The 54263-nt window shown below is 44.7% G+C and overlaps 1 protein-coding gene across 1 annotated transcript; it reads right to left on the bottom strand.

The window, feature by feature from the left end:
- Positions 1–7252: 7252 nt before the first annotated feature.
- On the bottom strand, positions 7253–44431 carry LOC120050541 (UPF0524 protein C3orf70 homolog A-like). The gene is made up of 2 exons (XM_038997129.1): positions 44055–44431; positions 7253–8620 (listed from the first exon to the last, which is right to left on the bottom strand). Exons 1-2 carry the CDS (start codon positions 44227–44229, stop codon positions 7950–7952), a joined length of 846 nt encoding a protein of 281 aa, XP_038853057.1. The 5' UTR covers positions 44230–44431; the 3' UTR covers positions 7253–7949.
- Between the last annotated feature and the right edge of the window lie 9832 nt (positions 44432–54263).

Below are 54263 nucleotides of genomic sequence, written 5' to 3'. Positions count from 1 at the left end.
AGGGAGGGGGGAAAACTAAAAATTAATCATCTATAAAATGGGATAATATTTAACTATAGTGTAATAGTGATAAAGGATGAATATGATGTGTTTTTGAGTTATAATAAAAGTTAGTGTTTATGAAGTGCGATTGAAAAGATATCAATGATCAGTTAATGAATTTGCGGTACGCAAAGACCCTTGTGTTGAGAAGGAAGAACTATACGTGTATAATCTCGTTAAAGATACAGGTAAGAGTTAGAGGCTAATCATCAGGAGAAATAACATACCATCACAAAAGCCCAATATGGTGACGTGTTATTGAAGCAGAAAAACAGAGACAAAAGACAGCACACACACTCACTGGATGTTGGAGAACGGCAGTTCTTTGGGTAACTTGTCCTCCATTACCTAACATGTTTTATCCTTTTACTGCAGGCATGTGAAGAAAACAATTAGCATAATTTAACCAAAGGCACCGGGCCGGTAATTCTCCTTTGGACACATACTCACATCATGAATGGGTGGTAATAGAGGAGAGAGAGAGGGTCTTTGTAGAGCAGTGCTCTATCTCATACCTCCTGGTGGTTCTGGCTCCTATCTCCTGTGGTTCTGCTGCTATCTCTGGTGGTTCGCTCTATCTCCTTGTTCTGGCTGCGATCTCCTGGTGGTTCTGGCTCTATCTCCTGGTTGTTCTTCTGGCTCCTATCCCTGTGTTTCTGCGCTATCCGTCCGTGGTGGTTCTCTCCTCTATCTCTGTTGGTTCTCTCTGCTATCTCCTGGTGGTTCTGGTTCCTATCTCCTGGTGGTTCTGTCTGCTATCTCCTGTATGGTGGTTCTGTCTGCTATCTCCTGTATGGTGTTTCTGGCTGCTATCTCCTGGTGGTTCTGTCTGCTATCTCCTGTATGGTGGTTTGTCTGCTATCTTCCTCCTGTATGGTGGTTCTGGCTCCTATCTCCTGGTGTTCTGTCTGCTATCTCCTGTCTGGTGGTTCTGTCTGCAATCTCCTGTATGGTGTTTCTGGCTGCTATCTCCTGGTGGTTCGTCTGCTATCTCCGGATGTTGGTTATGTCTGTCTGAGCTCCTTATGGTGGTTCCTGGCTGCTATCTCCTTGTGGTTCTGTCTGCTAATCTCCTGTATGGTGTTCGGCTGCTATCTCCTTGTATGGTGGTTCTGTCTGCTATCTCACTGTATGGTGTTTCTGTCTGCTATTCTCCTGGTGGTTCTGTCTGCTATCTCCTGTATGGTGGTTCTGGCTGCTATCTCCTGTATGGTGTTCTGGCGCTGCTATCTCGCTGTATGGTGGTTCTGGCTGCTATCTCCTAGAATGGATTCTGGCTGCCATCTCTGGTGTTTCTGGCTGCCAGCTCTGCATGGTTTTGGAGAAACACACTAGAATTGGAAAAGATTAATGCTTCATGGGAGCAGAGAGAAAGGAGGGAGGAAGGGGGATGGGATTATGAGGTGAAAGAGTGAGGGGGAGGGAACTTATATAGGAGGGTGCTTTGGCGGGATAAGAGTGCGTCGTACTGTGGGCTGGTAGGTGAGTCGAAAGAAGGGTGATGAAGGACGGCAGTTGGTTGATGGTTGGAATGGGGAGGAAGAGAGTTGGTGGCAAGGGAGGAGTCCAAAATGACTCTACTGTTGACATGAGTAATAACTGTACTGTATTAAATCCTCTGTCTCTATCATTCTTCTACTGTTGACGTGAGTAATACTAGCTGTATTAATCCTCTGTCTCCCTACTGTTGACAGTGGGTTAATACTGTACTGTATTAATCCTGCTGTCGCTACCGTGTTGACAGTGATTCTACTGTACTGTATTAATCCTCGTCTCTACTTTGCAGGACGGTAAATACTGTACTGTAGAATCTCTGTCTCTACTGTTGACATTGAGGTAATACTTGTACTTGTATTATCCCTGTCTCTACTGTTGCCTAGTGAGGTAATATGTTACTGTAATTATCCTCTGTCTCACTGTTGACAGTGAGGTAATCCTGTACTGTATTATCCTCTGTCTCCTAACTGTTGACAGGAGGTAATAGTTGTACTGTATTAATCCTCTGTCTCTACGGTTTAGACAGTGGGTAATACTGTACTGTATTTCAATCCATGTCTCACTGTTGACAGTGAGGTAATACTGGACTGTTTATCCCTGTCTCTACTGTTGACAGTGAGGTAATACTGTACTGTAGTAATCCTTCTATCTCTACTGTTGACAGTGAGGTTTATTTGTACTGTATTAATCCTAGGTCTCTACTGTTGACAGTGAGGTAATCACTGTATCTGTACTAATCACATGTCTACTACATGTTGACAGTGAGGTAAGATTGTACTGTATAATCCCATGTCTCACTGTGACAGTGAGGTAATATTGTACTGTATTAATCCCAGGTCTCTATGTATGACCGAGTGTGTAATATTGTACTGTATTTAAATCCCTGTCTCTACTGTTTGGTGCAGTGTAGGTAATACTGTACTGTATTAATCCTCTGTCTCTACTGTTGACAGTGAGGTAATACTGTTCTGTATTATCCCATGTCATCGCATGGTTGAACAGTTGTCGTAATAGTGTGACTGTATTATCCATGGTCCTCTACGTTGACAGTCGCTTGTTACAGTGAGGTAATACTGTACTGTTTAATCCTCTGTCCTCTACTGTGATCAGTGATGTAAACTTCACTGTATTAATCCTCTTTCTCTACTGTTGAAGTGAGTATATTGTCTGTATTAATCCCATGTCTCTATTGTTGACAGTGATTAATACTGTAATGTATTAATCCCATTCTCATACTGTTGACAGTCTACTGTTGACAGTGAGGTAATACTGTCCTGGATGTAATCCTCTGTCTCTACTGTGACAGTGAGGTAATACTGTACTGGTATTAATTCCCATGATCTCTACTGTTTGACAGTGGAGGTGTAGATACTGTCCTGGATTATCCTATGTCTCTACTGTTGACAAGTGTGGATTTAATATTGTACTGTATTATCCATTTCTCTCCGAGTGACAGTGAAGTACATATTGTACTGTATAGCCAGTGTCGCTACTGTTGACAGTGAGGTAATATGTAACTGTATTACATCCCATGTCTCTACGTTGACAGTGATGTAATAATGTATGTATTAATCCCATGTCTCTACTGTTGACAGTGAGGTAATACTTACTTGTAGTTATATCCTATGTCTCTACTGTTGACAGTGAGGTACTAATGTACTGTATTAATCCTATGTCTCTACGTTGACAGTAAGGTAATACTGTACTGTATTAATCCTATGTCTCTACTGTTGACAGTGATTTAATATGTCCTGTTTTTTTAAAAAATATTAATCCCTTCTCCTATTTGACTAGTGAGGTAATCTGGGTCTGTAGTATCCTCTGTCTCTACTGTTGACAGTGAGGTAATATTGTACTGTAGCTGATGGTGTATTGTAATCTGTTTTATAGAGATGTTACCATTGATAGCTGATAGAAATTATATATATACCGTTGAATAATGCTGATAGAATGTTAATTTGACAAACTCACTTCTTGGTATTAATCACCTCAACAAAAACACAAGCGCAGCCTCTTTTTAAAGTGGAGATCATTTGTATTAGAAAATCAGAATACAACAATATCTGAATACATAAGAAAACGATGGTTTGCTTGATAATCCTCTATAATATTGATCATTTGACTGCTGTGTATAGAATGTAGGATACTTATTGAGCCAGTTGCTACGTATGAAATGACCCTGCATACAACGGAAATGTGAATTATTATGTGCTTATAATGATTTACATTTTGTAGGGGTTTGCGAGATGTTTTTTTGTAAGTGAATAAAATCAATCTGAAATTTCAAAGTGTAAATTAAAAACTTCCGAAGCCTTTTAACCTCAAATACGCACACGTTTGTACATTTCCTCATAGCATGAAAGATTTGTCCTGCACAGGGTGATCAAATTAAGATCCTACATCTGTATTTACATTGATGTTTAAAGCGTATATTTTTTTAATCTGATGTTCCGATTCCTCTTTCATCAAGAGAATGAGTTTCACCCACAAAGCGTGTATGCGTGTGTGTGTGTGTGTGTGTGTGGTATGCGTGTGTGTGGGGTTTGTGTGTGTGTGTAGCTGTGTGAGTGTGTGTGTGTGTGTGTGTGGTGTGTGTGTGTGTATTGGTAGTGTAGTGCGTGTGTGTGTGTTGTGTGTGTGTCCTATCGTTTATGTGTGTTAATAATCAGAAGGTAGTGCGTTTTGTTCAGACCCTCAACATGTGATTGGAGCAATCGATTTAGAGAAGACAAGGACCTCAGACGTTCTTCTCCTCCTTGTTTGTCGTGGTCCAGGAAAATGTCCTCGACCCACTGCTACTGCTCTGGCATTGTGTCTGTACCCACTGAGGTCCCTGTCTGGGCTACGTGACTCCTCCAGCTCCGACGCTACATTACAATGGTCTATGTTCACATTTCAGGTGGGTGATTCTAGTCAGATATGATTGTCAGAAAGCTTGGCAGGAACCTGGGTGTGTCCTGGACTTGTAACCCCTCCTCTCCTACCTGTGTAGAATAGTCCTGTTACAGATCATCCATGTTGACTGTGTTTGTTTTGTGTGTTGCCTTAAACATGTGAGTGTTTGTAAAGCTTCAGATTTAATGATGCTCGTGAGATTTCACAGATTCAGCATCACGACATGTCCCTTGCCTTTCTTAACCCCTCTCCCCCTCCCCCTCCTCTTCCCTTCCCTCCCCTCCCTCTCCCCCTCCTCTTCCCTTTTCCCCCCCCCCCCCTTCCTCCTCCCCCCCCTCCCCCCCCCCCCTCCCTCCCTCTCCCCTCCTCTTCCCTCCCCTCCCTCCCCTCCCTCTCCCCTCCTCTTCCCTCCCCTCCCTCTCCCCTCTCTTCCCTCCCCTCCCTCCCTCTCCCCCTCCTCTTCCCTCCCTCCCCTCCCTCTCCCCCTCCTCTTCCTCCCCCTCCCTCTCCCCCTCCTCTTCCCTCCCCTCCCTCCCCCCTCCTCTTCCCTCCCCTCCTCTCCCCCTCACTCCCCCCCCTCTCCTCTCCTGTGTTTGTGATGTAAGCTTGTGAAGATACTTCTTAGTACACTAGTGTTGTAACACGTGGAATCTGTGCCAAATGGCACCATTTTTTCTACATATCCCCTATGGGCCCTGGTCAACAGTAGAGCACTATCCCCTATGGGCCCTGGTCAACAGTAGAGCACTATCCCCTATGGGCCCTGGTCACAGTAGAGCACTATCCCTATGGGCCCTGGTCTAAAGTAGTGCACTATCCCCTATGGGCCCTGGTCAACAGTAGAGCACTATCCCCTATGGGCCCTGGTCAACAGTAGAGCACTATCCCCTATGGGCCCTGGTCAACAGTAGAGCACTATCCCCTATGGGCCCTGGTCAACAGTAGAGCACTATCCCCTATGGGCCCTGGTCCTAAAGTAGTGCACTATCCCCTAGGGGCCCTGGTCAACAGTAGAGGCACTATCCCCTATGGGCCCTGGTCAACAGTAGAGCACTATCCCCTATGGGCCCTGGTCAACAGTAGAGCACTATCCCCTATGGCCCTGGTCAACAGTAGAGCACTATCCCCTATGGGCCCTGGTCTAAAGTAGTGCACTATCCCCTATGGGCCCTGGTCAACAGTAGAGCACTATCCCCTATGGGCCCTGGTCAAACAGTAGTGCACTATCCCCTATGGGCCCTGGTCAACAGTAAGAGCACTATCCCCTATGGCCCCTGGTCTAAAGGTAGTGCACTATCCCCTATGGGCCCTGGTCAACAGTAGAGCACTATCCCTATGGGGCCCTGGTCCAACAGTAGTGCACTATCCCCTATGGGCCCTGGTCAACAGTAGTGCACCAGCCCCTATGGGCCCTGGTCAACAGTAGTGCACCAGCCCTATGGGCCCTGGTCAACAGTAGAGCACTATCCCCTATGGGCCCTGGTCAACAGTAGAGCACTATCCCCTATGGGCCCTGGTCAACAGTAGTGCACTATCCCCCTATGGGCCCTGGTCAACAGTAGTGCACTATCCCCTATGGGCCCTGGTCAACAGTAGAGGCACTATCCCCTATGGGCCCTGGTCAACAGATAGTGCACTATCCCCTATGGGCCCTGGTCAACAGTAGAGCACTATCCCCTATTGGGCCCTGGTCAACAGTACTGCACTATATGGGCCCTGGTCAACAGTACTGCACTATATGGGCCCTGGTCAACAGTACTGCACTATAAAGGCCCTGGTCAACAGTACTGCACTATATGGGCCCTGGTCAACAGTACTGCACTATATGGGCCCTGGTCAACAGTACTGCACTATACCCTATGGGTCCTGGTCTAAAGTAGTGCACTATTCCCTATGGGCCATAGTCAAAAGTAGTGCATTATCCCCTATGGGCCCTGGTCTAAAGTAGTGCACTATCCCCTATGGGTCCTGGTCAATAGTAGTGCACTATCCCCTATGGGCCCTGGTCTAAAGTAGTGCACTATCCTCTATGGGCCCTAGTCAACAGTAGTGCACTATCCCCTATGGGTCCTGGTCTAAAGTAGTGCACTATCCCCTATGGGCCATGGTCAACAGTAGTGCACTATCCTCTATGGGCCCTGGTCAACAGTAGTGCACTATCCCCTATGGGCCCTGGTCTAAAGTAGTGCACTATCCTCTATGGGCCCTGGTCAACAGTAGTGCACTATACTCTATGGGCCCTGGTCTAAAGTAGTGCACTATCCCCTATGGGCCCTGGTCTAAAGTAGTGCACTATCCTCTATGGGCCCTGGTCTAAAGTAGTGCACTATCCTCTTTGGGCCCTGGTTTAAAGTAGTGCACTATCCCCTATGGGCCCTGGTCTAAAGTAGTGCACTATCCCCTATGGGCCCTGGTCAACAGTAGTGCACTATCCCCTATGGGCCCTGGTCAACAGTAGTGCACTTCCTCTATGGGCCCTGGTCAACAGTAGTGCACTATCCCCTATGGGTCCTGGTCTAAAGTAGTGCACTATCCCCTATAGGCCCTGGTCTAAAGTAGTGCACTATCCCCTATGGGCCCTGGTCTAAAGTAGTGCACTATTCCCTATGGGCCATAGTCAAAAGTAGTGCATTATCCCCTATGGGCCCTGGTCTAAAGTAGTGCACTATCCCCTATGGGCCCTGGTCTAAAGTAGTGCACTATCCCCTATGGGCCCTGGTCTAAGTAGTGCACTATCCTCTATGGGCCCTGGTCTAAAGTAGTGCACTATCCCCTGTGGGCCCTGGTCTAAAGTAGTGCACTATCCCCTATGGGCCCTGGTCTAAAGTAGTGCACTATCCCCTATGGGCCCTGGTCTAAAGTAGTGCACTACATAGGGAATCGGGTGCCATTTGGGTTTCAACCTTGATTGTTGTATAAAAAGTAGTAGCCTCATGATTTAGAATCCTCAGAATCTGTTTGGTCACATCTCTTCTTTAAGTGTGTCGGGTCATAGACTAGATCACTTCACTTATTCCTACATTTGTGCTCTGGTTCATTTGTGGGTTCTTTCAGCTGACTACTGGTTTGGAAAGATAAGTGAAATCCCTCCAGAGTAGAGTAGAATGGGGTAGGTACACCATGCTATAAAAGGGTGAAAGGTCGTAGGTAACCATGCTATAACAGGGTGAAAGGTCGTAGGTACACCATGCTATAACAGGGTGAAAGGTCGTAGGTAACCATGCTATAACAGGGTGAAAGGTCGTAGGTACACCATGCTATAACAGGGTGAAAGGTCGTAGGTAACCATGCTATAACAGGGTGAAAGGTCGTAGGTAACCATGCTATAACAGGTGAAAGGTCAAAGTTCATATGTAACAGGTCACTGTTTTGGTGTTGTACGATTAGTATACTGTAGTTAGAGGAACGTTGACAGGCTAGTGTGTGTGTGTGTGTGTTTGAGTGTGTGGCTCTAAGCTGAACCGGCTAGATCACTGTCTCATCGTCTCTATTTCAACGTGACAGTGCAAGTTGTCTCACACAGTTGTCTCAATCTTCTCAATAATCTCCACCATAGACTTGGACGGAGAGAGCAGAGAACTCTCATCTTGATTCCACATGCTTAGTGGACTAGACTCTCCATCACTACTTAACTCTTCATCCTCCTCCACTTCCTCCTCCTCCTCCTCGTCTTCCTCCTCTTCCTCAGAACCCTCGTCACATGACTCCATGTAATGGCCGCCCAGCGCATTTATCCCAGAATCCTCAGAGCTGGACGGGGAGGAGCAGTGGTCTATTTTGGGGGTGGTGACCTTGACCCCCAGGGCACTGGGCTTGGTGCCCTGGGGGTGTGGGTGGTGTCTGGGGGTCCGTTGGGGGTGGGGTTTGGACCGGGGCTGGGAGTTACGTGGGTGAGGGGGATGTGATTGAGGCGGGCTGGGCATGGTGGAAGGTTGAGGTCTCTGAACATAGCACATCTTCCCATTGATGCGTTTGACCATGTAGTCGTCCACGAAGAGGTCTGAGATCATGCAGAACTTGGGCGACTCCAGGCAGGGCGGGGCTTGGAAGGAGGGGGCGGTCATGAGGAAGCGTTCGGCCAATGAGACTGTCAGGTCCATGGTATGGGGGTGGTCTGTGGGCGTGGCAGGCACTGGGGTGCTGGGGAGGCGGCACACGTTGGTCATCGGCTGGTACACATATTTACCTAGAGGAGGGGAGAGAGAGAGAAGGGGAGAGAGAAGGGGAGGGAGAGAGAAGGGGAGGGAGAGAGAAGGGGAGGGAGAGAGAGAGAGAGAGAGAGAGGGGGGGAGAGAGAGAGAAGGGGAGAGAGAGAGAGAGAGAGAGAGAGAGAGAGAGAGAGAAGGGGGGGAGAGAAAGAAGGGGAGAGAGAGAGAGAAGGGGGGAGAGAGAGAGAAGGGGAGAGAGAGAGAAGGGGAGAGAGAGAGAGAAGGGGAGAGAGACGGGGTTACTTTATGCAACCCAACAAATACATTACTGAAATACATGGGTATTCAATCAGGAAGATAGAAGGCATTACAACAGAAACAGTTAGAATGACAAGCAAGATACACTATATATACAGCAGTATGTGGACACCCCTTCAAATTAGTGGAATCGACTATTTCAGCCACACCTGTTGCTGACAGGTGTATAAAATCGAACACACAGTCATGCAATCTCCATAGACAAACAGTGGCAGTAGAATGGCCTTCCTGAAGAGCGCATTGACTTTAAATGTGGCACCGTCATAGGATGCCACCTTTCCAACAAGTCAGTTTGTCAAATTTCTGCCCTGCTAGAGCTGCCCCGGTCAACTGTAAGTGCTGCTATTATGAAAACATCTAGGAGCAAGAACGGCTCAGCCACGAAGTGGTAGGCCACAGAAGCTGAAGCGCGTAGCGCACAAAATTGGTCTGTCCTCGGTTGCAAAACTCACTACCGAGTTCCAAACTGCCTCTGGAAGCAACGTCAGCACAAGAACTGTTCGTCGGGAGCTTCATGAAATGGGTTTCCATGGTCGAGCAGCCTAATGATCACCATGCGCAGTGCCAAGTGTTGGCTGCAGTGGTGTAAAGCTCGCCGCCACGACTCTGGAGCAGTGGAAATGCGTTCCCTGGAGTGATGAATCACGCTTCACCATCTGGAAGTCCGAAAGACAAATCTGGGTTTGGCAGATGCAAGGAGAACGCTACCTGCCCCAATGCATAGTGCCAACTGTAAAGTTTGGTGGATGAGGTCTGGGGCTGTTGTTCATAGTTCCAGTGAAGGGAAATCTTAACGCTACAGCATACAATGACATTCTAGACGATTCTGTGCTTCCAACTTTGTTGCAACAGTTTTGGGAAGGCCTTTTCTTGTTTCAGCATGACAATGCCCAAATGCACAAAGTGGAAGAACTTGACTGGCCTGCACAGAGCCCTGACCTCAACCCCATTGAACACCTTTGGGTTGAATTGGAACGCCGGCTGCGAGCCATGTCTAATCGCCCAACATCAGTGAGCGACCACACTAGGGCTCTTGTGGCTGAATGGAAGCATGTCCCAGCAGCAATGTTCCAACATCTAGTGGAAAGCCTTCACAGAAGAGTGGAGGCTGTTATAGCAGCAAAGCGGGGACCAACTCCATATTAATGCCCATGATTTTGTAATGAGATGTTCGATGAGCAGGTGTCTACATACTTCTGGTCATGTAGTGTATGTATACTTAAGCAATAAGGCCCGAGGAGGTGTGGTATATGGTCAATATACCACGGCTAAGGGTTGTCCTAACGCACGACGCAACGCGTAATTAGCAGTAAAAATAAATGTTTTGTCATTCCCGTGGTATACGGTCTGATATACCACAGCTGTCAGCCAATCAGCATTCAGGGCTCGAACCAGGTAAAGGGTTGGTCCCATGTTTCAGTGCAGAAACTCTCTTTCACTGTCAACTGTGGGACCTTATATAGACAGGTGTGTGTCTTTCCAAATCATGTTCAATCAATTGAATTTACCACAGGTGGACTCCAATCAAGTTGTAGAAACATCTCAAGGATGATCAATGGAAACAGGATGCACCTGAGCTCAATGTGGAGTCTCATAGCAAAGGGCCTGAATACTTATGTAAATAAGGTATTTCTGTTTTTGTCATTATGGGGTATTGTGTGTAGATTGCTGAGGATTTTTTATTTTATTTAATCCATTTTAGAATAAGGCTGTAAAATATCAAAATGTGGAAAAAGTGAAGGGGTCTGAATACTTTCAGAATCTCTCTCTCTCCCTCATTCTTTCCACCCTACTGTGTGTTACCATGGGCATCTCCAGTATAACATGTTCTCCTCTCTTCCCTTCTCATGCCTTCCCTCAATCCTCTACCTCTCCTCCTTGCACTCCTCCCTCCCTCCCTCTCCCTCTTCCCTCACCTCCTCTCCCTCTCTCTCTCCGTCCTCCTCCCCTCCCTCCTCTCATCCACTGAGAACTGGAGTATCACAAACACACAAGAGGGTGAGACTCTACAAGAGGAGATTCTACAAAAGGAAGAGATTCTACAGGAGGAGGAAATTCTACAGGAGGATGAGATTCTACAAGAGGATATTCTACAGGAGGATGAGAATCTACAAGAGGATGAGATTCTACAGGAGGATGAGATTCTACAGGAGGATGAGATTCTACAGGATGATGAGATTCTACAAGAGGATATTCTACAGGAGGATGAGAATCTACAAGAGGAGGAGATTCTACAGGAGGAGGAGATTCTACAGGAGCAGGATATTCTACAGGAGCAGGATATTCTACAGGAGGAGGGAATTCTACAAGAGGAGTTCTACAGGAGGAGATTCTACAAGAGGAGGAGATTCTACAGGAGGAAGCGATTCTACAAGAGGAGGAGATTCTACAGGAGGAGGAGGTTCTACAGGAGGAGAGGTTTTATAGGAGGAGATCCTACAAGAGGAGGATATTCTACAAGAGGAGGAGGAGGAGATTCTACAGGAGCAGGATATTCTACAAGAGGAGGAGATTCTACAGGAGGAGGAAATTCTACAAGAGGAGGAGATTCTACAGGAGTGGGAGATTCTACAAGAGGAGAAGATTCTACAGGAGGAGGAGGATATTCTACAGGAGGAGGAGATTCTACAGGAGCAGGAGATTCTACAAGAGGAGGAGATTCTACAGGAGCAGGAGATTCTACAGGAGGAGGAGATTCTACAGGAGGAGATTCTACAGGAGCAGGAGATTCTACAGGAGCAGGAGATTCTACAGGAGGAGGAGATTCTACAAGAGGAGGAGATTCTACAGGAGGAGATTCTACAAGAGGAGAGGTTTTATAAGAGGAGGAGATTCTACAGGAGGAGGAGATTCTACAGGAGCAGGAGATTTTACAAGAGGAGGAGATTGTACAAGAGGAGGAAATTCTACAGGAGCAGGATATTCTACAGAAGGATAGATTCTACAGGAGGAGGAGATTCTACAAGAAGAGGAGAGTCTACAGGTGGATGATATTCTACAAGAGGAGGAGATTCTACAAGAGGAGGAGATTCTACAGGAGGAGGAGATTCTACAGGAGGAGATTCTACAAGAGGAGAGGTTTTATAAGAGGAGGAGATTCTACAGGAGGAGGAGATTCTACAGGAGCAAGATATTCTACAGGAGGAGGAGATTCTACAGGAGGAGGAGATTCTACAGGAGGAGGAGATTCTACAGGAGGAGGAGATTCTACAAGAGGAGGAGATTCTACAGGAGGAGGAGATTCTACAAGAGGAGAAGATTCTACAGGAGGAGGAGGAGATTCTACAGGAGGAGAGTCTACAGAAGGAGAAGATTCTACAGGAGGAGTGTCTAGAGGAGGAGGAGAGTCTAAAGGAGGGGGAGAGTCTACAGGAGCAGGAGATTCTACAGGAGGAAAAGATTCTACAGGAGGAGGGGATAAAAGAGGTTAGAAAATATAGACTATATCCAAGATCAAAGTCACTGTGATATAGTTGGTACAGAAATGAAATGAAACGTGGGTACAGAGAACAGACAGGGGAAGTGGTGAAATCAAGGTTACAACATGACATAATGACTCCTTTTCTCTCAGTATTTTCTTTAGTGATGTGGCGCTCCCGGAGAGCTGTGCCTGTTTCAAGATGTATGTCCTTAAGAGAGATCAGACTAGAAAAGAGAGGGGAGGAGAGGAGGGAGGAGAGGGAGGAGAGGGGCAGTGGGTAAGATTCTGCCTTCTAAAGATGTCAGGAAAATAACATTAGAGAGCTTTAGCTTTTAGTCTCTGTAGCTAGAAAGAGAGAGAGAGACACACACAGAGAGAGAGTTGGAGACAGAGAGAGACACAGAGAGAGACACAGAGAGAGAGTTGGAGACAGAGAGAGACACAGAGAGAGAGATACACAGAGAGAGAGTTGGAGAGAGAGAGAGACACAGAGAGAGAGAGACACAGAGAGAGAGTTGGAGACAGAGAGAGACAGAGACAGAGCATTGTCCTTTAGTCTCTGTAGCTAGACAGAGACAGAGCTTTGTCCTTTACTCTCTGTAGCTAGACAGAGACAGAGCTTTGTCCTTTACTCTCTGTAGCTAGAGAGAGACAGAGACAGAGCGTTGTCCTTTAGTCTCTGTAGCTAGAGAGAGACAGAGACAGAGCTTTGTCCTTTACTCTCTGTAGCTAGACAGAGACAGAGACAGAGCTTTGTCCTTTACTCTCTGTAGCTAGAGAGAGACAGAGAGAGAGAGCTTTGTCCTTTAGTCTCTGTAGCTAGAGAGAGACAGAGAGAGAGAGCTTTGTCCTTTAGTCTCTGTAGCTAGAGAGAGACAGAGACAGAGCGTTGTCCTTTACTCTCTGTAGCTAGAGAGAGACAGAGCGTTGTCCTTTAGTCTCTGTAGCTAGAGAGAGATAGAGACAGAGCGTTGTCCTTTACTCTCTGTAGCTAGAGAGAGACAGAGACAGAGCGTTGTCCTTTACTCTCTGTAGCTAGAGAGAGAGAGAGCGTTGTCCTTTACTCTCTGTAGCTAGAGAGAGACAGAGACAGAGCGTTGTCCTTTACTCTCTGTAGCTAGAGAAAGACAGAGACAGAGCGTTGTCCTTTACTCTCTGTAGCTAGAGAGAGACAGAGCGTTGTCCTTTACTCTCTGTAGCTAGAGAGAGACAGAGACAGAGCGTTGTCCTTTACTCTCTGTAGCTAGAGAGAGACAGAGACAGAGTGTTGTCCTTTACTCTCTGTAGCTAGAGAGAGACAGAGAGAGAGAGCGTTGTCCTTTACTCTCTGTAGCTAGAGTGAGACAGAGAAAGAGCTTTGTCCTTTACTCTCTGTAGCTAGAGAGAGACAGAGACAGAGCTTTGTCCTTTACTCTCTGTAGCTAGAGAGAGACAGAGACAGAGCGTTGTCCTTTACTCTTTGTAGCTAGAGAGAGACAGAGACAGAGCTTTGTCCTTTACTCTCTGTAGCTAGAGAGAGAGAGAGCATTGTCCTTTACTCTCTGTAGCTAGAGAGAGACAGAGACAGAGCGTTGTCCTTTACTCTCTGTAGCTAGAGAGAGACAGAGCGGTGTCCTTTACTCTCTGTAGCTAGAGAGAGAGAGAGCGTTGTCCTTTACTCTCTGTAGCTAGAGAGAGACAGAGACAGAGCTTTGTCCTTTACTCTCTGTAGCTAGAGAGAGACAGAGACAGAGCTTTGTCCTTTACTCTCTGTAGCTAGAGAGAGAGACAGAGCTTTGTCCTTTACTCTCTGTAGCTAGAGAGAGACAGAGACAGAGCTTTGTCCTTTACTCTCTGTAGCTAGAGAGAGACAGAGACAGAGCGTTGTCCTTTAGTCTCTGTAGCTAGAGAGAGACAGAGACAGAGCGTTGTCCTTTACTCTCTGTAGCTAGAGAGAGACAGAGACAGAGCGTTGTCCTTTAGTCTCTGTAGCTAGAGAGAGACAGAGACAGAGCGTTGTCCTTTAGTCTCTGTAGCTAGAGAGAGACAGAGACAGAGCGTTGTCCTTTACTCTCTGTAGCTAGAGAGAGAGACAGAGCTTTGTCCTTTACTCTCTGTAGCTAGAGAGAGACAGAGACAGAGCTTTGTCCTTTACTCTCTGTAGCTAGAGAGAGACAGAGACAGAGCGTTGTCCTTTAGTCTCTGTAGCTAGAGAGAGACAGAGACAGAGCGTTGTCCTATACTCTCTGTAGCTAGAGAGAGACAGAGCTTTGTCCTTTACTCTCTGTAGCTAGAGAGAGACAGAGACAGAGCGTTGTCCTTTAGTCTCTGTAGCTAGAGAGAGACAGAGCGTTGTCCTTTAGTCTCTGTAGCTAGAGAGAGACAGAGCTTTGTCCTTTACTCTCTGTAGCTAGAGAGAGACAGAGACAGAGCTTTGTCCTTTACTCTCTGTAGCTAGAGAGAGAGAGAGCATTGTCCTTTACTCTCTGTAGCTAGAGAGAGACAGAGACAGAGCGTTGTCCTTTACTCTCTGTAGCTAGAGAGAGACAGAGCGGTGTCCTTTACTCTCTGTAGCTAGAGAGAGAGAGAGCGTTGTCCTTTACTCTCTGTAGCTAGAGAGAGACAGAGACAGAGCTTTGTCCTTTACTCTCTGTAGCTAGAGAGAGACAGAGACAGAGCGTTGTCCTTTACTCTCTGTAGCTAGAGAGAGAGACAGAGCTTTGTCCTTTACTCTCTGTAGCTAGAGAGAGACAGAGACAGAGCTTTGTCCTTTACTCTCTGTAGCTAGAGAGAGACAGAGACAGAGCGTTGTCCTTTAGTCTCTGTAGCTAGAGAGAGACAGAGACAGAGCGTTGTCCTATACTCTCTGTAGCTAGAGAGAGACAGAGCTTTGTCCTTTACTCTCTGTAGCTAGAGAGAGACAGAGACAGAGCGTTGTCCTTTAGTCTCTGTAGCTAGAGAGAGACAGAGCGTTGTCCTTTAGTCTCTGTAGCTAGAGAGAGACAGCTTTGTCCTTTACTCTCTGTAGCTAGAGAGAGACAGAGACAGAGCGTTGTCCTTTACTCTCTGTAGCTAGTCCCTGGTGGAGGGAATGCAGTTCATCCCTGCATCATCATGGTGAAGGGAGAGTGTGATTTTATCTAGTGTGATTTTGATTCCACTAGGAGAGATAGATAGAGAGAGCTTTATAGTTACTGTATTTTAGTAGTTACTGTATTTGTGTAGTTACTGTATTTGTGTAGTTACTGTATTTTTGTAGTTACTGTATCTTAGTAGTTACTGTATTTTTGTAGTTACTGTATCTTAGTAGTTACTGTATTTTAGTAGTTACAGTATCTTAGTAGTTACTGTATTTTAGTAGTTACAGTATCTTAGTAGTTACTGTATTTTTGCAATATTAAATCACTATCAGTTAGCATGTGGGACATTCAGGGCCTACACTAGTGAACCTTTGGACTGGAGAGTTTAGCACTGTAGTTGTAAATGTCATCATTCTGCAGGAGACATGGTGTAAGACATTGTTACTCACTGTCCCACAGGCTACAGAGAGGTAATCATGCTGTCACTGTTCCACAGGCTACAGAGAGGTAATCATGCTGTCACTGTCCCACAGGCTACAGAGAGGTAATCATGCTGTCACTGTTCCACAGGCTACAGAGAGGTAATCATGCTGTCACTGTCCCACAGGCTACAGAGAGGTAATCCTGCTGTCACTGTCCCACAGGCTACAGAGAGGTAATCCTGCTGTCACTGTCCCACAGGCTACAGAGAGGTAATCATGCTGTCACTGTCCCACAGGCTACAGAGGTAATCATGCTGTCACTGTCCCACAGGCTACAGAGGTAATCATGCTGTCACTGTCCCACAGGCTACAGAGAGGTAATCATGCTGTCACTGTCCCACAGGCTACAGAGAGGTAATCATGCTGTCACTGTCCCACAGGCTACAGAGAGGTAATCATGCTGTCACTGTCCCACAGGCTACAGAGAGGTAATCATGCTGTCACTGTCCCACAGGCTACAGAGAGGTAATCATGCTGTCACTGTCCCACAGGCTACAGAGAGGTAATCCTGCTGTCACTGTCCCACAGGCTACAGAGAGGTAATCATGCTGTCACTGTCCCACAGGCTACAGAGGTAATCATGCTGTCACTGTCCCACAGGCTACAGAGGTAATCATGCTGTCACTGTCCCACAGGCTACAGAGAGGTAATCATGCTGTCACTGTCCCACAGGCTACAGAGAGGTAATCCTGCTGTCACTGTTCCACAGGCTACAGAGAGGTAATCCTGCTGTCACTGTCCCACAGGCTACAGAGAGGTAATCCTGCTGTCACTGTCCCACAGGCTACAGAGAGGTAATCATGCTGTCACTGTTTCACAGGCTACAGAGAGGTAATCCTGCTGTCACTGTCCCACAGGCTACAGAGAGGTAATCCTGCTGTCACTGTTCCACAGGCTACAGAGAGGTAATCCTGCTGTCACTGTTCCACAGGCTACAGAGAGGTAATCCTGCTGTCACTGTCCCACAGGCTACAGAGAGGTAATCCTGCTGTCACTGTTCCACAGGCTACAGAGAGGTAATCCTGCTGTCACTGTCCCACAGGCTACAGAGAGGTAATCCTGCTGTCACTGTTCCACAGGCTACAGAGAGGTAATCATGCTGTCACTATTCCACAGGCTACATAGAGGTAATCCTGCTGTCACTGTCCCACAGGCTACAGAGGTAATCATGCTGTCACTGTCCCACAGGCTACAGAGAGGTAATCATGCTGTCACTGTCCCACAGGCTACAGAGGTAATCATGCTGTCACTGTCCCACAGGCTACAGAGGTAATCCTGCTGTCACTGTCCCACAGGCTACAGAGAGGTAATCATGCTGTCACTGTCCCACAGGCTACAGAGAGGTAATCATGCTGTCACTGTCCCACAGGCTACAGAGAGGTAATCCTGCTGTCACTGTCCCACAGGCTACAGAGGTAATCATGCTGTCACTGTCCCACAGGCTACAGAGAGGTAATCATGCTGTCACTGTCCCACAGGCTACAGAGAGGTAATCATGCTGTCACTGTCCCACAGGCTACAGAGAGGTAATCATGCTGTCACTGTCCCACAGGCTACAGAGAGGTCATCATGCTGTCATTGTTCCACAGGCTACAGAGAGGTAATCCTGCTGTCACTGTCCCACAGGCTACAGAGAGGTAATCATGCTGTCACTGTCCCACAGGCTACAGAGAGGTAATCATGCTGTCATTGTTCCACAGGCTACAGAGAGGTAATCCTGCTGTCACTGTTCCACAGGCTACAGAGAGGTAATCATGCTGTCACTGTTCCACAGGCTACAGAGAGGTAATCCTGCTGTCACTGTCCCACAGGCTACAGAGGTAATCATGCTGTCACTGTCCCACAGGCTACAGAGAGGTAATCATGCTGTCACTGTCCCACAGGCTACAGAGGTAATCATGCTGTCACTGTCCCACAGGCTACAGAGGTAATCATGCTGTCACTGTCCCACAGGCTACAGAGGTAATCATGCTGTCACCGTCCCACAGGCTACAGAGAGGTAATCATGCTGTCACTGTTCCACAGGCTACAGAGAGGTAATCATGCTGTCACTGTTCCACAGGCTACAGAGGTAATCATGCTGTCATTGTCCCACAGGCTACAGAGAGGTAATCATGCTGTCACTGTCCCACAGGCTACAGAGAGGTAATCCTGCTGTCACTGTTCCACAGGCTACAGAGAGGTAATCCTGCTGTCACTGTCCCACAGGCTACAGAGAGGTAATCCTGCTGTCACTGTCCCACAGGCTACAGAGAGGTAATCATGCTGTCACTGTCCCACAGGCTACAGAGAGGTAATCCTGCTGTCACTGTTCCACAGGCTACAGAGAGGTAATCCTGCTGTCACTGTCCCACAGGCTACAGAGAGGTAATCATGCTGTCACTGTCCCACAGGCTACAGAGAGGTAATCCTGCTGTCACTGTCCCACAGGCTACAGAGAGGTAATCCTGCTGTCACTGTCCCACAGGCTACAGAGGTAATCATGCTGTCACTGTCCCACAGGCTACAGAGAGGTAATCATGCTGTCACTGTCCCACAGGCTACAGAGGTAATCATGCTGTCACTGTCCCACAGGCTACAGAGGTAATCATGCTGTCACTGTCCCACAGGCTACAGAGAGGTAATCATGCTGTCACTGTCCCACAGGCTACAGAGAGGTAATCCTGCTGTCACTGTTCCACAGGCTACAGAGAGGTAATCCTGCTGTCACTGTCCCACAGGCTACAGAGAGGTAATCCTGCTGTCACTGTCCCACAGGCTACAGAGAGGTAATCATGCTGTCACTGTCCCACAGGCTACAGAGAGGTAATCCTGCTGTCACTGTTCCACAGGCTACAGAGAGGTAATCCTGCTGTCACTGTCCCACAGGCTACAGAGAGGTAATCATGCTGTCACTGTCCCACAGGCTACAGAGAGGTAATCCTGCTGTCACTGTCCCACAGGCTACAGAGAGGTAATCCTGCTGTCACTGTCCCACAGGCTACAGAGGTAATCATGCTGTCACTGTCCCACAGGCTACAGAGAGGTAATCATGCTGTCACTGTCCCACAGGCTACAGAGAGGTAATCATGCTGTCATTGTTCCACAGGCTACAGAGAGGTAATCCTGCTGTCACTGTCCCACAGGCTACAGAGAGGTAATCATGCTGTCACTGTCCCACAGGCTACAGAGAGGTAATCATGCTGTCATTGTTCCACAGGCTACAGAGAGGTAATCCTGCTGTCACTGTTCCACAGGCTACAGAGAGGTAATCATGCTGTCACTGTTCCACAGGCTACAGAGAGGTAATCATGCTGTCACCGTCCCACAGGCTACAGAGAGGTAATCATGCTGTCACTGTCCCACAGGCTACAGAGAGGTGTCACCCACAGCACATGGCCTACAGCAGAGCCTGGACCTGTCAGACCTGGGCCCTGGTACTAAATACCCACACACTACAATTACTCATGTTTAAAATAAAAGCTAAACGGGAAACCTAAATGAGGCAGTAAATTAACTGAGAGAAAGCAAGCAGGGTATTCTACGCCATTAAAAAACAAATACAAAGGAATATACCTATACAAATGTGGCTAAAACGAATTGATTGTGTCATTGAACCAATTGCACTTTACGGCAGCGAGGTGTGGAGTCCACTTGCAAAACAAGATTTCATCAAATGGAACAAACACCCCATTGAAACCCTGCATGCAGAGTTCTGTAAGATTCTCCTACATGTCCAGAGGAAAACTACAAACAATGCATGCAGGGCAGAATTAGGCCAATATCCACTAATAATAAAAACTCAAAAAATAGCAATTACGTTTTGGAAACATCATTACATCAATTGCAGTCGCAAAAACACTATGATGAAACTGGCTCTCATGAGAACCACCACAGGAAAGGAAGACCCAGAGTTACCTCTGCTGCAGAGGATAAGTTCATTAGAGTTACCAGCCTCAGAAATTACAGCCTAAAAAATGCTTCACGGAGTTCAAGTAACAGACACATCTCAACATCAACTGTCCCAACTTGTAAGTCGCTCTGGATAAGAGCGTCTGCTAAATGACTTAAATGTAAATGTAAATGTTCAGAGGAGACTGCATGAATCAGGCCTTCATGGTCGAATTACTGCAAAGAAACCACTACTAAAGGACACCAATAAGAAGAAGAGACTTGCTTGGGCCAAGAAACACGAGCAATGGACATTAGACCAGTGGAAATCTGTCCTTTGGTCTGAGATTTTTTTTATTTTTGGTTCCAACCGCCGTGTCTTTGTGAGATGCAGAGTAGGTGAACAGATCATCTCTGCATGTGTGGTTCCCACCATGAAGCATGGAGGAGGAGGTGTGATGGTGCTTTGCTGGTGACACTGTCAGTGATTTATTTAGAATTCAAGGCACACTTTACCAGCATGGCTACCACAGCATTCTGCAGTGATACGCCATCCAATCTGGTTTGCGCATTGTCCTATTGTTTTTCAATAGGACAATGACCCAACGCACCTCCAGGCTGTGTAAGGGCTATTTGACCAATAAGGAGAGTGATGGAGTGCTGCATCAGATGACCTGGCCTCCACAATCACCCGAACTCAACCCAATTGAGATGGTTTGGGATGAGTTGGACTGCAGAGTGAAGGAAAATCAGTGCTCAGCATATGTGGGAACTCCTTCAAGCATGTTGGAAAAGCATTCCAGGTGAAGCTGGTTGAGAGAATGCCAAGTGTGTGCAAAGCTGTCATCAAGGCAAATGGTGGCTACTTTGAAAAATCTAAAATATATTTAGATTTGTTTAACACTTTTTTGGTTACAAATTAATTCCATGTGTGTTATTTCATAGTGTTGATGTCTTCACTATTATTCTACAATGTAGAAAATAGTAAGAATTAAGAAAAACCCTTGAATGAGGAGGTGTGTCCAAACTTTTGACTGTTACTGTACATTGTTACATCATGCCAATAAAACAATTTGTATTGAAAAGAAAATTGAGCGAGAGAGCTCATGTCTGTCAGGCAACTGCCCACCATGTTACGTACTGTACCAGTAGCTCATGTCTGTCAGGCAACTGCCCACCATGTTACGTACTGTACCAGTAGCTCATGTCTGTCAGGCAACTGCCCACCATGTTACGTACTGTACCAGTAGCTCATGTCTGTCAGGCAACTGCCCACCATGTTACGTACTGTACCAGTAGCTCATGTCTGTCAGGCAACTGCCCACCATGTTACGTACTGTACCAGTAGCTCATGTCTGTCAGGCAACTGCCCACCATGTTACGTACTGTACCAGTAGCTCATGTCTGTCAGGCAACTGCCCACCATGTTACGTACTGTACCAGTAGCTCATGTCTGTCAGGCAACTGCCCACCATGTTACGTACTGTACCAGTAGCTCATGTCTGTCAGGCAACTGCCCACCATGTTACGTACTGTACCAGTAGCTCATGTCTGTCAGGCAACTGCCCACCATGTTACGTACTGTACCAGTAGCTCATGTCTGTCAGCCCGACTGCCCACCATGTTACGTACTGTACCAGTAGCTCATGTCTGTCAGGCAACTGCCCACCATGTTACGGACTGTACCAGTAGCTCATGTCTGTCAGCCCGACTGCCCACCATGTTACGTACTGTACCAGTAGCTCATGTCTGTCAGCACGACTGCCCACCATGTTACGTACTGTACCAGTAGCTCATGTCTGTCAGCACGACTGCCCACCATGTTACGTACTGTACCAGTAGCTCATGTCTGTCAGCCCGACTGCCCACCATGTTACGTACTGTACCAGTAGCTCATGTCTGTCAGCACGACTGCCCACCATGTTACGTACTGTACCAGTAGCTCATGTCTGTCAGCCCGACTGCCCACCATGTTACGTACTGTACCAGTAGCTCATGTCTGTCAGCACGACTGCCCACCATGTTACGTACTGTACCAGTAGCTCATGTCTGTCAGCCCGACTGCCCACCATGTTACGTACTGTACCAGTAGCTCATGTCTGTCAGGCAACTGCCCACCATGTTACGTACTGTACCAGTAGCTCATGTCTGTCAGCACGACTGCCCACCATGTTACGTACTGTACCAGTAGCTCATGTCTGTCAGGCAACTGCCCACCATGTTACGTACTGTACCAGTAGCTCATGTCTGTCAGCCCGACTGCCCACCATGTTACGTACTGTACCAGTAGCTCATGTCTGTCAGCCCGACTGCCCACCATGTTACGTACTGTACCAGTAGCTCATGTCTGTCAGGCAACTGCCCACCATGTTACGTACTGTACCAGTAGCTCATGTCTGTCAGCCCGACTGCCCACCATGTTACGTACTGTACCAGTAGCTCATGTCTGTCAGCACGACTGCCCACCATGTTACGTACTGTACCAGTAGCTCATGTCTGTCAGCCCGACTGCCCACCATGTTACGGACTGTACCAGTAGCTCATGTCTGTCAGCCCGACTGCCCACCATGTTACGTACTGTACCAGTAGCTCATGTCTGTCAGCCCAACTGCCCACCATGTTACGGACTGTACCAGTAGCTCATGTCTGTCAGCCCGACTGCCCACCATGTTACGTACTGTACCAGTAGCTCATGTCTGTCAGCACGACTGCCCACCATGTTACGTACTGTACCAGTAGCTCATGTCTGTCAGCCCGACTGCCCACCATGTTACGTACTGTACCAGTAGCTCATGTCTGTCAGCACGACTGCCCACCATGTTACGTACTGTACCAGTAGCTCATGTCTGTCAGCCCGACTGCCCACCATGTTACGTACTGTACCAGTAGCTCATGTCTGTCAGGCAACTGCCCACCATGTTACGTACTGTACCAGTAGCTCATGTCTGTCAGGCAACTGCCCACCATGTTACGTACTGTACCAGTAGCTCATGTCTGTCAGGCAACTGCCCACCATGTTACGTACTGTACCAGTAGCTCATGTCTGTCAGCCCGACTGCCCACCATGTTACGTACTGTACCAGTAGCTCATGTCTGTCAGGCAACTGCCCACCATGTTACGGACTGTACCAGTAGCTCATGTCTGTCAGCCCGACTGCCCACCATGTTACGTACTGTACCAGTAGCTCATGTCTGTCAGCACGACTGCCCACCATGTTACGTACTGTACCAGTAGCTCATGTCTGTCAGCACGACTGCCCACCATGTTACGTACTGTACCAGTAGCTCATGTCTGTCAGCCCGACTGCCCACCATGTTACGTACTGTACCAGTAGCTCATGTCTGTCAGCACGACTGCCCACCATGTTACGTACTGTACCAGTAGCTCATGTCTGTCAGCCCGACTGCCCACCATGTTACGTACTGTACCAGTAGCTCATGTCTGTCAGCACGACTGCCCACCATGTTACGTACTGTACCAGTAGCTCATGTCTGTCAGCCCGACTGCCCACCATGTTACGTACTGTACCAGTAGCTCATGTCTGTCAGGCAACTGCCCACCATGTTACGTACTGTACCAGTAGCTCATGTCTGTCAGCACGACTGCCCACCATGTTACGTACTGTACCAGTAGCTCATGTCTGTCAGGCAACTGCCCACCATGTTACGTACTGTACCAGTAGCTCATGTCTGTCAGCCCGACTGCCCACCATGTTACGTACTGTACCAGTAGCTCATGTCTGTCAGCCCGACTGCCCACCATGTTACGTACTGTACCAGTAGCTCATGTCTGTCAGGCAACTGCCCACCATGTTACGTACTGTACCAGTAGCTCATGTCTGTCAGCCCGACTGCCCACCATGTTACGTACTGTACCAGTAGCTCATGTCTGTCAGCACGACTGCCCACCATGTTACGTACTGTACCAGTAGCTCATGTCTGTCAGCCCGACTGCCCACCATGTTACGGACTGTACCAGTAGCTCATGTCTGTCAGCCCGACTGCCCACCATGTTACGTACTGTACCAGTAGCTCATGTCTGTCAGCCCAACTGCCCACCATGTTACGGACTGTACCAGTAGCTCATGTCTGTCAGCCCGACTGCCCACCATGTTACGTACTGTACCAGTAGCTCATGTCTGTCAGCACGACTGCCCACCATGTTACGTACTGTACCAGTAGCTCATGTCTGTCAGCCCGACTGCCCACCATGTTACGTACTGTACCAGTAGCTCATGTCTGTCAGCCCGACTGCCCACCATGTTACGTACTGTACCAGTAGCTCATGTCTGTCAGGCAACTGCCCACCATGTTACGTACTGTACCAGTAGCTCATGTCTGTCAGCACGACTGCCCACCATGTTACGTACTGTACCAGTAGCTCATGTCTGTCAGGCAACTGCCCACCATGTTACGTACTGTACCAGTAGCTCATGTCTGTCAGCCCGACTGCCCACCATGTTACGTACTGTACCAGTAGCTCATGTCTGTCAGGCAACTGCCCACCATGTTACGTACTGTACCAGTAGCTCATGTCTGTCAGCCCGACTGCCCACCATGTTACGTACTGTACCAGTAGCTCATGTCTGTCAGCCCGACTGCCCACCATGTTACGTACTGTACCAGTAGCTCATGTCTGTCAGCACGACTGCCCACCATGTTACGTACTGTACCAGTAGCTCATGTCTGTCAGCCCGACTGCCCACCATGTTACGGACTGTACCAGTAGCTCATGTCTGTCAGCCCGACTGCCCACCATGTTACGGACTGTACCAGTAGCTCATGTCTGTCAGCCCGACTGCCCACCATGTTACGTACTGTACCAGTAGCTCATGTCTGTCAGCCCAACTGCCCACCATGTTACGGACTGTACCAGTAGCTCATGTCTGTCAGCCCGACTGCCCACCATGTTACGTACTGTACCAGTAGCTCATGTCTGTCAGCCCGACTGCCCACCATGTTACGTACTGTACCAGTAGCTCATGCACAGTCACACTCACTGCCCACATGTTAACATTATGTGTGAGAGCAGCACACCTCTGGCTGACTGGCTGGCTGGATGACTGGCTTATTGGCTGACTGGATGACTGGCTTATTGGCTGAATGGCTGACTGGCTGATTGGCTGACTGGCTGATTGGCTGGCTTACTGGATGACTGGCTTATTGGCTGAATGGCTGACTGGCTGATTGACTGACTGGCTGGCTGACTGGATGACTGGCTGGCTAATTGGCTGGCTGACAGATTGGCTGGCTGACTGGCTGACTGACTGGCTGGCTGGCTGGCTGATTGGCTGTCTGACTGACTGACTAGCAGCACAGTGATACAATCACACCCACCCTTCTCTAGCCTGACCTATTGTCAAAAATAAATAAGATTCAAATTAAATGAAATAAAAAGTATTTCAAGGACTGAATCCCCACAATAATGTATTTTCCATCCATCCATCCATCCATCCATCCATCCATCCATCCATCCATCCATCCATCCATCCATCCATCCATCCATCCATCCATCCCATTGCATCCATCCATCCCATTGCATCCCATTGCATCCCATTGCATCCCATTGCATCGCATTGCATTGCATTGCATTGCATTGCATTGCATCCGTGCACTCGGTGTGAAGATGGCCCTCTCAGGGATTTTCCTCTGACAGGAAGTTCCAAGGCTGGGACTGTTTCCTGACAATCACTGTTTTATTGTGTTGAAGGACAAGGCATGGAGATGTTTGCCTGTTAATGTACTGTATATTGTGGAAGGTTGTTAATGTAGTGTATATTGTGGAAGGTTGTTATTGTACTGTATATTGTGGAAGGTTGTTAATGTACTGTATATTGTGGAAGGTTGTTAATGTACTGTATATTGTGGAAGGTTGTTAATGTAGTGTATATTGTGGAAGGTTGTTATTGTACTGTATATTGTGGAAGGTTGTTAATGTACTGTATATTGTGGAAGGTTGTTATTGTAGTGTATATTGTGGAAGGTTGTTAATGTACTGTATATTGTGGAAGGTTGTTATTGTACTGTATATTGTGGAAGGTTGTTAATGTAGTGTATATTGTGGAAGGTTGTTATTGTACTGTATATTGTGGAAGGTTGTTAATGTACTGTATATTGTGGAAGGTTGTTATTGTACTGTATATTGTGGAAGGTTGTTAATGTACTGTATATTGTGGAAGGTTGTTATTGTACTGTATATTGTGGAAGGTTGTTATTGTACTGTATATTGTGGAAGTTTGTTATTGTACTGTATATTGTGGAAGGTTGTTAATGTACTGTATATTGTGGAAGGTTGTTATTGTACTGTATATTGTGGAAGGTTGTTAATGTACTGTATATTGTGGAAGGTTGTTAATGTACTGTATATTGTGGAAGGTTGTTATTGTACTGTATATTGTGGAAGGTTGTTAATGTAGTGTATATTGTGGAAGGTTGTTATTGTACTGTATATTGTGGAAGGTTGTTAATGTACTGTATATTGTGGAAGGTTGTTAATGTACTGTATATTGTGGAAGGTTGTTATTGTACTGTATATTGTGGAAGGTTGTTATTGTACTGTATATTGTGGAAGGTTGTTAATGTACTGTATATTGTGGATGTGTGTTATTGTGCTGTATATTGTGGAAGGTTGTTATTGTACTGTATATTGTGGAAGGTTGTTAATGTACTGTATATTGTGGATGTGTGTTATTGTGCTGTATATTGTGGAAGGTTGTTATTGTACTGTATATTGTGGAAGGTTGTTATTGTACTGTATATTGTGGAAGGTTGTTATTGTACTGTATATTGTGGAAGGTTGTTATTGTACTGTATATTGTGGAAGGTTGTTATTGTACTGTATATTGTGGAAGGTTGTTAATGTACTGTATATTGTGGAAGGTTGTTATTGTACTGTATATTGTGGAAGGTTGTTATTGTACTGGTTATTGTTTGAAGGTTGTTATTGTACTGTATATTGTGGAAGGTTGTTATTGTACTGTATATTGTGGAAGGTTGTTAATGTACTGTATATTGTGGAAGGTTGTTATTGGACTGTATATTGTGGATCTGTGTGGAAGGTTGAAGACTTTGGCTTTTCGCTCCACTTTGCTAATGTCCTTTACTGGGCTGAATGTGCTGCGACGTTTCAGGGTTGGGGGGGGGGGGGGGGGGGGCTGCAGAGGAGCTGTAAGATGGATGAGAGTCTGGGAAAACACTAGTCCTCCAGTTTACCAGGATCAGAGTCAATCACACACAGAGAGACACGGATGGAAGGCAGGATGGCAGACAGGAAGGAAGGAAGGCAGGATGGCAGGCAGGAAGGCAGGAAGGCAGGAAGGCAGGATGGCAGACAGGAAGGAAGGAAGGAAGGATGGCAGGCAGGAAGGCAGGAAGGCAGGATGGCAGACAGGAAGGCAGGCAGGAAGGAAGGAAGGCAGGATGGCAGACAGGAAGGCAGGCAGGAAGGAAGGAAGGCAGGATGGCAGGAAGGCAGGATGGCAGGCAGGAAGGCAGGCAGGAAGGCAGGAAGGCAGGATGGCAGACAGGAAGGAAGGAAGGCAGGATGGCAGGCAGGAAGGAAGGAAGGCAGGATGGCAGACAGGAAGGAAGGAAGGCAGGATGGCAGGCAGGAAGGCAGGCAGGAAGGAAGGAAGGCAGGATGGCAGACAGGAAGGAAGGAAGGCAGGATGGCAGGCAGGAAGGAAGGAAGGCAGGATGGCAGACAGGAAGGAAGGAAGGCAGGATGGCAGGCAGGAAGGAAGGAAGGCAGGATGGCAGACAGGAAGGCAGGAAGGAAGGCAGGAAGGAAGGCAGGAAGGAAGGAAGGAAGGAAGGAAGGAAGGAAGGCAGGAAGGAAGGAAGGAAGGAAGGAAGGAAGGAAGGAAGGAAGGAAGGAAGGAAGGAAGGAAGGAAGGAAGGAAGGCAGGAAGGAAGGAAGGAAGGAAGGCAGGCAGGCAGGCAGGCAGACAGGCAGGAAGGAAGGAAGGCAGGCAGGAAAGAAGGAAGGCAGGCAGGAAGGAAGGCAGGAAGGCAGCATTCCAGGGTCTTAGCCTCTCAATTCATATAAGTTGAGATGGGATGTAAAGGTTGGATATGAAGTTTGGGTTTCAGCACTATAGGAAGACTCATAGCCTGCTAAAGAAGCATTTCAGATGGTTCACTGAAGACTTCCTGGGGCTGTTTAAGTGTTGTTAGCTTAGCTACGCTTAGCCGTCTAAAGGGGTTTTAACCCACATAAAGGGGTGCAGGGCTAGCGATGTAATACAAGCTATAAACATGCTAATGTCATACTATAGACACTACATACAGAGACAGTTACCCTCAACAGGGAGTTTCCTGGTCGTCAACCTCCCTCCCACCTGATTGGATGTTAGGTCATGAATAATGAATTGACAGAGATGCTGTGAAGAGATGCATCATAGGGACTGGTGGTATTTAGAGACATTTACAGATGATTAGGCTGAGCTCTCAAGCACAGCTGGGAATCTACCTCTGCTAATCACATGCAGACGCCAATAAACTTTGATTTGACACATACATACACACTGTCTAATGAGAGATGACATACATTATTGGCTCTGGCAGCGACATTAAACAGATAAGTCCCAGTAATATGCAGATCTGGTGACATGACTAACATCACTAGCTGTGACTGATTACCCTTCACCAACGGTCTCTTTCTATCTAACATCACCAGCTGTGACTGATTGTCCTTCACCAACATGTCCCTTTCTATCTAACATCACCAGCTGTGACTGATTGTCCTTCACCAACGGTCCCTTTCTATCTAACATCACTAGCGGTGAGTGATTGTCCTTCACCAACGGTCTCTTTCTATCTAACATCACCAGCTGTGACTGATTGTCCTTCACCAACGGTCCCTTTCTATCTAACATCACCAGCTGTGAGTGATTGTCCTTCACCAACATGTCCCTTTCTATCTAACATCACCAGCTGTGACTGATTGTCCTTCACCAACGGTCCCTTTCTATCTAACATCACCAGCTGTGAGTGATTGTCCTTCACCAACGGTCTCTTTCTATCTAACATCACCAGCTGTGAGTGATTGTCCTTCACCAACGGTCCCTTTCTATCTCAGCAACAGTCATGAACATTTCACAACATATTAAGTTGTTGAGGAAACACCTCTGGAGCGCATGTAGAGACAGAACGTATTGTATGTCATATTGTATAGTACAAACAGTCCGAAATACTTACAATACTGTCATAATTGTTGCATCTTACAGGTTTCATAAAACTACAGTTGTGTAGTGACTGTTTTCAGAATGAAACATTTCAGACACTCTAATGTAAAATGAGGCCACTGTTTTTTTTTTACTTTTAATAAAAAATATTCACAAAAACCACGAGTGCCAAATCCATTCCTATTTTCAGCCCTAGTTTCACTTCCTGTCCCTCTGAGTAATCGCAGAGGAGAACATGCATAGAACCACTCCAACCCAGCCTCCAGGGACTAATAAGGAAACAGACATACACACTGTATGAATATATTTCTATTCTAGCTCTCAGGGTGTAGCTCTCAGGGTGTAGCTCTCAGGGTGTAGCTCTCAGGGTGTAGCTCTCAGGGTGTAGCTCTGGGTGTAGCTCTGGGTGTAGCTTTCAGGGTGTAGCTCTCAGGGTGTAGCTCTCAGAGTGTAGCTCTCAGGGTGTAGCTCTGGGTGTAGCTCTGGGTGTAGCTTTCAGGGTGTAGCTCTCAGAGTGTAGCTCTCAGGGTGTAGCTCTGGGTGTAGCTCTGGGTGTAGCTTTCAGGGTGTAGCTCTCAGGGTGTAGCTTTCAGGGTGTAGCTCTCAGAGTGTAGCTCTGAGTGTAGCTCTCAGGTTGTAGATCTCAGGTTGTAGCTCTCAGAGTGTAGCTCTCAGGGTGTAGCTCTCAGGGTGTAGCTCTGAGTGTAGCTCTCAGGTTGTAGATCTCAGGTTGTAGCTCTCAGGGTGTAGCTCTCAGGTTGTAGCTCTGAGTGTAGCTCTCAGGTTGTAGATCTCAGGTTGTAGCTCTCAGAGTGTAGCTCTCAGGGTGTAGCTCTCAGGGTGTAGCTCTGAGTGTAGCTCTCAGGTTGTAGATCTCAGGTTGTAGCTCTCAGAGTGTAGCTCTGAGTGTAGCTCTCAGGTTGTAGATCTCAGGTTGTAGCGAACACAGCTGATTAAACTAATTGCATTCTGAACTGAAGATCATGATTAGGTGATTATTGGAGTCAGGTGTGTTAGCTGGAGCAAAACTGTGACACCAATCAGGCTCCCGAGGACTGGAGTTGCCCATCCCTGTCCTAGGTTCTCTGGGTAATTCCCTTGGTAATCCCTTGGTTCTGGGTCAGTGTGGACCCTGTCTGTTCAATAATTCATACTTCCTACACTAGCAGTGAGGTAGCTAGCTCCTCTCCTCTCAAGACAGAGCATCTAGAATGATTGTTAAAACAGTGTCTACCAGGACTAGACTACATACAGTATCTACCAGGACTAGACTACATACAGTACAGTATCTACCAGGACTAGATCACATACAGTATCTACCAGGACTAGACTCATACAGTATCTACCAGGACTAGATTACATACAGTACAGTATCTACCAGGACTAGACTACATACAGTATCTACCAGGACTAGACTATATACAGTACAGTATCTACCAGGACTAGACTACATACAGTATCTACCAGGACTAGACTACATACAGTATCTACCAGGACTAGACTACATACAGTATCTACCAGGACTAGACTACATACAGTATCTACCAGGACTAGACTATATACAGTATCTACCAGGACTAGACTACATACAGTATCTACCAGGACTAGACTATATACAGTATCTACCAGGACTAGACTACATACAGTATCTACCAGGACTAGACTATATACAGTATCTACCAGGACTAGACTACATACAGTACAGTATCTACCAGGACTAGACTACATACAGTATCTACCAGGACTAGACTATATACAGTATCTACCAGGACTAGATTACATACAGTATCTACCAGGACTAGACTAAATACAGTATCTACCAGGACTAGACTACATACAGTACAGTATCTACCAGGACTAGACTATATACAGTATCTACCAGGACTAGACTAAATACAGTATCTACCAGGACTAGACTACATACAGTACAGTATCTACCAGGACTAGACTACATACAGTATCTACCAGGACTAGACTACATACAGTATCTACCAGGACTAGATTACATACAGTATCTACCAGGACTAGACTATATACAGTATCTACCAGGACTAGACTATATACAGTATCTACCAGGACTAGACTACATACAGTATCTACCAGGACTAGACTACATACAGTATCTACCAGGACTAGATTACATACAGTATCTACCAGGACTAGACTAAATACAGTATCTACCAGGACTAGACTACATACAGTATCTACCAGGACTAGACTACATACAGTATCTACCAGGACTAGACTATATACAGTATCTACCAGGACTAGACTATATACAGTATCTACCAGGACTAGACTATATACAGTATCTACCAGGACTAGACTACATACAGTATCTACCAGGACTAGACTACATACAGTATCTACCAGGACTAGACTATATACAGTATCTACCAGGACTAGACTATATACAGTATCTACCAGGACTAGACTACATACAGTATCTACCAGGACTAGACTACATACAGTACAGTATCTACCAGGACTAGATTACATACAGTATCTACCAGGACTAGACTATATACAGTATCTACCAGGACTAGACTACATACAGTACAGTATCTACCAGGACTAGATTACATACAGTATCTACCAGGACTAGACTACATACAGTATCTACCAGGACTAGACTATATACAGTATCTACCAGGACTAGACTACATACAGTATCTACCAGGACTAGACTACATACAGTATCTACCAGGACTAGACTACATACAGTATCTACCAGGACTAGACTACATACAGTACAGTATCTACCAGGACTAGATTACATACAGTATCTACCAGGACTAGACTATATACAGTACAGTATCTACCAGGACTAGACTATATACAGTATCTACCAGGACTAGACTATATACAGTATCTACCAGGACTAGACTACATACAGTATCTACCAGGACTAGACTACATACAGTATCTAGCAGGACTAGACTACATACAGTATCTACCAGGACTAGACTACATACAGTATCTACCAGGACTAGACTATATACAGTATCTACCAGGACTAGACTACATACAGTATCTACCAGGACTAGACTACATACAGTATCTACCAGGACTAGACTACATACAGTATCTACCAGGACTAGACTATATACAGTATCTACCAGGACTAGATTACATACAGTATCTACCAGGACTAGACTACATACAGTATCTACCAGGACTAGATTACATACAGTATCTACCAGGACTAGACTATATACAGTATCTACCAGGACTAGACTACATACAGTACAGTATCTACCAGGACTAGATTACATACAGTATCTACCAGGACTAGACTACATACAGTATCTACCAGGACTAGACTACATACAGTATCTACCAGGACTAGACTATATACAGTATCTACCAGGACTAGACTATATACAGTATCTACCAGGACTAGACTACATACAGTACAGTATCTACCAGGACTAGATTACATACAGTATCTACCAGGACTAGACTACATACAGTATCTACCAGGACTAGACTATATACAGTATCTACCAGGACTAGACTATATACAGTATCTACCAGGACTAGACTACATACAGTATCTACCAGGACTAGACTATATACAGTACAGTATCTACCAGGACTAGACTACATACAGTATCTACCAGGACTAGACTATATACAGTATCTACCAGGACTAGACTACATACAGTACAGTATCTACCAGGACTAGATTACATACAGTATCTACCAGGACTAGACTAAATACAGTATCTACCAGGACTAGACTATATACAGTATCTACCAGGACTAGACTACATACAGTATCTACCAGGACTAGACTACATACAGTATCTACCAGGACTAGATTACATACAGTATCTACCAGGACTAGATTACATACAGTATCTACCAGGACTAGACTACATACAGTATCTACCAGGACTAGATTACATACAGTATCTACCAGGACTAGATTACATACAGTATCTACCAGGACTAGACTACATACAGTATCTACCAGGACTAGACTATATACAGTATCTACCAGGACTAGACTACATACAGTACAGTATCTACCAGGACTAGATTACATACAGTATCTACCAGGACTAGACTACATACAGTATCTACCAGGACTAGACTACATACAGTATCTACCAGGACTAGACTACATACAGTATCTACCAGGACTAGACTACATACAGTATCTACCAGGACTAGACTATATACAGTATCTACCAGGACTAGACTACATACAGTACAGTATCTACCAGGACTAGACTACATACAGTATCTACCAGGACTAGACTACATACAGTACAGTATCTACCAGGACTAGACTACATACAGTATCTACCAGGACTAGACTATATACAGTATCTACCAGGACTAGACTACATACAGTATCTACCAGGACTAGACTACATACAGTATCTACCAGGACTAGACTACATACAGTATCTACCAGGACTAGACTACATACAGTATCTACCAGGACTAGACTACATACAGTATCTACCAGGACTAGACTACATACAGTATCTACCAGGACTAGACTACATACAGTATCTACCAGGACTAGACTATATACAGTATCTACCAGGACTAGACTACATACAGTACAGTATCTACCAGGACTAGACTACATACAGTATCTACCAAGACTAGACTACATACAGTACAGTATCTACCAGGACTAGACTACATACAGTATCTACCAGGACTAGACTATATACAGTATCTACCAGGACTAGACTACATACAGTATCTACCAGGACTAGACTACATACAGTATCTACCAGGACTAGACTACATACAGTATCTACCAGGACTAGACTACATACAGTATCTACCAGGACTAGACTAAACACAGTATCTACCAGGACTAGACTACATACAGTATCTACCAGGACTAGACTACATACAGTATCTACCAGGACTAGACTATATACAGTATCTACCAGGACTAGACTACATACAGTATCTACCAGGACTAGACTAAATACAGTATCTACCAGGACTAGACTACATACAGTATCTACCAGGACTAGACTACATACAGTATCTACCAGGACTAGACTACATACAGTATCTACCAGGACTAGACTACATACAGTATCTACCAGGACTAGACTATATACAGTATCTACCAGGACTAGACTACATACAGTACAGTATCTACCAGGATTAGATTACATACAGTATCTACCAGGACTAGACTACATACAGTATCTACCAGGACTAGACTATATACAGTATCTACCAGGACTAGACTACATACAGTATCTACCAGGACTAGACTAAATACAGTATCTACCAGGACTAGACTACATACAGTATCTACCAGGACTAGACTACATACAGTATCTACCAGGACTAGACTACATACAGTATCTACCAGGACTAGACTACATACAGTATCTACCAGGACTAGACTACATACAGTATCTACCAGGACTAGACTATATACAGTATCTACCAGGACTAGACTACATACAGTACAGTATCTACCAGGATTAGATTACATACAGTATCTACCAGGACTAGACTACATACAGTATCTACCAGGACTAGACTACATACAGTGTCTACCAGGACTAGACTATATACAGTATCTACCAGGACTAGACTACATACAGTACAGTATCTACCAGGACTAGATTACATACAGTATCTACCAGGACTAGACTACATACAGTATCTACCAGGACTAGACTACATACAGTATCTACCAGGACTAGACTACATACAGTATCTAGCAGGACTAGACTATATACAGTATCTACCAGGACTAGACTACATACAGTACAGTATCTACCAGGACTAGACTACATACAGTATCTACCAGGACTAGACTACATACAGTATAGTATCTACCAGGACGAGACTACATACAGTATCTAGCAGGACTAGACTATATACAGTATCTACCAGGACTAGACTACATACAGTACAGTATCTACCAGGACTAGATTACATACAGTATCTACCAGGACTAGACTACATACAGTACAGTATCTACCAGGACTAGATTACATACAGTATCTACCAGGACTAGACTATATACAGTACAGTATCTACCAGGACTAGACTACATACAGTATCTACCAGGACTAGACTACATACAGTATCTACCAGGACTAGACTACATACAGTATCTACCAGGACTAGACTACATACAGTATCTACCAGGACTAGACTACATACAGTATCTACCAGGACTAGACTACATACAGTATCTACCAGGACTAGACTATATACAGTATCTACCAGGACTAGACTACATACAGTACAGTATCTACCAGGACTAGATTACATACAGTATCTACCAGGACTAGACTACATACAGTATCTACCAGGACTAGACTACATACAGTATCTACCAGGACTAGACTACATACAGTATCTAGCAGGACTAGACTATATACAGTATCTACCAGGACTAGACTATATACAGTATCTACCAGGACTAGACTACATACAGTATCTACCAGGACTAGACTACATACAGTACAGTATCTACCAGGACTAGACTACATACAGTATCTACCAGGACTAGACTATATACAGTATCTACCAGGACTAGACTACATACAGTATCTACCAGGACTAGACTATATACAGTATCTACCAGGACTAGACTACATACAGTATCTACCAGGACTAGACTACATACAGTATCTACCAGGACTAGACTATATACAGTATCTACCAGGACTAGACTACATACAGTATCTACCAGGACTAGACTATATACAGTATCTACCAGGACTAGACTACATACAGTATCTAGCAGGACTAGACTATATACAGTATCTACCAGGACTAGACTACATACAGTATCTACCAGGACTAGACTATATACAGTATCTACCAGGACTAGACTACATACAGTATCTACCAGGACTAGACTACATACAGTATCTACCAGGACTAGACTACATACAGTATCTACCAGGACTAGACTACATACAGTATCTACCAGGACTAGACTACATACAGTATCTACCAGGACTAGACTACATACAGTATCTACCAGGACTAGACTATATACAGTATCTACCAGGACTAGACTACATACAGTATCTACCAGGACTAGACTATATACAGTATCTACCAGGACTAGACTACATACAGTATCTACCAGGACTAGACTATATACAGTATCTACCAGGACTAGACTACATACAGTATCTACCAGGACTAGACTACATACAGTATCTACCAGGACTAGACTACATACAGTATCTACCAGGACTAGACTACATACAGTATCTACCAGGACTAGACTATATACAGTACAGTATCTACCAGGACTATACATACAGTATCTACCAGGACTAGACTACATACAGGTGCATGTAGAGTAGAGGATGACAGGTACATGTAGAGGATGACAGGTACATGTAGAGGAGAGGATGACAGCTACATGTAGAGGATGACAGCTACATGTAGAGGATGACAGCTACATGTAGAGGATGACAGCTACATGTAGAGGATGACAGCTACATGTAGAGTAGTGGATGACAGGTACATGTAGAGTAGTGGATGACAGGTACATGTAGAGTAGTGGATGACAGGTACATGTAGAGTAGAGGATGACAGGTACATGTAGAGTAGAGGATGACAGGTACATGTAGAGTAGAGGATGACAGGCACATGTAGAATAGAGGATGACAGGTACATGTAGAGTAGAGGATGACAGGTACATGTAGAATAGAGGATGACAGGTACATGTAGAGGATGACAGGTACATGTAGAGTAGAGGATGACAGGTACATGTAGAGTAGAGGATGACAGGTACATGTAGAGGATGACAGGTACATGTAGAGGATGACAGGTACATGTAGAGTAGAGGATGACAGGTACATGTAGAGTAGAGGATGACAGGTACATGTAGACGATGACAGGTACATGTAGAGTAGAGGATGATAGGAACATGTAGAATAGAGGATGACAGGTACATGTAGAGGATGATAGGTACATGTAGAGTAGAGGATGACAGGTACATGTAGAGTAGAGGATGATAGGAACATGTAGTGGAGAGGATGACAGATACATGTAGAGTAGAGGATGATAGGAACATGTAGTGGAGAGGATGACAGGTACATGTAGAGTAGAGGATGACAGGTACATGTAGAGTAGAGGATGACAGGTACATGTAGAGGATGACAGGTACATGTAGAGTAGAGGATGACAGGTACATGTAGAGTAGTGGATGACAGGTACATGTAGAGTAGAGGATGATAGGAACATGTAGTGGAGAGGATGACAGATACATGTAGAGGATGACAGGTACATGTAGAGTAGTGGATGACAGGTACATGTAGAGTAGTGGATGACAGGTACATGTAGAGTAGAGGATGATAGGAACATGTAGTGGAGAGGATGACAGATACATGTAGAGTAGAGGATGACAGGTACATGTAGAGTAGTGGATGACAGGTACATGTAGAGTAGTGGATGACAGGTACATGTAGAATAGAGGATGACAGGCACATGTAGAATAGAGGATGACAGGTACATGTAGAGGATGATAGGTACATGTAGAGTAGAGGATGACAGGTACATGTAGAGTAGAGGATGATAGGAACATGTAGTGGAGAGGATGACAGATACATGTAGAGTAGAGGATGATAGGAACATGTAGAGTAGAGGATGACAGGTACATGTAGAGTAGAGGATGACAGGTACATGTAGAATAGAGGATGACAGGTACATGTAGAGGATGACAGGTATCCCCACTCAACACACATACACTCCCCCCCACTTTTGACCAGAGTCCTATGGGGTAGTGCACTAAATAGGTAATAGGGTGCCATTTGGGATGACGACATACAGTCGGACGGTGGTTTTATTAAGCCTGTAGACGCAAGCAGGAAGTAGTACACAACTACACACGTGTCATTTCCTGCTCCCCCAGAGGACATCATCTCTTCCTGTTTATTATCACATTACTTCTCAGACTGTTAATTCACTATTTATTATTCATGGATTTATTCATTATTTATATTAACTATAACCCTGTCTATTTTACACTTCCTGTTTATTATTAATGACCTATATTAACTATAACCCTGTCTAATGTACACTTCCTGTTTATTATTAATGACCTATATTAACTATAACCCTGTCTAATGTACACTTCCTGTTTATTATTAATGACCTATATTAACTATAACCCTGTCTAATGTACACTTCCTGTTTATTATTAATGACCTATATTAACTATAACCCTGTCTAATGTACACTTCCTGTTTTATGTATAACAACGGCGGCGTCGGTGTCACGATCGTCTTTACGTGAATGAGTGGACCAAGGCGCAGCGTGAGAGAAATACATCTTCCTTTTTATTTGACGAAGACGTAACACGAAACGAAACACTCTTACAAAACTAACAAAACAATAAACGACCGTGAAGCTATAAACGAAAGTGCACACACAAGCTACTAACGTTCAACATAGACAATTACCCACAACAGCCTAATGCCTATGGCTGCCTTAAATATGGCTCCCAATCAGAGACAATGAAAGACAGCTGTCTCTGATTGAGAACCACTCAGGCAACCATAGACATACCTAGACACCTACACTGAACACAACCCCATAAACTCTACCAAAACCCCCTAATACAATACAACCACCCAATACGAGACAAATACACACAAACATCCCCCATGTCACACCCTGACCTAACTAAAATAATACAGAAAACAAAGATAACTAAGGCCAGGGCGTGACAGTCGGTGGGAGAACTATAGACACTCTTCATATAATATGCACAGTGGAGGTGATGGAAACACGGCTGTTTGTTTCCACAGGAGGAGAGAGAGAGCTGCTGCCATACCTCCTTCCCCCCAGTGGGATACCTCTGTTAATGCTGACAGCAGGGTCTGAATCATCTAGGATGGGAGGAGAGGGAGGTTGGGTGTGGAGGGATCACAAATGGCAACGGGCCGGATGGTTTGATAGGGCTTGACGGACCAGAGAGGTCAAGTGGCAGCTGACCTATAACCTCTGAGGCTGACCCCTCTCTGCCTGTTCTCTCAGTGATCACTCAGCCCAGAGACTGTCCTCTCAGTGATCACTCAGCCCAGAGACTGTCCTGTCAGTGATCACTCAGCCCAGAGAGTGTCCTCTCAGTGATCACTCAGCCCAGAGACTGTCCTCTCAGTGATCACTCAGCACAGAGACTGTCATGTCAGTGATCACTCCGCCCAGAGATTGTCCTCTCAGTGATCACTCAGCCCAGAGACTGTCCTCTCAGTGATCACTCCGCCCAGAGATTGTCCTCTCAGTGATCACTCAGCCCAGAGACTGTCCTGTCAGTGATCACTCAGCCCAGAGTCGGTCAGCCCAGAGTCGGTCGGCCCAGAGTCGGTCGGCCCAGAGTCGGTCGGCCCAGAGTCAGGTCGGCCCAGAGTCAGTCAGCCCAGAGACAGTCAGCCCAGAGACAGTCAGCCCAGAGTCAGTCAGCCCAGAGACAGTCAGCCCAGAGACAGTCAGCCCAGAGTCAGTCAGCCCAGAGACAGTCAGCCCAGAGTCAGTCAGCCCACAGAGAGCTGTGTGTTGGTGTTCTGTATATAACATTAGTGTGTTCAGGCTATAGAATACAGTCTGACTGTGAGATACTTTTTGAAATGCCATCCTCTGTCACTTCAGCTTGACACAAATTCAATGTTGTTTTGGCGGCCGGCCCGGAGATACAGGACTGCTTGACTTTACCCATCACAATAACAATGCAGCAAAAGGAGAATGGAGGAGCATTACAGAGGATGTAGGCTGACAGCCACGCAGCAAACAGTTACTGAGCAGTACTGTGAAGTCAAGAGGCAGGACTGATGACTGTGTTACTGATACAGGACACTGACTGACAACACATTTCACAGGCTTTTCTAGGGTCTCACTACTCCAAAACGTACATACATATGGACAAAGACGCACGGACGCAGACACGGACGCAGACACGGACGCAGACACGGACGCAGACACGGACGCAGACACGGACGCAGACACGGACGCAGACACGGACGCAGACACACACACACGGACGCAGACACGGACGCAGACACACACACACACACACACACACACACACACACACACACACACACACACACACACACACACACACACACACACACACACACACACACACACACACGTCAAACCCTTGGTCCCTGGTTAACCACGGGGCTTTGTGTTCCCTGGTTAACCACAGGGCTTTGTGTTCCCTGGTTAAACACAGGGCTTTGTGTTCCCTGGTTAAACACAGGGCTTTGTGTTCCCTGGTTAAACACAGGGCTTTGTGTTCCCTGGTTAAACACAGAGCTTTGTGTTCCCTGGTTAACCACGGGGCTTTGTGTTCCCTGGTTAACCACGGGGCTTTGTGTTCCCTGGTTAACCACGGGGCTTTGTGTTCCCTGGTTAACCACAGGGCTTTGTGTTCCCTGGTTAAACACAGGGCTTTGTGTTCCCTGGTTAACCACGGGGCTTTATGGTCCCTGGTTAACCACAGGGCTTTGTGTTCCCTGGTTAACCACAGGGCTAGGGGTGGTCCCTGGTTAACCACGGGGCTTTGTGTTCCCTGGTTAAACACTCCCTCCCTCTTCCTTCCTTCCCTCTTCCTCCTCCATCCCTCACTTCCTCCCTCCCCTCTTCCATTTCCCCTCTCCCTCCCTCCCTCCCTCCCTCCCTCCCTCCCCCCCTCCCTCCCTCCCTCCCTCCCCCCCCCCCCCCCCTCTCCCTCCCTCCCTAGTTGACTGAGGAAAACTAAACACTCTCTGGGACTCAGTCTCCATGCTACTCTAATGGGTGCTAGTCTAGACAGATACAGTTCCAGACATGCTACTCTAATGGGTGCTAGTCTAGACAGATACAGTTCCAGACATGCTACTCTAATGGGTGCTAGTCTAGACAGATACAGTTCCAGACATGCTACTCTAATGGGTGCTAGTCTAGACAGATACAGTTCCAGACATGCTACTCTAATGGGTGCTAGTCTAGACAGATACAGTTCCAGACACTCCTTTGAAAGTGTAATGTTTACTCCAAACACTTTGCTGCTGAAGGTACAGTAGACGCTTGATAAAGTACAGTGTGTCTGATGATTAGGTGTAGTGGGGATGTTGGGCACACACACACACACACACACACACACACACACACACACACACACACACACACACACACACACACACACACACACACACACACACACACACACACACACACACACACACACACCCAACACACACACAGGCTCTCTCTATCCCTCAGTATTGGCTTGGTCTTCTATCACCTGTTTTTACCACATGTAACCTGGTCTTTCAGACAGTGAGGAAGTGAGCCTGCCCTCTACTGGTGGCTGAGTGTAACTTCACAGTTTCACTACTTGGTGTTGTAGTGTTGTAATACATTATTAACAATGTAATAATACCTTCATCATACACCAGCTGTTGTAGTGCAGAGAAACAAGATAATACCTTCATCATACACCAGCTGTTGTAGTGCAGAGAAACAAGATAATACCTTCATCATACACCAGCTGCTGTAGTGCAGAGAAACAAGATAATACCTTCATCATACACCAGCTGTTGTAGTGCAGAGAAACAAGATAATACCTTCATCATACACCAGCTGTTGTAGTGCAGAGAAACAAGATAATACCTTCATCATACACCAGCTGCTGTAGTGCAGAGAAACAAGATAATACCTTCATCATACACCAGCTGTTGTAGTGCAGAGAAACAAGATAATACCTTCATCATACACCAGCTGTTGTAGTGCAGAGAAACAAGATAATACCTTCATCATACACCAGCTGTTGTAGTGCAGAGAAACAAGATAATACCTTCATCATACACCAGCTGTTGTAGTGCAGAGAAACAAGATAATACCTTCATCACCTGTTGTAGTGCAGAGAAACAATATAATACCTTCATCATACACCAGCTGTTGTAGTGCAGAGAAACAAGATAATACCTTCAGCAATGTCTGGTGTAGTGCAGAGAAACAAGATAATACCTTCATCATACACCAGCTGGTGTAGTGCAGAGAAACAAGATAATACCTTCATCACCTGTTGTAGTGCAGAGAAACAAGATAATACCTTCATCACCTGTTGTAGTGCAGAGAAACAAGATAATACCTTCATCATACACCAGCTGTTGTAGTGCAGAGAAACAAGATAATACCTTCATCATACACCAGCTGTTGTAGTGCAGAGAAACAAGATAATACCTTCATCATACACCAGCTGTTGTAGTACAGAGAAACAAGATAATACCTTCATCATACACCAGCTGTTGTAGTGCAGAGAAACAAGATAATACCTTCATCATACACCAGCTGTTGTAGTGCAGAGAAACAAGATAATACCTTCATCATACACCAGCTGCTGTAGTGCAGAGAAACAAGATAATACCTTCATCATACACCAGCTGTTGTAGTGCAGAGAAACAAGATATTACCTTCATCACCTGTTGTAGTGCAGAGAAACAAGATAATACCTTCATCATACACCAGCTGTTGTAGTGCAGAGAAACAAGATAATACCTTCATCATACACCAGCTGTTGTAGTGCAGAGAAACAAGATAATACCTTCAGCAATGTCTGGTGTAGTGCAGAGAAACAAGTTTGTTGCCCAAAAACATATTTTGGTGTAGAGAGAGCCAAATGTAGGTTATAACATCAAGGTCCAGACAAAGATCCTCAGTACTCTAGTCTGGCAGTCCTGTCTGAATTCTTGGAGACGTGGTCATGAGATTCTTATAAGACAGTGTAGTCTATTAGTCATCTCAGTAGCCCACTGCTGAGGCTGAGCTGCAAGACAGACATGGTCTGTTGATGAATAAGAGGTTGAATTAATTCAGTATCGTTACCATCATTCATTCTCTCTCTATCAGCAGCTTCCAGCTGTGAGGGTGACAGTCCATGAATGGTACACTAGGGGAGGTTCATCATACTGTCTGTCTGTCTGTCTGTCTGTCTGTCTGTCTGTCTGTCTGTCTGTCTGTCTGTCTGTCTGTCTGTCTGTCTGTCTGCCTGCGTCTGTCTGTCTGTCTGTCTGTCTGCCTGTCTGTCTGTCTGTCTGTCTGTCTGTCTGTCTGCCTGTCTGCCTGTCTGTCTGTCTGTCTGTCTGTCTGTCTGTCTGTCTGTCTGCCTGTCTGTCTGTCTGTCTGTCTGTCTGCCTGTCTGTCTGTCTGTCTGTCTGCCTGTGTCTGTCTGTCTGTCTGTCTGTCTGTCTGTCTGTCTGTCTGTCTGCCTGTCTGTCTGTCTGTCTGCCTGTGTCTGTCTGTCTGTCTGTCTGTCTGTCTGCCTGTCTGTCTGTCTGTCTGTCTGTCTGTCTGTCTGTCTGTCTGTCTGTCTGTCTGTCTGTCTGTCTGCCTGTCTGTCTGTCTGTCTGCCTGTGTCTGTCTGTCTGTCTGTCTGTCTGTCTGTCTGTCTGTCTGTCTGTCTGTCTGTCTGTCTGCCTGCCTGTCTGTCTGTCTGTCTGTCTGTCTGTCTGTCTGTCTGTCTGTCTGTCTGTCTGCCTGTGTCTGTCTGTCTGTCTGTCTGTCTGTCTGTCTGAACCACTGAGCCAACATTGAATAACTAGGAACAATATTCTAGCCTGCTACTGGTTTTAATCAGCTGGATTTAGGCTGTGCATTTAAATATGTAGTCTATCAAATCAGAATGTCTGTGTTGACTTGTCCCATCCAGCTAAAGGGATGGACGTCTGGTTTCCAACAAGCCAACAAAAACGGACGAGGGCAAAAAGGCAGTAATTGCTCATTTGGTCGAAAATGAGTTAATGTCATTATTGCTCCATTAAATACATGCTTAATCACGTGGACCAGTATCCTGCCTCTATTGTATTGTGTTGTGGAGAAAATAGGGGTCATGTAGCAGTAACTGCATAAAGTTACTGTGAAACCAACGTAAATAAAAGCTATTTTTCTCAGTTCCACGCTATGAGCAGGTACTGTCTTTTTGCTTGGTAGGGCAGTATAATTGTCTGAAGTCAAACAATAGGCTGCTAGGCTGCTATTCTTGTAAACATTACCATATAACAGGCTATTTATAGACATTGAATTTCTTCTTCCAACCAGGGAGTGAGGGGAGAGCACAGCTAAGCACATGGAGAACCCAGAGAAGGGTGAGACATCGACGGGCTTTAAGCAAAGCTACTTACAGTGACACCATCCCAAGTGGCAGCACCAGTGGAGCTTGAAGCACTTCCCGTGGCTGTGTGTTGCGCAGATGGACAGTCCGTCGCACGGGAGAAAGTCCGGTCTCCCCGCGCAGCTCCGGGCCAACGCCTGTGCCTCGTCCAACTTCTCGCTCTTCCGTCCGCCCGACGCGGCCATCGCGCAGCGCACACCCCAGGATCAAACGCACAAATTAACCCATCAGAGGACGCAGCTTTAGCCCACCAGCCAAAAATGGGCTGGAATTTCGGTTTTGGTCCCAAAACCTCAGCAAACGCCAAATGTCTAACCAGGGAGGAAACTCCAAAGCGTGACGCAAACGAGTTAAATGTGGCACTGTTGTAGCCCCCCCCCCCCCTCCCTCCCCAAGCAGTACAGAGAGAATCAAAATGCGATGAAAGTTCCAGTTCCAAGAACGATTGACAGCTTGTTTTACGTAAACATCTGGATCTCCAGCCGCTGGAATTATTTTCTGTAAACGTCGACTAGGTTATCTCAGCCAGAGAGATTTCCGTGGCGTATCCCGTGTCAGGCTTTCATTTGATAGAGCCAGCCTTCTATCAGCCTGACAAGAGACTCCTCTGTCTGTTGATGAAGCCCTCGCCGTTTCCTTCCTCTTAGGCTATCCCCTCCTCCTCTCTCTTTCTCTCTCTCCAGTTCGGCTCAGCCATAAAGGAAGTCCGATATTTGGTCTATTGTCCTCATTTTTGGCTGTAAAAGCCTTTCCTCCGAAATCATGACTGATTCAGATGAAAGTAATCATGTAAACAAAGCCTATAATTTGAATCAGAAGCAACCTTTTTCAAGATAAATATAGGTCATTCTGTTAACGGATCCTTCATTTTTTATTTATTTTATTTTATTAATTTAACCTTTATTTAACTAGGCCAATCAGTAAAGAAAACAAATCTTATTTACAATGAAGGCCTAACATAAGGTGAGAAAAAATATATAGGACAAAACACACATCATGACCAGAGAGACACCACAACACTACATAAAGAGAGACACTACCATCCTACATAAAGAGAGACCACCACCATCCTACATAAAGAGAGACACCACCATCCTACATAAAGAGAGACACTACCATCCTACATAAAGAGAGACACCACCATCCTACATAAAGAGAGACACCACCATCCTACATAAAGAGAGACACCACAATCCTACATAAAGAGAGACCACCACCATCCTACATAAAGAGAGACACCACCATCCTACATAAAGAGAGACACCACCATCCTACATAAAGAGAGACACCACCATCCTACATAGAGAGACACCACCATCCTACATAAAGAGAGACACCACCATCCTACATAAAGAGAGACACCACAATCCTACATAAAGAGAGACACCACCATCCTACATAAAGAGAGACACCACCATCCTACATAAAGAGAGACACCACCATCCTACATAAAGAGAGACACCACCATCCTACATAAAGAGAGACACCACCATCCTACATAAAGAGAGACACCACAATCCTACATAAAGAGAGACACCACCATCCTACATAAAGAGAGACACCACCATCCTACATAAAGAGAGACACCACCATCCTACATAAAGAGAGACACCACAATCCTACATAAAGAGAGACACCACCATCCTACATAAAGAGAGACACCACCATCCTACATAAAGAGAGACACCACAATCCTACATAAAGAGAGACACCACCATCCTACATAAAGAGAGACACCACCATCCTACATAAAGAGAGACCTAAGACAACAGCATAGCATGGCAACAACACATGACAACACAGCATGGTAGCAACACAAAACACGGTACAAACATTATTGGGCACAGACAACAGCACAAAGGGCAAGAAGGTAGAGACAACAATACATCACGTAAAGCAGCCACAACTGTCAGTAAGAGTGTCCATGACTGAGTCTTTGAATGAAGAGATGGAGGTAAAACTGTTCAGTTTGAGTGTTTGTTGCAGCTCGTTCCAGTCGCTAGAGGAGCGACCCAGAGATGTGTGTGCTTTGGGGACCTTTAACAGAATGTGACTGGCAGAACGGATGTTGTATGTGGAGGATGAGGGCTGCAGGACGGGGCAGTGAGGCCTACAGTAAGAGTGTTTTATACATAGTATCAACCAGTGGGTCTTGCAACGGATATACAGAGATGACCAGTTTACAGAAGAGTATAGTTTACAGGGCTCCCGAGTGGCGCAGCGGTCTAAGGCACTGCATCTCAGTGCTTGACGCGTCACTACAGACACCCTGGTTCGAATCCAGGCTGTATCACAAACAGCTGGGATTGGGAGTCCCATAGAGCGGCAGACAATTGGCCCAGCGTCGTCCGGGTTTGGTCGGTGTAGGCCATCATTGTAAATAATAATTTATTCCTGCCTAGTTAAATAAAGGTTCAATTTAAAAATATAAATATATATATAGTGCAGTGATGTGTCCTTTAAGGAGCATTGGTGGTAAATCTGATGGCCGAATGGTGAAGAACATCTAGCCGCTCGAAAGCAGCCTTATTCACTTGACCCTGAAATCCCAGGTAATAAGAACTCCTTTACAAAATAATATATATTCCAGTCAACAGTCTGGACACATCTACTCATTCCAGGGTTTTACTTTATTTAAACTAGTTTCTACATTGTAGAATAAAAAATCTAAATAAATCTCCAAGAGTGTCATCAAGGCAAAGGGTGGCTACTTTGAAGAATCTCAAATATAAAATATATTTTGATTTGATTAACACTTTTTTGGTTACTACATGATTCCATATGTGTTATTTCATAGTTTTGATGTCTTCACTATTATTCTACAATATAGAAAATAGTAAAAATAAAGAAAAACCCTGGAATGAGTAGGTGTGTCCAAACTTGTGACTGGTACTGTATATATATTTTTTACTATGTCATTTCAGTGAGAGTAGTTAAATGATGAAATCCTTGACTTCCAGTAATAATCAAAAATACTACTACTACTACTACTACACACACATGTACACACACACATAGCATAGAGTGAGCCACTCATTCATTAAAGGGCCATTTATAATAGCAGACATGAAAAGTATCAAAGGAAATGCTGTGTTCAAGCCAGCAGGATTTAAGAAACATGGAAGAGACCAGTGGAAGAAATCCTCAAAGGAATAGAAAGGAAATCTGGCCAATATTCTGGTTCTGCTCTGTGCTTCAAAAGGCCTCTGGTACAACGCTGTATCATATTCACATCACATGATTTCCCTGTGTGTGTTGTTCGTGTGTTGTTCGTGTGTTGTTCGTGTGTGTGTTGTCTGTGTGTTGTTCGTGTTGTTCGCGTCTGCGTGCGTATTGTTTGTGTGTATGTGTGTGTGTGTGTGTGTATGTGTGTGTTGTTTGTGCATGTTGTTTGTGTGTGCATGTTGTTTGTGTGTTGTTTGTGTGTGTGTGTGTGTGTTGTGTGTTGTATGTGTGTGTGTGTGTTGTTTGTGTGTTGTTTGTGTGTTGTTTGTTTGTGTGTGTGTGCGTGTGTGTGTGTGTGTGTGTCTTCCCACAACACATCTGATGATCTGTTTATTATTATTATTAATATAATTTTTTTTCTTTTTTTTCAAATCTTTTGGTTTCTGTAACATTTATTTTATTATTTTTATTCATAATACAAAAATCAACAACTTACACTGCTACATCAAACATGTCTAACAAAACAAAACACAGGTATTAACAAGAAAATACTAAAACATACCAAAAATATCAATAAAATAATTTTAAAAATATAATTGTAGTGCATTATAATCACGCTGAAAAAATGTAATGATAATGATTCAGGAAGATGTTGTTGTTGTTATTTACTGGGGATAATGTCTTAACCAGATAATTACATTCAATAAAAAATATGTGTAATTTTGGTATAGAATTCTGGAATCTTTGCTTGTGTATAAAATATTTGGAAACAAGAATTTAAAAAAAATCACAATCATTTCAGTGGTCTTGTCATCATTGCAATAGTAACATATTATATCCTTCATGTCAGAAACATGGGTAGTGGTCATCATGGTAAATAAGTATTCTGCAAGGTTTTCCCCAAATTCTAACACAAATTTACATTCAAAGAACAAGTGAGTCAGATTCTCACCTTCTTTTTCACAGAAGACGCAGATATCATCAATAGCCACAAATTTGGACAACGTAGAATTACATGGATATATCTTATGTAGAATTTTAAAGTGCACTTCCTTAAATTTGTTTGGTATACAATATTTGTAAGGCCTTAACCAAGCTTTTTTCCAGACAATGTCAGGATGTCAGCATGTTCCAGAAACATTTTCCTCTCGGTGGAAGTTGGTTTGGTGAATGAAGAATTTGTCTTATATATTTATTTCAACAAGATTTCTCAAGTAAGCCCACGCCTTCCAATCTGAGTTCTGGATAAACTTTGTGATCATTACCAAAGCTAAGATGAGTTTTCATTAGTGTAGTTAGACCACTGGGAATGGCTTTGATCACAGAAATATACTCTCTGAAAGGTATTGGAAACTCTTTCAATGTTATAAATTGTTCATATGTAAGAATATTACCCCTGTTGTCAAACATCAAGAACAAAGTCAATATTCCTCTCATGCCAGCTGGGGTAGAACAATGACTTATTCCTTACAGTTATGTCTGAATTATTCCACAAAAGAGCTTTATGTGGGGAAAAATTGTGCAGGAAACATATTTTCCAGGTCATTAAAGCTTGTTGGTGAAACCTAGCCAATTTATCGGGTAATCTTTCAGGAATATATTTACATTTCAGTAAAAATTGAAGACCTCCCAACTTATTAAACACATTATTTGGAATGAAATACCATATTGAATCAGTATTGATCAAACATCTTTTCAACCAGTTGATCTGGAAAGTGTTATTTATGTCGACAACATCCAACACTTCCAGACCTTCAGCTCTTTAATTAGAGAGGACTGAGTCTTTTAGTTTGTGAGACTTATTTTTCCAGATGAAGTGAATAACGGTCTTGTTGATCTCTTTACAAGTAGAGGGATTTACAAATAAATATAATGAGGGGTACACAAAGTCCCTCTGCCTTGGACAGAATCACTCTCCCAAGTATAGAAAGAGCCCTTTGGAGCCAATTATTAAATATATTTTTTGTTTTCTTAATTTTAGGAGAGAAATTCATATGTTGTCTGGCAGATGTATTCCTGAATATTTAACACAGTCCTTTACAGGAATATTTTCAAATTCTTTATCATCAGAGTCATATAAACATAAGATTTCACATTTAGAAACGTTCAGTTTTAATCCTGATGCAAATAGAGAATGCAGTGATGGCATTAAGGGCGACCTGGTCTTTGTCTCTTAGAACAGAGTAGTATCATCAGCCAGTTGGGGCATGTTGATTTCTCTGTTAAAATGTTTAAGCCATACAGATTTACATTATTCAGAATATCTAGAGACAGAAGTTCCACAACCAAAATGAATAAAAATGTTTAAGCCATACAGATTTACATTATTCAGAATATCTAGAGACAGAAGTTCCACAACCAAAATGAATAAAAATGTTTAAGCCATACAGATTTACATTATTCAGAATATCTAGAGACAGAAGTTCCACAACCAAAATGAATAAAAATGTTTAAGCCATACAGATTTACATTATTCAGAATATCTAGAGACAGAAGTTCCACAACCAAAATGAATAAAAATGTTTAAGCCATACAGATTTACATTATTCAGAATATCTAGAGACAGAAGTTCCACAACCAAAATGAATAAAAATGTTTAAGCCATACAGATTTACATTATTCAGAATATCTAGAGACAGAAGTTCCACAACCAAAATGAATAAAAATGTTTAAGCCATACAGATTTACATTATTCAGAATATCTAGAGACAGAAGTTCCACAACCAAAATGAATAAAAATGGCGAAATTGGGCATCCCTGTCGTACACTTCTGTTGATACTGAATATTTTGGATGTATTAAGGTTTAGTAACACAGAACTATTTATATCTTTGTAAAACATGCGAAGCCAGACAGTTTAAGTGACCTAAAGAGAAATTCATGTTCAATTGTGTCAAAGGCTTTACAGAAGTCCAAAAATAAGACAACCGCATCTGAGTCAATTGCATCTGAATAATATAGAAGGTCCAAGACTAAACGAATGTTAGAGCTTATGTGACGGCCCTTCATAAATCCTGTTTGAGTCTCATTTATAATGGTATCTATTCCTTTCATTAACATTTTGGCATAAACCAGAGCAATCAACTTGTAATCAATATTTAATAAAGTAATTGGTCTCCAATTGTCAATGAGAGAAGGGTCTTTATCGGGCTTCGGGATCAGTGAAATAAGGCCCTGTTTCATAGTGGAGACTATTTCCCCACTTTTGATGCAATCTTGAAACACATTACAAATAGGGTCTTCTAGTAACTCCTAAAACTGTCTATAGAATTCAACTGACTGGCCATCAGGGCCAGGTGATTTACCTTTTTTTCATTGAATTCAGAGCCACTCTAATTTATTCAATTGACACAGGTGAATCGCAAACTGAGTGGAAATCATCCTCAATTACAGGGACATAATTGAATGTGGCAAATGTAGCTTTCATAACCACCTTCCTGAAATTGTGAGTTGTAAAGGTTTTCATGCAAGGAATTGACAAATGTTGATATTGCAATGGGATCTTTGCATGACACATCATTAATTTTGAGTGCAGTTATATATTTTCTTTTGTAGTTTCTCTTTTCAAGTGCAAAAAAAGTAACTAGTGTTTCTTTCCCCCTCTTCAATCCATTTTGCCTTTGACCTGACAAAGGCGCCCTTTGATCCGTGTAAAGCAGTTCTAATTCCAGTTGTAAAGATTTAAATACAGACTCTTCTTCTTCAGATAGATTATCTTTCTTTAGAAAACTGTCAAGCTTGCTCATCAACTCTTTTTCTCTAAGGTTCTTTAAGTGCATCAGCTCTTTGGCACATTTAATGGCTCTGACTTTATATTTGAAAAATTCCCATCTACTTCCATGACCCAAGTCTTGCAAAAATATATTTGGCTAACGATTTGATGTTTCCAATGACAATAGGATCTTTAAGAAGTGTGTTGTTTCATTTCCAATATTGTCGGGTACCTTTTGATTTTTTTAGTAGCTTGTAAATTCAGGGAAATCAAGTGATGATCAGAAAAGGAGCCCACTGATGATCTACATCTATAACAAATTGTAACAAAACGGGTGAATTAGGAATAAATCAATTCTAGATTTACGTGCCATAGTTTTGTTGGTCCAGGTATAACCCTTTGCATCCGGATTGAAATAACGCCAGGCATCCTCAACACAGAGATCCTTGCATAATGAAGTAATAATGTTACTATTTTGAGGGTTTTGACTCGTTCTAGGAGGAAAACGATCAACAGATGCATCAGGTGTTACATTAAAATCCCCTGAAATCATTAGAAAAGCCTCTGAGTATTTGTTGTTTAAATCCTGTACTTTCCTGGTAAATTGGGTAAAAGGGGTCTTATTTGGAGCATGTGAGTAATGTCCATACACATCACAGATGATGAAAATAGCATTGTCAAGTTTAACAGTTACTATGACCCATCTCCCGTCCTGTGAAGATGTGGATTCTTGAATGTCACCTTTAAACTTGTGTATAAGTGTCAAAACACCAGCAGAATGGTTTGATCCATGACTGAAATAGGCCATGTCTCCCCATTGTGATTTACAACATTTCAAATCACTTTCACACGAATTAGTTTCCTGAAGAAGAACAAAATCTGAGTTACTGTGTTTACAAGATAAAAATAAGGCTTTCCTTTCAGTTAGATCTCTCAGACCCTGAGCATTCAGACTAACGATACTGAGTGAGTTGAAAACAAACTCCTGCATTAAAAACAGAAAGAACACAAACTAGATAACAGAAGTATTAATGTGAACAATAAAACAAACAGTGAACCTTGAGAGGATTACTCTGACGGAAAACTACGCTCAGCTGAGGTAGCGGTGGTTAACAGAATAACAAATCCCCCCCCCCCCCCCCCCCTAGTTTTAGTTGGCAAGTGCAAATTGTAGTTCGCACGGTGCATTAACTCGTGGCAGTACATTAAATGTACTCATGGTAGTACTCACAGTTCCAGTATGGTTCATGTCAACAGAGTTACCCAGTAATCATTCTTCCTTCGATAAACGCGTGTGGGCCCTTGAACCCCGCCTTCTTTCCCTCTTGTCGTGCCTTCTGTATCAGCGGCCACAGTTTCTCCCTGGCAGTCTGATCCTGTGCTATCAGAACCTCTTTGATGCGGAGCTTCTTCTCGTCCAGAACCTTGTTCCCCTTGGCCATTTTCCAGATGATGTCCCTGTAATGGAAAAATGATATTGCGAGGGGGTCCATCAGATCTTTGTTTCCCAAGTCGATGAACCACGTCGATCACGTCTCTTAGCTTGTCTTTGATGCACGGAGACACCTTTCCCAGGATATTAATGACTGCTTCCCTAATATCCTCTCCCTCTTTTACACCTTGGGTTTTCAGATTCCACCTGCGAGAGTACCTTTGAAGTTCAGCTACATTCTCACACAGCTCATTATGTTGGGATTGCAGTTTCTTCAACTCATTCTCTAGGAACGTAATCTTTTCCTTGTTCTCGCTCACAATTTTGTGAAGCTGATTGACAGTTTCTGACAAATGATCGATCTTCTTTGATGTTTCTTCGGTAGCCCGCTCTATGATGGACACGTTGGAGAGCGTGGCGTCTTGTTTAGTAGACAGGGACTGGATTGCAGAGAAAAGTTCCAACATAGAAATTTTCTCTCTCACTTCTTTCACCGGTGGATTTTTAATTGGGGTCTGAGGTAAATAAGTTACAAAGATTTCATCCTGGTCAGTTTTGTTCTTTCTCTTGATTGAGCTCGCGGCATCTTGTGTATCCATGCTGCTCTGGCTCTCGTCGTAGCTAGCTAGCATGCCTGCCGTCTTCTGTGAGGCTTGGATATTCCGTCTACTGTTGTCTTCCTGTCGTGTTCTTTTCCATTCAACTTGGCAAAAACTAACTCTAAACTTGTCCTATGTCGCTAAAACAAGGTATAGTTAGTTTATTTCAACTTTGATAGCCAATGTTAGACTGTTAACCACCTAACCCTCAATGTCGCTTTGACAAGCGAGAAAACACAACCTCTCACAGAGACGCCATCTTGGCTCTTTCTCACATCTGATGATCTGTCTGACACCCCTAGCCAGCTGTCATGACCTCTAGACCTCTAGATTCAACCCACTAAGGCTCCGCCTCCTGCCCAAAGGCCTCGCGTGCCATTGGTGGAGCCCTCCTGTCCTATGATACGAATGATCGGTTTAGTTTTTTGTTTGAATCGTATAGTTTGAGATTGTGTTGGATCTAGTTTGGTGTTGATCTATGGAGACACAGAGAGGTGGACTGAGGTTGGACTAGGCTACATTATCTAGTTTGGTGTTAATCTATGGAGACACAGAGAGGTGGACTGAGGTTGGACTAGGCTACATTATCTAGTTTGGTGTTGATCTATGGAGACACAGAGAGGTGGACTGAGGTTGGACTAGGCTACATTATCTAGTTTGGTGTTGATCTATGGAGACACAGATAGGTGGACTGAGGTTGGACTAGGTACCAGTAACATGGGTAGTAACAGTAGTCACTGAGGGGGAGGTAGAGAGTAGTTACCAAACCTCACCAGTAACATGGGTAGTAACAGTAGTCACTGAGGGGGAGGTAGAGAGTAGTTACCAAACCTCACCAGTAACATGGGTAGTAACAATAGTCACTGAGGGGGAGGTAGAGAGTAGTTACCAAACCTCACCAGTAACATGGGTAGTAACAGTAGTCACTGAGGGGGAGGTAGAGAGTAGTTACCAAACCTCACCAGTAACATGGGTAGTAACAGTAGTCACTGAGGGGGAGATAGAGAGTTGTTACCAAACCTCACCAGTAACATGGGTAGTAACAGTAGTCACTGAGGGGGAGGTAGAGAGTAGTTACCAAACCTCACCAGTCACATGGGTAATAACAGTAGTCACTGAGGGGGAGGTAGAGAGTAGTTACCAAACCTCACCAGTAACATGGGTAGTAACAATAGTCACTGAGGGGGAGGTAGAGAGTAGTTACCAAACCTCACCAGTCACATGGGTAGTAACAGTAGTCACTGAGGGGGAGGGAGGAAGTGCTCAGCCATCCAGGTAGGCAGCTATTGCCACGGTGACGATGCTCCTCTGC

This window comes from Salvelinus namaycush, chromosome 7 (genome assembly GCF_016432855.1).
Source record: "Salvelinus namaycush isolate Seneca chromosome 7, SaNama_1.0, whole genome shotgun sequence".
In the NCBI taxonomy this organism is placed as follows: domain Eukaryota; kingdom Metazoa; phylum Chordata; class Actinopteri; order Salmoniformes; family Salmonidae; genus Salvelinus; species Salvelinus namaycush.
This window is presented reverse-complemented; position numbering and strand designations above follow the sequence as displayed.

Excerpts from the sequence above, each read along its gene's own strand:
- LOC120050541 (XM_038997129.1), bottom strand. The coding sequence starts at position 44,229 with ATGGCCGCGTCGGGCGGACGGAAGAGCGAGAAGTTGGACGAGGCACAG. Across the intron at positions 8,621-44,054 it reads CCACTTGGGATGGTGTCACT|GTAAATATGTGTACCAGCCG; the intron begins GTAAGTAGCTTT and ends CCCCTCCTCTAG.